Here is a 72,089-nt window from a genome sequence, read left to right as displayed (position 1 = left end):
GGCAAACCTTTAAAGACACAGTGAAATGAAAAATAAAATTTCCAAGTTCTAATGTGGCTGTGGCTTAGTGGTAGAATGGGTCGTCCTGGAAGGTTGGTAGTTCGATCCCGGCTTCCCACCGGCCCACATGTTGAAGTGTCCTTGGGCAAGACACTGAACCCCAAATTACTCCTGAGGGCTGTGCCTTCGGTGTGTGAGTGTGTGTGAATGATTAGTTTGTTTCTTTGAACTGATGAGCATTTGGCACCTGCCATCAGTGTATGAATGTGTGTGATTGGGGTGAATGTGATATGTAGTGTGTGAAGCACTTTGAGTGAAGACTAGAAAGGCGCTATACAAGTACAGTATAGTCCATAATGTTGTGCCCCTGTGTTAATTGTTCTGTTAAAAGCTAAATATGTGTGAAAAACTTATAACAAAATCCCTCTTCTTCCTCTTCCAGTCACCTTGAACTCAGGGGTAGTTACATAAATGTATCTGATAAAATGGAATTTGGGGCGTCTAGCTAACTCCGCCCATCATATAAAACTGCTTTTGACTCTTAGCTAGTGGGTAGTTAGGAGAACAATATCATATTAGGACGTGTGTGTTTGGATTTCAGCTGGCAAAAACACATTTTTTATATTGTATATAATGTGAACCATTACAGGATCAAATAAGTCAAACATGAAAAGCTCAGATATATCACATTTCAACAATGTGGTAAGCACATAAATTTTGACTCTAAAATTCCTTTGAAGTAATTCTTTTTACAGTTGTTGATTTGCTAAAATAAATAAAATAAGTTTAGAATAAAAGATATGATACTACATTCAGATAGACCTAGGTTGATGGTAGACAGCAAAAGTAGATCACTGCAGGATGGTAAGTTTGTGTGAGGCTGGTAAACAATGACACCAATATATTCAACACAAGCAGAAACCATGCCAGAAATCCTAACAGTAAGCTACACGCCTTTATGTATTCAAATTGTATGGCTTTCTGTTCCATCCATTCCATCACCCTGTGTGGTTTACCCTCTACCTGAATCACTCTGTATTGCCCCAGAGTACAATTGTCTTGAAATTAACATTACCTCAGTCAACAAATGAAACAGTGAGTGGTGCCAAGCCGATCCCTTTCAGGCAGGGTGGAAATAAAAAAAGTCAGTTGGCCACATGAGAATGTTACTGTGTGTGGGAGAAATTTGGGTATGACTAAGGGGTTTATTGGTGCAATGGAGTGTATGGTAGTTGTGTCTGACAAATGGTTTTTACAAGGGAGGGATTCAAGTTGTGTGTTTATGTTGTTTTGGGTCAACAGGAGCCAGCTGTCTGAGGCTGTAGATTAAATGGACCTTGAAGAGTACTCCAAGCTCCCCTATAACTGATAGTTAGACACTGAAGCAGTCTCTAGTCTTGTTTGAGATGAACCTGTAAAGTGGACAACATCAGGGGGCAGCAGCAGGGGGCAGTGACAAACAGCTGCAGTCAAGTCGGACAATTTCCAGCAGCCTTCAAAGAATATACAGCAAGTCAGCAAACTATTTACATCTTGTTAGATCCATCTGACAGCCAGGCATTTGCCATCATGTCCTGGGTCTTGCAGTCGGTGGAGAGCAGTTGCAATGCTTCTCTGTCGACAGATCAGTTTGTAAAAAACCCATATATTCATGTAAGCACAACTGAGGCTCATCGAGTAATTCTTTTATTCAAGTGAAGACCATCTCTTTAGTACAAGTTTTTCTTCAACACTGTGCATACACTGCACAGATGTAGCTCTTGTGCTAACTCAGAATATGATCATATGACTTGTACTGCCTGCAGACATAGCTTTTCCTACTAACGTAAACTGTAGTTATTACAACGGTTACAAATGACATCTTAAAATAATGTAAAACAAATGATAATAAAAAGCAGTTGTGTAGTCTTATATGTGGAAAGGTTTATGCTTTTCTGAAAGACTGTCTGAATGAGCCCTAACCTCAACCCTATGAGATGGGGAGCTGCAGTGTTTGTTACAGACTGAGCCTCCTGTTGATACTAACAAAGGAAATTAATTTGAAAAGAAAAGGTCCGATACATTTTTTGATTACCCTTTGGTTTTGAAGCACACAGCACACTCTATAGACTATTATAAATGTAACTCAAATTTCTGGAGAAATGATTAATGTGTTTGCAGCTACTCATGTACTTCCACTGCAAAAACAAAGAAATGGTTTGTTTAGCCAAAACTCTGTAAAAACACAAAATATGTATAATAATATAAGTGGTATAAGATCATTGCTACTAAACAAAACTAAGGGAGCGCCCCAAAGCTCAATATTAGGTTCCATGTTGTTGTGCATACATGCAGACACCAGTTACTATTATGACATTTAATATGAACAAATGCACTTTAGATCGTCTTGTTGAAAACATCTAGCTCTAATGCATATATCAGACAAACAAAGGTATTTTCATTTTTTGATTCAACAAGGAAAATCCTTTCCATCATACAAAAAATCACAAGTTGTCAGAATCCACCTCAGCTGCTATAAAGGTGCAGCAGAGATCACCATAGGTCAACTAAAGAAAAACGCCCAATAACACAACATTTATTAGACAGACTTTACATTATTACTGGCATCATATTTTTTTTAAATTACATTATAATCTGTACAAAATAATTTTCCTGACAATAAAATTTAAGTCAAACCTTCAATTCCTGCATTATTTACAACAATGTTCAGTGTTGTTGAGAAGCAAATCATTTTGTAAGCTGCAGCACAAACATCCATTTTTATCAATTAACTATCATCACTGTAACTTCAAGTAGGAATGATGTTTTTATATTTTTTGCTAATATTCATCATAATGTGTGACAGATATTGCAGTTGCTTCTTTTGGGGGTCTTTTGCTTTTAAGAACTGACACGTTGTCAAGCGTTGCCAAGCGGTTTCAAGTAATTTCTCATAATATTAAGATGGCAGAATTTCTAAACCCACACATGCCCCTTGAATTTAAATTAAAACATTAAGAATGGCCAATTTATGAGCTTTGTGCTCATCAGTAAATACTTCAGAAACAGTCCAAGGCATTGTGGACAAGTACTTGTAGTCTTATAAAATAACATCACTAATATAAACAAAATCTATTTACTGCATCTTAAGCAGTAAATAGATGTGTTTGGGACATACTTGTGTACATAATAGTCCTGTCTATTCTTTTATTTGTTCAGCTTTGTTGTCCTAGTTCTTTGCTGTAATGTCTATTTATGTAGGTACATTGAGAGCAAAGGAAAAAAAAAGTCAAATTCCTTGTATGTGTAAACATACTTGGCCAATGAAGCTGATTCATCGAGAAAACTTGAAAGGAAATTGCATTCCAACATTCTGGAAGAATCTCGTTTAGCCTGGCAAGATAGTCTTAAAACATATAGGAAAGCCCTCCGTAATGCCAGAGCAGCCTACTACTAATCATTAATAGAGGAAAACTAAAATCAACACTTTTCAGCACTATAGCCAGGTTGACAGAGAGTCACAGCTCTATTGAGCCATGTATTCCTATAGCCCTCAGTAGTAACAACTTCATGAGCTTCTTTAATGATAAAATTTTAACTATTAGAAAAAAAATTCATCACGTCCTGCCCTCAAGCAGTACCAGCTGTAAAACCAGATACATTTTTAGACTGTTTTGCCCCTATCGAGCTTCTTCAACTAACTTCAACGATCTCTTCATCTAAGCCATCAACCTGTCTCTTATTCCCCATTCCAACTAGGTTGCTTAAAGAAATGTAACCCTTAGTTAGCACTTCTTTACTAGATATGAGGTCTTTATTAGCAGGCTATGTACCACAGTCCTTTTAAAATAGCTGTAAAACCTCTTCTTAAAAAGCCCATTCTTGATTCAGGGGTTTTAGCCAACTATAGACCTATATCTAACCTTCCCTTTCTCTCTAAGATCCTTGAGAAAGCAATCGCCAATCAGTTGTGTGACTTTCTAAATAACAATAGTTTATTTGAGGATTTTCAGTCAGGATTTAGAGTGCATCATAGCACAGAGACAGCACTGGTGAAAATTACAAATGACCTTTTAATTGCATTGGACTTGTCTCTGTACTTGTCTGTCTTAGTGCTGCATTCAACACCATTGACCATCACATACTATTACAAAGGCTGTAACATTCAATTAGCAGTAAAGGAACCGCACTAAGCTGGTTTAAATCCTATCTATCAGATCGATCTCAGTTTGTACATGTTAACCATGTCCATGCACGCCAAAGTTAGTCACAGAGTTTCACAAGGTTCTGTGCTTGGACCGAGTCTGTTCACCTTATATATGCTTCCTTTATGCACTGTTAATAGGAAACACTCCATAAACGTTCACTGTTTAGCAGATGATATCCAATAATATACATCGATCAAGCCAGATGAAACTAATCAGTTACCTAAACTTCAAGCATGCCTTAAGGACATAAAAACCTGGATGACCTACAATTTTTTGATGTTAAACTCTATCAAAACTGAAGTTATTGCACTTGGCCCCACACACCTCCAAGACACATTATCTAAAGATACAGTTACTCTAGATGGCATTGTCCTGGCCTCCAGCACCACTGTGAAGAACCTCGGAGTTATCTTTGATTCTGATCCAGAATGCTGTGACACTTGTACTGACAAGAACTAGGAAAAGAGATCATATTTCTTCAATATTAGCTTCTCTGCACTGGTAAAATCCAGTATAGAATTTAAAATCCTTCTCCTCACCTACAAAGCTCTTAATGGTCAGGCACCCTCGTATATTAAAGAGCTCACAATAACTTATTACCCCATTAGAACACTGCACAACCAGAATGCAGGGTTACTTGTGGTTCCTAGAGTATCCAAAAGTAGAATGGGATCCAGAGCCTTCAGCTATCAAGCTCCTCTCCTGTGGAATCAGGTCCCAGTTTGGGTTCGGGAGGCAGGCATCATCTCCACATTTAAGAGTAGGCTTAAGACTTTCCTCTTTGATAAAGCCTGTAGTTAGGGCTGGCTTGGGTGAGTCCTGAACCATCCCTTAGTTATGCTGCTATAGGCCTAGACTGCTGGGAGACTTCCCATGATGCACTGAGCTCCTCTCTCCTCCTCTCCATCTGAATGCATTGTTATCCCATTAATGCATGTTACTAACTCAACATCTTTTCACTCCCATAGTTTTGTGCTTTCTCCTCTCTCTCCTCTCTCCCTCTGTCGCTTTCAGCAGGTATTTCTGCCTCCGGAGCTGCAGAGTCTGGATCTGTGATTGTGGGCCACCTGCGGCCCCTATGTTCCTGCTCGACAACTGCAACTACAATTGCTATTATTAGTCTTATTACTACAATTATCATTATTATTCCTATCCCTATCTTTCCTATTATTGATACTTTATTAATATTAATATTACCACTACCATTACATTAGTACTATTTTAAAATTCTAGGTGGAATTTGCATTGTGCTTCCCCCCCCCCCCCCTCTCTCTCCGCGTTCTCTCTCAACCCAACCTGCAGCGGCGGATGGCTGCCCACCCTGAGTCTGGTTCTGCCCGAGGTTTCCGCCTCTTAAAGGAAGTTTTTCCTTGCCACTGTCGCCAAGTGCTTGCTCATGGTGGGATTTGTTTGGATAAATAATATTATAAAGAGTACGGTCAAGACCTGCTCGATAGGAAAAGTGCAATGAGATAACCTCTGTTATGAATTGGTGCTATATAAATAAAAATTTTATTAAATTCTGATTGTGGGACAAATTTGGGGTTGACTAAGGGGTTTATGGGTGTAATAGAATTTCTGAAACTTTGACTAAAGTATGGTTTCACAAAGGAGACCTCAGGCCCTGTGATTATATTATTTTGGGTTATGGGGCACTACCTTTTCCTAACATAAGATAGAAGTGTCCCAGAAGTCTCTGTTGTTTTCATACTGATAACTTGGGACGAAGACTCTTTCTTTGTCTCATCTATAGATGATGTAACCTGTAAATCACCACCAACTGTTCTGGTATAAGAAGTGTACCTTTTGGATGCAAAGTTCTGTGTAGCCTGTGCCCTGTGTACATGCTGCCACATTGCTTCTCTGTCGACAGATTTGTTTGTAATAAATCCATATATTCATGTAACGACAACTGAGGCTTATGTCACACCATGGTTCAACTTATACTCAATCTTTGAACAAGTTTTCATTGTGAAGGTCTTTAGATTGCCCTGCCTAAATTTGAAGTCGATCGGATTCATTCTCTAGAAGGAGTTTGTTAAAGTACAGAGCCTTTAAATAGTGAAAAACACCCTACAATTGCAGTAAATTCAAAATGGCTGACTTCCTGTTTAGATTAGAGTATGGCTCCAAGAGGCTTTTCTTTAAGTCAAGAGATGATACATCTGCCTCCCATATTTCGTACATCTAGGTGAAACGTAGCATGAGGGCTACTTTGTTAAAATTTTGTAGGGGGTGCTATTGAGCCATTTTGCCATGTCCAAGCCAGCGATCCATATTAGACAACAAAATACACAGTTTCTGACACGTGTGCAAAGTTTTGTGAGATTTCAAACATCCTTAGCGCCACAAAAACAGAAAAACAACACACAAATGTTACCATGGCTACGGCGTTCAATGAAAACTTACAAGCTTTACCGTACAGCATCACCCACGTCTTTTCTGCCCAAATTTGAGGTGGATATGCTTAACCTGCTAGGAGGAGTACATCAAAGTATAAATCATGTCATTTCCTGTTGCCAGTAGGTAGTGCTATGACTATGACTGAATATTGGCATGTAGATGTGTTCAGGGTGGGACTCTTATCAAACGTGAAGTTTGGGACAGATTTGATCATGTACAGTCCAGTTACAAAGTACTTCTTATTTTATGGCGAAATATGGAAATTCAACGCCACGTTACAGACGCGACATTCAACTCATGCACAAACTTTGAAGAACTTTTTATCCCGAAGGTCTTTAGATTGCACTGCCCAAATTTTGAAGTCGATCCAACTAATTCTCTAGGAGGAATTTGTTAAAGTACGGAGCCTGTAAATGGCAAAAAATGGCCTAAAAGTGCACATTCAACTAAAAATGTCTCACTTCCGGTTGGGTATAGGGTATGGTTCCAAGAGGCTTTCTTGTATGTCTTGGGGTAATACATTGGCCACCTCAGGTCGCTGATCAGACCTAATAATATAATAACATAACATTATTATTATAACATAATAATAATAATAATAATAATAATAATAATAATCCTTTGAATTTCAATAGGTCCTCATCACCGAGTCTCGGTGCTCAGGTCCTAATAATAATGTGAATTTTGGAAGTTAGGATCCGACTTGTTACACAGTCAGTTCAACTATTAATATTGTTAAGATGTGTTTTGAATGTATTCAGGAGAAATGCGCAAGAAGTTAGTTGTCTGCATGCTAATATCTTTGATCTGTTTCCCATACTGCAGTTATTTAATACAAGAGACACAGTGACGGGTGTATTGTATAAACATGCAGTACATGTTGCATTTATGATTATATACTGTACCTTGCCGTAACACTCTATAGATACAGTATCTATTTCCCCTATAAGAAACACTGAGTGAAGCTCCTCCTATGCCTGAGGAAGCCTCCAGGAAAAATTGTTTTGTGGTGTATAAATGTAGGCTTGTATTATGTTCTTTTTTTAAAATACTGTACAGTTGAGTTATTTATCTAAACATGTTTTCACATTGTTGGCATATTTTCTTTCTCCATTGCATCATGCCCTGATTGTCATGCCTTTAGTCATGGCCTTAGTGTGGGGCATGAGCAATGAGAATCAATGAAGCCTGACCAGATACTTGCTTTCATTAAGCAGCCCATAATGAAAGAGGTGGAGGAAGTTGTCAGAGCTGCCAGAACTAGCTTGGCACCTGTCCCCTGTGGCGTGCCACATGTTTTCTACAGGTGGTGCTCCAGACTCTTGCAGCGACTGTGGAGAACCATCAAGGTCATCTGGAGGAAGGGGAAGGTGGCCCAGCAGTGTAGATTCACAGAGGGTGTCTGGATTCCAAATGAGGAGACCTCAAGTACCACTGAGAAGTTCAGGACGATCTTACTCCTCAGTGTCAAGGGCAAAGTATTCTTCAGTATTGTTGCCCAACGCCTGACAGTTTCTCCTGAGGAATGCATACATTGACACCTCTGTGCGGGGGGGGGGGGTTCCAAAGGTGCTAGAATGCATCGAGCACACAGGAGTGGTCACCCAGCTTATCCTGGAGGCACGGGAAGGCAGAGGAGACCTGGCAGTTCTGTGGCTGGACCTCACCAATGCCTACAGGTCAGTCCCACACAAGCTAGTGGAAAATGGACTGGACTGGACTGACACCATGTTTCAGGCAAGATCAGGGACTTCATTCTGGACTGTTACAGCTACTTCAGTCACCTCTGGAACATTGACATTGGCATAGCATCCTGCCACGACTCCTCTAGCCACCGCTGTTCTATGAGGTTCCGCTGACCACTGTTGAGGGCTTCGAAAGGAATGTGGAGAGAGGCCGCATCTGCAACCAAGTCCACCAGGCGGGGGCTCCTAGCTACAGCACAGGACTGGCAGCTGAAGGTCGAAATTAGGAGACAGCTCAGATTCCCAGACACTATCGCAGTGACCACACTTAAGCCAGACATGGACCTGGTTTTGGAAACAACTAGACAAGTGGTCCTTCTGGAGTTGACTGTTCCCTGGGATGACTGGAGGCCTTCGAGAGGAAGTGGGGCAAGTACGAAGGGCAGCATAAGAGCCATTAATAAGATCTGAGAGGCCTGATCACCTGGGCAAGGGTGTCTGATGTTGAAAGACCCGAAACACCCGATGGCCCCAGGTAACATCACTGATGATGTGTCCAAGTAGCATCGAAAATCTGACCACTGAACAAGGGTCAGTGTTTAGAATAATGTACCTCAACACTTCTCAAAACACCTGAACCTCAAGACCAACTATGTAAAGTATTATAGATACAAAATAAGCTATGATTGTACAACAGTATGGTCTATTTCATGAAAACTAATATTGCTGGGTATTTCAGGTGAAGTTTGACTCATCAGTTTTTCCAGTTTGATCTGGGTTGTCATTGGTCTTTGCTTCCAGTTTACAAAAAGGCCCCATTTAGACCTGGTATTAACATATGAGCTGTATCTGGATGCATTATTTGGATAATGACATCCGAGACTTGCTAGCTACTGTTACTACTTGAAACCTTTGCTAGCAGGGAGAGGCAGAGCTAGTTGAACTTTCAACTTGTTTGGCAGATTTTTTTCTTCAGAATGTGGTCACACTGTACAGACTGCATTTATACCTGACTGAGATCTGATCACCATCAGACCACCTCCACATCTGACCTTCAGAATGTAATCTGATGGCATTCTGATCACAGTGCGTTCTGAATGCATTTACACTTGCATTAAAGTCTGTGTAAAGCAATAATAAATGTATTCTGAGTTTGTAACACCACAGAAAAATGTGTTATTAACCACCCAGCCAAATTTGAATGATTAAAACAAAATCACCAAGTAAGTAAAATAAGTATCTTGATCTTGAAAAAATAAGCAGTATTCTCTGCTCTCAAAAGTTGCGGGCGTGTCCACTGAGGGGCGCTGAAACCATGCCCACTTGCAGAAAAGCTGCGCCTCTCTCGTAGTGGACCCTCCACTACAGTATCTTGAGGATCAATACGCACCGAAAACAATATAATTTGCTTTAAATAGGCAAACAAAGTATAATGATGTTGCACATTAGTCAAATAAAGTCAGTTTTATTTATATAGCCCAATATCACAAATCACAATTTGCCTTAAAAGGCTTTAGAATCTGTACAATATATGACACCATCTGTCCTTAGACCCTCGATTCGGCTAAGGAAAATCTCCCCAAAAAAACCTTTTAACAGGGAAAAAAAGAGACAGGAACATCAGGAAGTGCAACAGAGGAGGGATCCCTCTCCCAGGATGGACAGACATGCAATAGATGTCATGTGTACAGAATAGATTCACAATAGAAAGTCACAGTATATACAATTATGATGACAAAATGCAGATTTTAAACATAAGTGAAGAGGATGGATCTGCCCTCACTGTTTGAACTGAGCACAGCTAAGCAGACAGATAATCTCACAAACAAACCTAGATAAATATAAAATTTCCACATGACATGACATTTTGTTGTTATTTTGTCATTACAGTCATGCTTGCTACCTGGCCTACAGATGTTTTGTTTCCTGGTGCTGGGGATACCTGGGAAAGCACAACGGGGTTGTCATACCTTCTTGTGTTGTGCTCCGTATTCATCAGGAGTACCTGGATGAAGATGGGGAGTACACAGGCTCTCCCATTTAAATTTAAAAAGTCTTTCATATTGTAATTGTTTGGTAATGAGTTATGTACACAATTATTTATTCAATACACTTTTAATAAATTTCATAGAAGTCTTGAACAGCTGTCAATCAGTTTTTGAGTAATGACATGTTTGTATGTGTCACAACTTTTGAAATGGAGGCTGGTGGGGTTCTAGTGCAGGGATGGACTGAGGCAGGAGGTAAGCTGGAGGCACACAAAGGCAGGCAGATATGCTGTAGGAAGACGATGACAACTGCATGTGGGGAAAACACTCTTGTCATACAATAAGTCAATAATGTAATTTTGCGATAGGCCTAATGTATATTGTATTGTACATTGTATATTACCCAAATAACAAATAACAAAATGTTGAGTAAGTGACTTACATGCCGGCAGAAAAAAGCTGATTAGGAAAGGGGTTGTGGGGTTAGACGGGGGTTGAGTTGCCATGTGTTGGAGCTGTTTCCACCCCACCTGGACAGCTGAACCTGGACACATGGCTAGCAATTGTGTCTGATTTCTCAGGTCACTCATACTGTGAGCACAGGAATCCAGGAACAGCCACTGCATTCATCTTAGTCACAAAGGGTAATGGGTCATGGATGACCTCGTTAAAGAGGACGTTCATAAGCTCAGTCACATACTCTAAAACACAAGAGAGCATATAACATATAACATAGCATATGGTTTGAGTCATTCATGTGGTCTCAACTGTTGACACACTGTTACCAAAGTAACTGCAATAGAAATGTTGTTTACTGCTTTGAATTTTGTCACACTGGCAAATATACTACACCTTGTTGCTCAGGTGGTGCCAAAATCTGGCCAGCGGGGCAAATGTGTTTGGCAAATGTGACAAACTCACATTCACCTCCAGCCAAACTGGTACTGACATCAAGATGAAGCAGAGCACTTAGTGGCTTTCCAAAAGTGACATGACCACAGAACTCTCCATCATCCCTACATTTCTGCAAATATCCATAGAGGCTCTCAGAGAGTTAGCTATCAACTTTTAGGGTGAGAAACTCCTCTATAGCTGGACACCATCAAACTTAACGAGTTTACTTCTCTGTTATTTTTCACACAATAGGGTTAGCTTAATTTACTAGTTAGCATAGGTTTATAACATACACATTGGTGTTTTGTACTTAATCTTATTGTTTTATAAGCAAGGCTTTTGCTTATGCATTTCATGCTACAAGCTAAGGCAACAGAGGAGGACTGTTTGGCAAATAGCAAATACAGTAGCTCTATAAGTGAGCCAGAGTTAGATTAATCTAAATTAAGTTATCACTGACATATACCTAAGTGTTATTGCCACAACTGCAGTATAAATATTGACACAATGTGTACTTGTTTAGCTACTGCCTGGTGTATTTTAGGAATGTTGCCAGTAATCCATTACCCCCTTCATATCTGTCTTCTCTTTCATGCTCTTCTCTTTTCCTTGTCCTTTGCTTCTGCATTGAGTGATATTTCTTTCACTCCTTGTGTTTTCTCTCTGCTAGCTAGCTTGTACACCCCATGGTGATTTAAAGAATTTACTTTAAGAATAATTTAATTTATTTAGGGCTGCGTCCTAATCATTGATGATGTGAATCATCAGTCAAGGAGCCCCTGATTTGAATCAAATTTTTTCAATAGAACCATTGGATTATTTTTCTGCTGAGTAACACAGAAAAGCTGCATGGCAGGCTGTAAACTTTTACAAACTTAGTCTTGTCTCTTAAAACCTAAATGCAGAGCAGGGTGACACAGAGTCACTTGAGATGCAGAGTCAACTTTCTGATTCAGGTACAGCCCTACATTTTTTGCCTTGTAGTAGGGCAAGCTTTGTGCTAAAAGACTGGACACATCCACAAAGAGACTGTCCAGATTTGGTTACTATTCCATAATAGACAAACTAAGTTAAAGCTGAAGTTTCATTGAGGTAAAGGCTAGAAAGAGAGTCTGACAAAAACTTCATTTGAGTAAAAATGTGAATAGAGTACTTCAATTAATGTTGGTTTATTCTGTTAATGTATTTTGGCAAAATATATATAGAAAGGAGCTTTGGTCGATTAACTGCACATGATGAGATCAGGGTAAAGTTTTCTCTGTAGTGCCACACTAAACACAATGAGCTAGACGGAGCCCTCTGCTTTTTGTTCATTTGTTTTGAGGAACGCTGAATCCCTTCACAGGCACTAACAGAAGTACAGATGGCTAGGAACAGACATGTGGCATGGGTGGCATGGTGGGCAAAGTTTAAATCACAGTGGTAGCCAATCACCTCTAAGCTTTGTTGTGTAATTATTGCAACAAGACTAAAAGTCTAAAGTCATTCTAGTGGCTTTGTGAGGCTGTACGTACAGCGGTTTGAGCTAAATGTCAGCATGCTTACATGCTCACAATGACAATGCTAACATGCTGATGTTTAGCAGGAAATGTTTACTATGTACACAATCTTAATTTGCTAATTAGCACTAAACACAAAGTACAGCTGAGGCAGATGGTATCTGGTCATAAACCCAAGCATTGGACAAATCAAAATTTGACCTGATGATGGCGCTAGATCAAAAGTCAGAGGATCACCAAAGTTATTGCAATTCATCTTGAGGGGAACATGAATGTCAGCACCAAATTCCATGGCAATCCATCCAATAGTTGTCAAGATATTTCACTTAGAATCAGAATCAGATACTTTATTGATCCCCGAGGGGAAACTCTTTTGTTATAGCAGCTCACTATCACATCAGTGCACACAGGAATAGAAGTACTAAGCAAAAATATAATACACTATAATACAGGTCAGAAAATAAATTAAGTACCAAGTATAAAATTAAAATAAGTGTGAAGTACAAAGTGGGTTTACCGGTTGATGATAATAATACGGTATAAAGTAATAGTGCATGAACAGTCAAGTTAAGTGTAACCTATTAAGATTATAATGAGATGGAGGATATTGCACAGCATTAATAGAAGTATGAATAAATATCAATAAATAAGGATTTCTGAACTGAAAAGAGAATATTGCACAGCAGTACTAACACAGAATATTGCACAATTGTGTCAAGTATTGCAATGATGTTAATGATCAATGTCCAGTTTAATGACTTAGGGTCATATAGACTAACACTTAGAGGGAGGAGTTAAAGAGTTTGATGGCCACAGGCAGGAATGACTTCCTGTGGCGCTCTGTGGTGCGTTTCGGGGGGATGAGTCTTTTGCTGAAGGTACTCCTTTGTTTGACCATCACGTCATGCAGTGGGTGGGAGACACTGTCCAAGATGGCATGTAGTTTGGTCAGCATCCTCCTCTCTGACACCACCGCCAGAGAGTCCAGCTCCACCCCCACAATGTCAGTGGCCTTACGGATCAGTTTGTTGAGTCTGTTAGCGTCCGCTACCCTCAGCCTGCTGTCCCAGCATGCAACAGCATACAGGATAGCACTGGCCACCACACTCATAAAACATCTTCAACCTTGTCCGGCAGATGTTGAAGGACCTCAGCCTCCTCAGAAAATAGAGGCGGTTCTGGCGCTTCCTGTAAAGAGGTTGAGTGTTCTTAGCCCAGTCCAGTTTATTGTCCATGTGTACTCCCAGGTATTTGTAGTCCTCTACAATGTCCACACTGACCCCCTGGATGTAAACTGGGGTCACTGTTGCCTTGACCCTTTTCTAGGTCTACAACCAGCTCCTTTGAAGACTCAGGCTCAGGTTGAAGACATGTTGAAGGACTCCACAAACCACAAATGTGAACCTGATGGGGCACTAGATAAAAAACTCATGGGATCACCAAAGTCAGTAGGCTTCATCCTCTAGGGACTATGAATATGTGCACAAAATGTCATGATAATCCATCCAAAGGTTTTTGAGATATTTCAGTCTGGAACAAAGTGGTGGACTGACCAACATTGCCATCCTTACAGCCACACTGCGAGCCAGGCTAAAAAGAAAATGTAGATTGCAGCCTATTATTCTGCTGCTGTAATACACTTCCAATTAGATAAAGCTCAAGCACCCCTATTTTAATTTAAGAACACAAGTGAAATCATTCTTTGCACGTTTACCTGTGTCCTCTCCAATAATCGTCTCCAGGTGTCTGATTTTTGCCATGGCCCTCTGAGATGCTAAACTATACAAGGGATTGCCTGATACCAGAAAGCAGAAGAGGATCAGTTCAAGATCAGGATCCATGGCAGGAGGGTCTACGCTGTGGGTGGAGGTATGGGAAGTAGGGGAGGAGTCTGGGATGTCAGTCAGGAACATACAGCCTGGTGAATGACTAAATGCCAAAGAAGGCTCCGAAGAGACAGAAAATTAAGTCTGACTACATAATCACTTCTTAGAGACTATGAAGTCGTTGAGAAGGTTCTGGTGTGAATTAGCCAATCGTATTGTTCAATGCTGCTGAGTATTGCCTCTATAGCAGTCACTCCACAGGCCACTGTGACGTCACCAGGTTGCAGCTCTACTTGTGCTCCATGGTCTGGTCTGGACAGGTTCTGTATGCCTAGGAGAGCTACACACATAAATAATGCCAAGTTATGTACTGGTAAATTAAAGTTATTATCCTGTGCAAAGCATGTGCTTGTTGAGCGGGCTGAGGTGAGTAACCTCCACTGCTGCATCCAGCATGCCAGCTGAAACAGCATGCAGAGTGACCACTAGAGGGCAGCTGAACACTTCTGCAGGAATACAGAGAACTGCAGTCTGGACACACATATGCACATGATTGGCATTTTTCACTCTTTTCTGACATTTTATAGACCAAATACTGAATACATTAATCGAGAAAATAATCAGCATATTAATCAATAATCAAAACAAATCTTTAGTTAAAGGTCTAATGTAGACCACAGCTCCAGAAAGAAATTGCAGAGTAAAATTTCCTACATTACAGCTGTTACGCATAATTTGTAATATCCACACTGGTGTGATGTGATGTTGACAAGAAAGTTGCATGTGTCTAAACAGATGCTTAATCCTAAATGCTTGATGGTAGACAAACAAATTCAGAAGTGTGAGAAGAGAACTAAAGTACATTAAACTACTTCTGGTTGTGTTGCATAGTATCACCAACTTTTTCTCCTTAAAAGTTAACTCACAGCATATTTAAGTTGCCTATATCATGGATAACATTCACAAAATTATAATATTATCATTTGGCCAAGATACACAAGTAAAATTGACAGAAGAGATGCACAAATCTTAACATTTAATGCAAATCAATGCAATTAACCTTTATTTTCATATTTTTAAAGCACAGGGGTTCCAAAGTGTGTGAGATCATGCTATATACCAAAATACTGCTGGAAGAACATAGGCATAATATAGAAACCCATTCCTGGCTCCCTGCAGCTACTGTCTAGCCCATCTTTTTTCTTTTCATCACAAATTTACATCAAGGAGGGGGAGAGAGGACAACAGTGGTGTGAGGCTATAGTTAATATCTACTGTCTAATCTACTATGGTAATCATACAAAGATGTTACAATTAATTTGCTACACATACAAGACCTTAGGCGCAGTCAGGGGCCGGAGGGTGTCCGGTTTGGGAACCACAGGATCTCATCTCTGCTGTTTGCAGATGATGTCGTTCTGATGGCTTCTTCAAACCAGGACCTGCAGCATGCACTGGGACGGTTTGCAGCCGAGTGTGAAGCAGCTGGGATGAGAATCAGCTCTTCCAAATCTGAGGCCATGGTTCTTGACCGGAAAAAGGTGGTTTGCTCTCTTCGCGTGGGTGGGGAGTCCTTGCCCCAAGTGGAGGAGTTTAAGTATCTCGGGGTCTTGTTCACGAGTGAGGGACGGATGGAGCGTGAGATTGACAGGCGGATCGGTGCAGCGTCTGCAGTGATGCGGGCGCTGTATCGGACCGTTGTGGTAAAGAAGGAGCTGAGTCGAAAGACAAAGCTCTCGATTTACGGTCAATCTACGCTCCTGCCCTCACCTATGGTCATGAGCTTTGGGTAGTGACCGAAAGGACAAGATCGCGGATACAAGCGGCCGAAATGGGCTTCCTCCGCCGAGTGGCTGGGCGCTCCCTTAGAGATAGGGTGAGGAGCTCAGTCACACGGGGAGCTCGAGTAGAGCCGCTGCTCCTCCACGTCGAGAGGAGCCAGCTGAGGTGGCTAGGGCATCTGATCCGGATGCCTCCTGGACGCCTCCCTCGGGAGGTGTTCTGGGCATGTCCCACCGGGAGACGGCCCCGGGGAAGACCCAGGACACGCTGGAGGGACTATGTCTCTCGGCTGGCCTGGGAACGCCTCGGGATCCCCCCGGAGGAGCTGGAGGAAGTGTCTGGGGCGAAGGAAGTCTGGGAGTCCCTGCTTAGACTGCTGCCCCCGCGACCCGGCCCCGGATAAGCGGAAGAAGATGGATGGATGGATGGATGGATACAAGACCTTTGTAGATATTTGTACCATACCCTATACATGCTGACATTTGTGCCCTGCTCCACGTTCCTGACACAGACTCCAGCTTTTTTCAATTTACCATCAAAGCCAAAAATGCAGCCCATATAGAAACACACCTTGTCTGACCACGGGACATGATGCACAGCCTGCTGCTCTGAGGCAATCCTGGAAGCACAATAAAAAGGAGAAGTAAGGCTGGTAGGATCACAAAGTCAAATCAAGATGTTGGGATTCCTTTGGGAAATCATTCCTCTAATTAAAAAAAAACTATTAAATAAAGAGTATATAAAAAATGAAATCTGTCTTCTGACTACAACTACATATCACATTCACCCCATTCATACACAGATGGCAACTGCTCATCAGCTGGATACTAATCATTCACACACACTCACACAGCCCTCAGGAGCAATTTGGGGTTCAGTGTCTTGGCCAAGGACACTTCGACATGTGGGCTGGGGGAAGCTGGGATCGAACCACCGGCATTGGTGGACGACCTGCTAAGCAACAGCCGCCCTCAGCAGTAACCTACAGTGTTTTTGGTAAGACTGAAATAATTAATTCTTTATAACATTCAATGTTTATACTGCCCAGTTGTCTTTTGGTCGTTGGGTAAGGCTGAACGTTGTGTTAATGTTGGTAAGATAAGATAAACTTTATTGATCCCCATCAGCGAAATTCGCTAACATTAAGGTTAGCAGCTCAAGAGTCAAAAGACGAGGGAAAAGAGTGATAAATAAGAAATAATAAAAACTATATACACTATATACTTTTCATTTATACAGATATGACCATGATTGGATAGTTGCACATTAACCTTAGCTACCTGAGTGTTCTCTTGACAGGTAACATTAGGCTAACTTTACCGCTAAGGTAACTGTTAGCTACTCTCAGTAAAATCGAAGGACCTGCTGTTGGTGAGAACGGCCAATAAAATCTCCTCTGCCTACTCGAGTTCTTTTGTCAAATCCATTCTATCTTGTGTTAGCCATTCTGTTCACTCGACAGTATGGACCAGGTCTAAGACTACACCCGACATGAACGTATTTACTGTACATTAAACATGCTGCCGAAATAAGACTATTCAAGTCGGGCAATATTTGTTGTGTTCTTTGCTTTGCTATCATGATGGAGCATGTCCACATATTTATTAGTGCACACGTGTACAGCATGTGACTGCACTGAGCTGCTATGTGTGTGTTTGCAGTTAAAGCATGATGTAATAACAGATATCGGGATGTTTCTAATGGTTAAAAATTAACAAAATAGTACTGAGTTATCTATAATTAAATTAGTTTAAAAAACTGTGAGCATGACCATACACATCAGGTATGGGCAGATGGCGGATGTTGCTGCTGTATGGGAATGTTTATCTACCTCACTTTCAAAGCCGTACAACAAACGTTTAGTGCTAAAGTTAGCTGCTATAATTAGAAACATAAGTAACCTAACCAACAGTTGAGTTCTCACTCATTATGCATGCCGCAGCCGGCGTTGTGCTCTGGAGACATTGCTGGCATTTTTGCTTGTTTTACCTTAGAAGTGTAAGGTTGACAACAACAGGGTGCACAAGACCTGGAATTAAGGTTTGAAGAGCTAAAGAGAGCCTTCTGCACTGCTCCCGTGCTCACTCATCCTAACCCACATCTCCCCTTCTTGGTAGAAGTGGACGCCTCCACTACTGGCGCGGGAGCGGTGCTATCCCAACGCCACGGAGAGCCTCCTCAACTCCATCCTTGTGCCTTCTTCTCTAAGAAGCTGTCCCCGGCGGAGCAGAATTATGACATTGGCAACCGGGAGCTGCTGGCTATAAAGTTGGCATTAGAAGAGTGGAGGCATTGGCTGGAGGGAGCAAATCACCCATTCACTGTCATCACCGACCATAAGAACCTAGAATACCTCCGTACTGCTAAAAGATTGAACCCTCGCCAAGCCCGCTGGTCCCTCTTTTTCACCCGTTTCCACTTCTCCATCACCTATAGACCCGGAGACAAGAACGTAAAAGCGGATTCCCTCTCCAGAATCCATGATCCCGAGGAATCCCTCACACCAGAACCCATCCTTCCTCCAGCCATACTTGTCAGCCCTATCCAGTGGGACCTGAACGACCAAATACAGGCCGCTGCAGTCTCGGAACCTGCTCCGCCGGGAGGCCCAGAGGGTAAGATCTATGTCCCAACCAGCCTACGTAAAGACCTTCTGGGCTCAGCGCATGCTTCTCCGGGCTCTGGACACCCAGGCAGCCAGCGTACTCTCTCGCTCCTTCAGGCTCGTTACTGGTGGCCCAGTATGGTCCGGGATGTCTCCCAATTCGTGGAAGGATGCTCAGTCTGCGACATCTCCCGCACGCCACGTCAACTTCCTGCTGGCAAACTGGTACCCCTTCCGATACCACGTAGACCTCGGTCCCACGTCAGAGTCGATTTCGTCACAGACTTACCCAAATCAGACGGTTTCACCTGCATACTCGTCGCGGTGGACCGATTCTCCAAGGCCTGCAGGCTCATTCCCTTGAAGGGCTTGCCTACCGCTCTTGAGACCGCAGAAGCCCTTTTCCAACAGGTATTCTGCAACTTTGGTATCCCGGAAGAAATAGTCTCTGACCGAGGACCACAGTTCACCTCACGTGTGTGGAACGCTTTCTTCAAACTCCTCCAAGTAGCAGTCAAACTCTCCTCCGGTTATCACCCTCAGATCAATGGCCAGACTGAGCGGAAGATACAGGAGATAGGGAGATATCTTCGGACCTACTGTCACAACACCCAAACCAGCTGGAACCGCTTCCTTCCGTGGGCCGAGTACGCACAAAACTCGCTAAAGCAGAACACCACGGGTCTCACCCCGTTCCAGTGCGTACTCGGCTACCAACCCCCATTGTTCCCCTGGACAGAGGAACCCTCTGAAGTCCCAGCCATTGACCACTGGTTTCGAGCGAGCGAGAGAGTGTGGGACTCAGCCCATATCCACCTGCAGCATGCTGTACGGAGACACAAGCAGTTTGCTGATGCCCGCCGATCCCCTACCCCGGTCTATCATCCAGGGGATCGTGTCTGGCTTTCCACTCGGGATCTGCGTCTCCGTCAGCCTTGCCGTAAGCTGAGTCCCCGCTACATAGGTCCATTCCCCATCGAGAGGCAGATTAATGACGTCACCTACCGGCTCCAGCTCCCCCCGAGGTACCGCATTCACCCTTCATTTCATGTCTCCCTCCTAAAACCTGTGTCTCCATCTTCCACAGAACCCGAGGAGCTACCCCTAACTCCTCCTCCAGATGTGATCGAGGAACCCCTAATCTACCGGGTGGAGGCCATTATGGATTCCAGGTGACGGGGCGGCCGGTTAGAGTACTTGGTGGACTGGGAAGGATACGGGCCCGAAGAAAGATCTTGGGTTCCACGAGACGACATCCTCGACCCGGCGTTACTGACGGACTTTCACAGGGCTCATCCAGATCGTCCTGCACCCAGAGGCCGAGGCCGACCCCGTCGCCGTCAGCGGGCGTCAGGAGCCGCCCCTGGAGGAGGGGGTACTGTCAGAGAGCCAACACAGCCACCACCAGCTCCACCCACTGCAATCAGCAGATCGCACTCACCTGAGTATTGATTACACACCTGCCACTAATCATCTACTCCACACTATATAGTCTCACTCCCCCGGTTCACTCACTGTCTGGTCTCAAACCTCTTACGAGAACTCAACCCGACCACAGCTTCTCCTGACAACCCCTTTTGGACTTTGGACTTCTCCGTTGTGTGTTTCGTCAGCTCCTGGCTTTCTCCTCCAGTGGATCTTACTACCAGCGCTACATCAAGATAAGACCCATAGACTTCACTAGCTGTCTGGCTGTTTCAATAAACTCCCTCGTCTCAGTACTAACCTCTGTGTCCCGTGTCTGTCTGCTGACACCAGCCCATATCCTTTGAGACATGCTGGTGATGAGGAAACTGGTGGTGAGGAAGATGACCCTCCACCTCAAAAGACTCCAAAAGCACCACCAACACTGACCTTAAGAAAAGGCTGGATGACAGCCTGTGCACTTGTTCAGATCCTGCAAACTCCCAAAAAGTAGTACCCAACCAGAAGATGCAGGATTTGTGCACGAAAGGGGATGTAGAAAGAGACATCATACTACTGTAAAGGTTGTGGTGTCCCCTTACATTTACCACTCAAAGGCACACTGGATGGCTGTGGTTTAGTGGTAGAGTAGGTCGTCCACCAAAAAAGGAGGGAAAAAAGGAGAAGGAGAATGAAATGAAATCTGAATGTATAAGTCCTGCCAACTCCCAACAAGCAGACCAGTATGTGCAGTAAGGGCGGCTATGGCTTGGTGGTAGAGCAGGTCGTCCACCAATCAATACCTTCACATACATTTGAAGGTATCATATGGAAGTGAGAAAAAAACAAAATTGTAAATATGAAACCACTTTTCTGCTTGAAAATTAAAACTTTCTCAGCTTTTTGTCCAAAATGTTGTTTGTTTTTTTTTAAGAAAATGACTAACATTCAAGTGTTGGTAAAAAAAGAATGAATGAAGCTAGAATAAAATGTTTTTTGTGTATAAAAGCAGAAGCTCTGTTCTTTCTTTTTTTTTCTTCCTTAATTTATATTTCCCCATATGATTTGTAATAAAATAAGCGTGTAGAGTAATCTAAAATGGGGAAAATATCAGACCATTATGGGAGCTCACAGATTATGCTACTGCTTGTCTCACCGCCTTACCCAGAAGCCACCACCTATCTATCTTAAGTTGCGTTTCCACCCAAAGTACCCAGAACTTTGATTCCCAGGAACTACTTTTCAAGGAACTAAAAGGTTCCTTCAGGCCATTTTTGTCTGCGCTTCCACTGTGGTCTAAAGACCTGTGAGGACTAGGCAAATTACATGCACTAGATCTAAATCTATCACACAGTTGCACAACTCTATTGTTTTAACTTATTAAACACATCACCTGCAACTCAGCATAAGGACCTTTGCTTATTTTAACCTATGCACTCTGACCTGTTTTAAATATTGAGTTTACCGGTGTATAATGGTGAAATTGAGAGCCACTACTTCCTCAGAGGGTTGTAAATATTAGAACATGATAACACAAGCATAAGCATTACGTGTCTTTTTACATGTATAGTAGTATATACTTGTTTTCAGATACAAGAACAGCCACTATACACACATTTAGTTCCAAAACTATTTATTTATCTGCAGAAATATAAATGTGCAAAATACAGCATTTGTGTGCTTCAGCAGGAAGCATGGGACGAGGGCTGCTGTTGGTCACAGGAGTAAACACAGTTTCTGCAGCCTGCAGTTCAGTATGCCCGCCCATTTCATTTGAAAGACACATGGGGGAAAAAAACATGTCTCACTGCGACGACATTAACAAGATATCATTTTGTACAATCGATTTAGCCAACCCTTGCCTTGGTACACGAACACCACGATTCTACACCATTAGCAATTGGTTTTAGTATGTAGCTAACGTTAGCTTTTGGCTAGGGTAGAAATAGCATGGCAACCACGGCTTCCAACAGTGCAGTAGCTGAACCGCTACACCAGAGAAGCAGTGTTGCCAACTTTTTTCTAATGAAAGTAGCTAATACTAGCTCAAAAAGTCGCTAAAATGCCAGTCGCCAGATGACACTATACGCTCATTTGCATGTTGATGACATCATCGCGCAACCATTTGCATTCATCTTAGTACAGTGAGGGAGAAATCACCTTAATTTAAGACAGATAAAACATAGGCAGAGAAATATTTGGCCAAATAATCACAGACTGATTACAGGGGACATTGTGTATTTGAAGTAAAAAAGGTAAATTTAAAAAAATTAAAAAATCTTCTCAATTTAAAAGAGGAGGGAGAAGATCAAACGAACAATTGAAATATTTACAAGATCAAACAAACTATTTACATATTTACAACATGTAGTAACATCTTAATCCAGAGAGAAAGAGTAAGAGAGAAGCACACATAAATTATTTACATATTTACAAGCTATAACATCCTAATCCAGAGATCTGGAGAGAAAGAGTGAAGCTGCCCCACACGCCACACACTGACTGGCTGTGCACAGTGCAAGAGGAGAGGAGTGAAAAGTATTACCATATTTTATTGATACTAGTGTATTGGCGAGTGATGGCCTATCATGGGCCATGGACGGCCAACAGTCTGTAGGTTTCATTCCACCCATTCATTTAGCGGGAATGTATTCTTTTGTATTTGGAACCTAATTTCTCTAGTAATGATAGAGTATGCCATTTGCATTGTCACTGTTGCAACACCCAGACTGATACAGTAGTTGATGCATGGTGTTAGTTACATGCTAGCTTGACTGGAGTTTAGTATGTTGAATTTAGTAACTTACCCGGCCCTATTGGTATTTAACAGGGCAGAAAAAAAATCTAATTTGTAATAAGATACTTTAGAATTAAGTAATTTTGTATTTTCAAAATACTTTCTCAATGATTAATTTAACATAAAAAAACAAGACTAGGTCAAAACCATAGACTGTATAAAAAATGGACATAGAGTCCTTGGCGTCACCCATAGGTTTCTGAAGAGCTGTGAAGCTCAAAGTGAGCAGCGCCAGCCGTCGCCATCTTGGCAGTACGTCACTCGACACAACTCTCGGATAACCAAAAATGGGAGCTGGAGAGGTGGAGCTGATGTGCCTGGTTGCTGAAACATGCCCATCTAGCTCGAAGTTACCAAACCAGCTAAGGCTAAGGAGCTAGGCTAAGAAGCTAGGCTATATGCTATTCTGCATTGCTAGCCGCTTTTATATTAACACGGGGGACGTCAGCAGCGTTAAGCTGGTCAACATGATGAAGGAGGACCTGCACCAGCTGCACCCTGGCTGGTGCTGGAGGTTCAAAGCTTCAAAACTATTCAGTGTGCAGATAATAGTTTTCACAAGAGTATAGTTTCTCAGTGAATGTTTCACATATATCTGAAAGAAATGTCTAAACAAAACCAGCACATAACATTCTTTCATTTTTTTTACTTTCTGCTAAGATCTATACAAAATGTTAACCTATGAATACCATCTTAATATTTTCATTTATAACTATTAACTTATTTTGTTAAAAGTTTAGATCACCACTATAATTCCAATTAACATAAGAAACTGATGAAAGACAGCTTTTAAGAATGTGCTTTTACTCTAAAGTGTATGATGGGTAAGATTCTTTGCCCATGAGAGATGACAAGACAGAACACACATACAGAGTCAAGAGTCGACCTGTAATCAGGCGGGATTAGATATCAGCGGAAGAGTAGTACAAGGAATACTCATAGAACCAAGAAACGCTTAACGTATATAAACTATAACACATGCAACTTCATCATGGATTGACCGATCTTCAACCTAACAGTATATTTAGTCTGATCCATTTTATATAACAAATGGTCTACTACACAAGCAACAGTTTAACAAATTAAAATAATATCTTGCAGTCATGAAAACATCGATATAAAAGGTTGCAAACTTACAAGTTGTTTTGTATGACTTAAGTACACTTGAAATAAATGGAAATATGTGTAACAGTAATTATAATGATAGAACCTATGGATAATAACCCAGTATCATAATTTGGCAAAATCTTAATGTCTTGTGAAACAACTGATGCCTTTCCTCATGAATCCTCATGTCATAACTTGGCCCATAGGCTATGACAAAAACAGGAAAAGACACAAAATGTCAATAAATACAAGTTATTTATTGTAGTCAAATTGTCCTTACACGTCCTAATACTACTAATCTAACCTTACCTAACTCAGGAACCTCGCCCTACAGCCCAGCTATCTGTCTTCACCGCCGGCAGCCGTAACCGGCATGCGAAAGGCATCCGCCCCAAGCAACGAGTGCTCTGCTAGGCTTGACCGTCAGCACCAAGCGCCGCTCCCCAGAACAGCGTACCGACCTCAACCCTCTCCTTTTCGACACTTTGTAGTCTGTCCCTCCAGTCCTCATCAAGCACATGTGCAGCCACTTCTTCTAATCAATGTCCGCAGCAGCTCCCCTCCCTGACCATAGTTACAGTACCTAGCCAATTCTAGCATTAACGTTATGTTAACGTTACATTGCCCGTATGGTATGTTTAATTTAACATTGCATAACGTTAACTAACTAATGAGGTGGACCTTTATTTTCCAATTTCACACAGACGCCATTTGTTCAAAAGTATTATCACCCTAAATTTAACACTTCTCTATTACATTTTGACTTCGGTGCATGCTGGTTTAATAACTGTGGCTGACATACGCTCCCATTAAGTTAGCATCGTTAGCACAGCTGGGTGTCTTGGTCGAATGTTAACCCAAGGCAAATTCATTAGCTGGCTAATTAGCTAACAAGCCATGTATGGTGAGCGCAGACACCGATACCTGCTAATTATTGCTAACATATACATAAAATACTACAATTAGAACCTCAACTGGCCATTTGATGAACTGTAGTTTTTGGCACTTCCGCGTTGGCTTCATTTTTTAGCACTGGAGGTTGTGTGAGAATTAATAATTTAAACAAAGGTTGCTTGCCTATTATATTAATACCATGTTAAAGCTTTTGTACACACATAAACACACCCAGGGCATGAGGCTTAACAATTCAAAGTGTTGTCCTGCAGATTTGCTGACTGCAGGCAAAAGTTGATTAGGTGTTGCAAACAGGCTGACATTTATACAAAGGACATGTATGTATTGTAATGGCCATGAGAGGAGAAGTATCAGTTGTGGAGAATGAATATAGTTATCAGATAGTTGTACATTCTCATTTAAAACTCTGTGTAATAAAGAGCATTCTTTTTTAGGATGATGACTACAGATTAACAGCTTGCTGACTGTGGTTTTCTGAATAGAAAAGCACAAGATGCTTTTGATCCTCTAGTGCTTTAATAAATGCCAAATTAAGGAATAGCTACTCTCCAGACTTTTCTTTTGCAAATAAACAAACGCGCTGACAGTTGCCACTTGGGTTGTTTCACATACAGGCCCCCTGGTCAAGGCTTCAACTTTCCCAAGCAGGCCTTTCTTTGTTCCTCACATGTGGTGAGAGCCCAACATAAATAAAACTGAATTGAATTAAATCAACATATAAACACATACAAGTCAGTCTGATAAAAGGTAGCATCTACCGAAGGGCATTATATTATACTGTACTTTACCCTTATACCTACCCTCTTATCTTTTTAATCCATAGGTACTTTAAATTACCCTACATTCAACGTGGTTACACTTTGTGACCAGTTTCAGTAAGTCATCAGCGTGAACCATACATTAATTTATAAGAAATATAACAGCAGCAAGTGAGTGGATATCTGTTCAGGAAAGAAATTACAGCACAACACCCTCTCTACCTTACCTTAAAAAATTACCTTCACTTAAAAATCAACAATATTAAAGAATATGTTGAGGCCAGAAACAGGATAGAGTCACCACTGGGCTTTTCAGACCAAAACTGCAGGTCTTACAGCAGGCCTCCCTGAAAAATGGCATAAATAGGAGAGGGGTCCCATTGAAATAGGCTATAGTTTGTACATTTTGTCACTACAGGAACAATACTGATGCTCATTTACTTTGATACTCAAATCTTGTGACTCAAAGCAGTCACAAGATTTGTTTCACTCATCAGTAGTTTCTCTATAACGATAGTAATTCTAATGTTCCAGGAGTTATTGACTAAAACATAAAGTTAATTGTTACAGTACCACAGTCCAGCTGATTGATAGCCTAGAATTTTAATCTAATTTTAATTCTAAACTATAGATGACAACAAGCAACAAGAACTACAGTATATGAGGTCTGGAGACACCTAGATATCCTCACCTAGAAACTGCTATTTACCCAACAATAACCTTTAGTGCTAGTCAGAGTTTGAACTTTGAAACAACCTCCCAGGCTTTGCTGTGTCTGTATACCTCTGGTACTCAGCAGGGCTGGGTTGTGGAGGGACAGAGAAGAGGGACATCATAAAAGATCTGGGTAGAGGTGTTGTTGTATTGGTCAAGACTGAGGGCTGAAGAACACAGAAGAAATCCTTTTATTTAGCCCATGATGGGTTACAGCAAGTTGTGTCTGTTACTGCTGCTGAGCAGCTACACTTTGGCTCGTAAGTAGGAATCCATTTTGATTCAAAGTAATTAGATTACAATAGAATTTGTACAAAATTTTAATGGATTAATGGATTTTTAAAGATTTTTCATCATTTGGAGCAAATTACATTTTGACTTGTCATAGAAAAAGCACAGGTGTTCCTAATAACATTAACAATGGCTCTGTTCTATTCAAGTGTCTTAGGGAGCCATGGCAGTGTGACAGTGAGACAGCATGCACAATACCAGGACCTAGAAACTCAAAAATGGAATTCAGCCATCATTCATTTAGTCAATTGCACCTGTGCTTTTCCATGTCAAAATGTCTTCTGTGAAAAAGGCCTATACAGGTGTGATAGTTCCATGGTCCTTTTGCATGCTGGCTCACTGTGACTCATTTGAATTGACATGTCTTAATCTCAATGTTTACTGTTATCCGTACATACATACATTAAGTCCTTGGTTAAAATGCATACATAGTGAGTGAACATGTTTGTTCAAGCGTTCATGTTTTAATTGAACAGCTTGCTAGATACAATAATTAAAATTTTGCTCAGTTTGCAGTTTAACAATTACAAATCCAATGAATGTGTTATATAGAAATGAAGGGGAAAAGGCAACAAAGAGCCTAGATAATCCCACCCTGTCACCCTAACCCACCCGATTCTGCTGTCTATCTTATTATTATACAGTTGTCCTTGTAGCTGGTGCTGTGATGGCAGATGTTAACTTCAGTTCAAAGAAGCTAACCAAGCATTCACACACACTCACACACTTTGGGTTGCCCAAAGACACTTCGACATGTGGGCTGGGGGAAGCCAGTGGATGACCTGCTCTACCACTAAGCCACAGCCGCCCCTTAATGTTAGGTCACCACTAACACTAACGCTAGCTAATGTCAACTTTTACTGTAGCTGTCTGTCTAATATCGAGCACTGTGGGCTTTAATAGCATCCCTACACTGTACTGTTTGATTGGATTAAATGTCTGAGTCTCATTCCACTCGACCATGAAATATGCAGGTTGTGCAATGAACTGGCAACCACTGGAATGGAATAGAAGGGGAGAGGGGGAGTGCATCATCTAGTGGCTGAATGTTATCAATGTTATCAATAGCATCTTTAATTAATTAATTTACTCAGAGTGTTTTGCTTTTCACTGGTGAAAGGGACATAACACCCAAAATATTTTCTTGCCCTTGCCTTTACAAGGCAATCAGTCCATTTTTTTCCACTTCACCACTAACTCTAATCAATAAAGTCTATTAATCGTATGTTTATTAATCATTTATATGATCCTTCACTCTGTTTTGTTTTCCAGAGGAAGGCAATGACAACAATGAACAAACTTCAACATGTCTGTGTAAGTTGCTATCTACACCTCAGTTACATTCACGTTAAATGTCCATTACTTGATCAACAAAACCTAACAACCTTCAAAATCCTTTTCTGAAAATTGTAATTGTTGGTTGTTTTCATTAGTATTCTGTACTATTTTGGTAAAAAAAAGGAAACATATAAGAATGATGCAAAATGCTTATATTGTACTTTTTAAAGGGTTGGTAAGGCCCTTCTGGACTTTGTCAGTTCCTCTAAGGGGCTTGACAGTGTGTGTACCTGAAAAGAACGGAGTGTGTATGTGCACAGGGTAGATAGAGGGGGGTAAGTGGTATGTTGTTGCAAACAGACACATTGACCTGCTAACAGATCGATGGTGGTTGTGCTAAACTAATAAACACATGACCTGTTTTCTGGAGGTAGCAGCAGGAGCTGATGGACTCTTGCTGTATATGATTCAGTACAATAGCTGTTATTCAGTGTTGGGAACATCATTTAGCTACCTCTGGGTCTAAAAGTCTGCTGCTAAGTAATGATGTGGAAATGATCCAATAGGGTTAATGTAGGAACATGACTGCATTGTTGGCTTGAAATTATTTGATCAGCACTTATAGTGGGCACGGAAAGTATTCAGACCCCTTTAAATTTTTCACTCTTTGTTTCATTGCAGCCATTTGCTAAAATCAAAAAAGTTCATTTTATTTCTCATTAATGAGAGACCCCATCTTGACAGAAAAATGTGAAGAAATGTAGAGAAATGTAGAAATTTTTGCAAATTTATTAAAAAAGAAAAACTGAAATATCACATGGTCATAAGTATTCAGACCCTTTGCTGTGACACTCATATTTAACTCACATGCTGTCCATTTCTTCTGATCCTCCTTGAGATGGTTCTACTCCTTCATTGTAGTCCAGCTGTGTTTAATTAAACTGACTGGACTTGATTAGGAAAGGCACACACCTATCTATATAAGACCTTACAGCTCACAGTGCATGTCAGAGCAAATGAGAATCATGAGGTTGAAGGAACTGCCCAAGGAGCTCAGAGACAAAATTGTGGCAAGGCACGGATCTGGCCATGGTTACAAAAGAATTTCTGCAGCACTCAAGGTTCCTAAGAGCACAGTGGCCTCCATAATCCTTAAATGGAAGAAGTTTGGGACGACCAGAACTCTTCCTAGACCTGGCCGTCCAGCCAAACTGAGCAATCGTGGGAGAAGAGCCTTGGTGAGAGAGGTAAAGAAGAACCCAAAGATCACTGTAGCTGAGCTCCAGAGATGCAGTAGGGAGATGGGAGAAAGTTCCAGAAAGTCAACTATCACTGCAGCCCTCCACCAGTTGGGGCTTTATGGTAGAGTGGCCCGACGGAAGCCTCTACTCAGTGCAAGACATATGAAAGCCCGCATAGAGTTTGCCAAAAAACACAACAAGACTCCCAGACTATGAGAAATAAGATCCTCTGATGAGACCAAAATTGAACTTTTTGGTGTTAATTCTAAGCGGTATGTGTGGAGAAAACCATGCACTGCTCATCACCTGCCCAATACAATCCCAACAGTGAAACATGGTGGTGGCAGCATCATGCTATGGAGGTGTTTTTCAGCTGCAGGGACAGGACAACTGGTTGCAATTGAAGGAAAGATGAATGCAGCCAAGTACAGAGAGATCCTGGAGGAAAACCTCTTCCAGAGTGCTCAGGACCTCAGATTGGGCCGAAGGTTCACCTTCCAACAAGACAATGACCCTAAGCACACAGCTAAAAAAACAAAGGAGTGGCTTCAGAACAACTCTGTGAACATTCTATACAGGCCCAGCCAGAGCCCTGACCTAAACCCAATTGAGCATGAAAATCCAACGTCCACCAACGTTCACCATCCAATCTGACAGAACTGGAAAGGATCTGCAAGGAAGAATGGTAGAGGATCCCCAAATCCAGGTGTGAAAAACTTGTTGCATCATTCCCAAGAAGACTCATGGCTGTACTAGCTCAAAAGGGTGCTTCTACTCAATACTGAGCTAAGGGTCTGAATACTTATGACCATGTGATATTTCAGTTTTTCTTTTTGAATACATTTGCAAACATTTCTACATTTCTGTTTTTTTCTGTCAAGACGGGGTGCTGAGTGTACATTAATGAGAAATAAAATGAACTTTTTTGATTTTAGCAAATGGCTGCAATGAAACAAAGAGTGAAAAATTTAAAGGGGTCTGAATACTTTCTGTACCCACTGTAGATCTTTGTACATTCCGGACAAAGATCTTACAGAGTCAATATAACCATGTAATACCATTATCTTATTGCAGTGGCATCCAGATTCAAGACATATAAGAAATATTTGTACCAGTACACCACAGAGAGCAGAAATGGTGTGGTGGGCACTGCCAACCTGAGGAACGGACCTAAAGTCTCTTGTCAGGTACATGACTGTTTATGTATCCCACTTTGTCAGTTCAATTCAGTTTTATTTATTTAGCTCCAATTCATTACAGAAGTTATCTCATTGCACTTTTCCTATAGAGCAGGTCTAGACCGTACTCTTTATAATATTATTTACAGAGACCCAAAAAATCCCACCATGAGCAAGCACTTGGCGACAGTGGCAAGGAAAAACTTCCTTTAAGAGGCAGAAACCTTGGGCAGAACCAGACTCACATAGAATTTTAAAATAATAATAATGTAATGGTAGTGGTAATGACAATATTAATAAAATAATAATAAGAATGATAGTGATAGGAATAATAATGATAAGTGCCAAGTACAATAACTTCAGTTTTGGTATGCTTAAAGTTTAGCTAACTGATTAGTTCCATCCGGCTTGATCGATAGATATAATTAGGTATCATCCGCATAAAAATGAACATTTATGGAGTGTTTCATAATAAGTTTGCCTAAAGGAAGCATATATAAGGTGAATAGAATAGAATAGAATTGATCCAAGCACAGAACCTTGTGGAAGTCCGTGACTAACATGTACAAACTGAGATTGATCTCATAGATAAGATTTAAACGAGATTAATGTTCCAATCTCTGTAATAAGATGTGATAGTCAATGGTTTCGAATGCAGCACTAAGGTCTAACGAGACAAGTACAGAGACAAGCTCATTGTCTGATGCAATTAAAAGGTAATTTGTAATTTTTAACAGTGCTGTCTCTGTGCTATGATGCACTCTAAATCCTGACTGAAAATCCTCAAATATACTATTGTTACTTAGAAAGTCACACAACTGATTGGCGACTGCTTTCTCAAGGCTCTTAGAAAAAAAGGGAAGGTTAGATATAGGTCTACAGTTGGCTAAAATCCCTGGATCAAGAGTGGGCTTTTTAAGAAGAGGTTTAATTACAGCTATTTTAAAAGGACTGTGGGACATAACCGGTTAATAAAAACAGATTGATCATATCTAGTAAAGAAGTGCTAACTAAGTGTAAAACATCTTTAAGTAGCCTAGTTGGAATGGGGTCTAAGAGACAGGTTGATGGCTTAGATGAAGAAATCACTGAATTTAGTTGAAGAAGGTCAATAGGAGCAAAGCAGTCTAAATCTATATCAGGTTTTACAGCTGTTTCTAAGGTTCCTGTGTTTGAAGATAAATCGGTACCGGTTGAGGGCAGGGCGTGATGAATGTTTTCTCTAATAGCTAAAATTTTATCATTAAAGAAGCTCATGAAGTCGTTACTACTGAGGGCTATAGGAATACATGGCTCAATAGAGCTGTGACTTTCTGTCAGCCTGGCTACAGTACTGAAAAGAAACCTGGGGTTTGTTTTATTAATGATGAGTAGTAGGCTGCTCTGGCATTACGGAGGGCTTTCCTATATATTTTAAGACTATTTTGCCAGGTTAAATGAGATTCTTACAGATTAGTGGAACACCATTTCCTTTCAAGTTTTTGTGATGTTTGTTTTAATTTGAGGGTTTGGGGGTTATACCATGGAGCTAACCTTTTATTATCTTGTTTTTTAGAGGGGCAACACAGTCGAGTGTTGTTCGCAGTGAGCCTGCAGCACTATCAACAGGATGATCAATTTGGGAGGGACTGAAATTAGCATAGGAGTCCTATGTTATAATGAGACATAGTATTGAATTAAATGCAAATCGAATCACTTCCTTAAATTTAGCTATAGCACTATCAAATAGACATCAAGTGTAGAGGTTTTTGCCTAATGGCATGTAGTCCAGTAATAGGAGTTCAAAAATTATTAAATAATGGTCTGATAATGAAGGATTCTGTGGAAAGACTATTTAAAGTTCAATTTTGATACCATATACCAGAACAAGGTTGAGGGTGTGGTCAAAACAGTGAGAGGGTTTATGTACACTCTGACAGAAGCCAAATGAATCTAATAATGAGATAAACACTAAGACAACAAGGCTTTCAAATGAGTTATAACTGGTCAGATTTGGCAGGGGCCCTGAGAAAACTCCATAGTCCAACATTGTATTTTGCATATGTACACTCAACATTAATTTTAGTGACCTCTAATTGGTGTAATTGGGAGTCGTTACCGCTGATGTGAATAACAGTCTTACTGTATTTACGCTTATCCTTAGCCAGTAGTTTTAAATAGGATTCAATGTTGCCCACTCTGGCCCCAGGAATACATTTGACTATGGTCACTGGTGTCGCTAGGTTCACGTTTCTCAAAATAGAGCTGCCAATAATCAGAGTTGGTTTCTCAGAGGATGTGTGGCTGAGTGGGGAGAACTTGTTAGAAATGTGGACAGGTTGGTGGTGAACCATGGGCTTCTGCTTAGGGCTATGCTTCCATCAGACAGTCACCCAGCCTCCCTGAGTGATGAGTGGCTATGAGTGCTTGAGCAGATCCAATGTATGTTTAAATGTACAGCAGATAGTTTGTCACTATAATGAAGAATCAAACAAAATTAACTGTGATGAGCTAGAGCAGCAAAAATACGCTACCAGTAACACACAAACACCGGCGACAATACGCTTACTTCTGCACGTCACACACAGTGAAGTGACTCTTGATTCAGTGGTTCACTGAATCAGAATGTTCTTATCTGAGCTCCCTCCCTGTCTCTCCATTGACCCTGTGTCTGCTGTCACATATCTTTAGGTAGAGATCGAAGTCCCTCAGACGTGCAGATTAATCATGCACACCAGGGACTGTGCTCTCAGTGAGGTGTCCATCATGGATCCCCAGGGCCAGCTGGTCTACAGGCAGTCCTCCGGCTCTGAGGCCTTCCAGGCTGCCATGGAAAAGTTAGTGCAAACATTCTGCACATGATCTGATACACATGCAATAACATGATGTGTCTTTTGTAAGTTAAGACAAAAACAAGTTAGATTTTTTTGGTGTCCATGTTGAGCCTTGACAAAGCAAAATGATAAAAGAAAAGAAAAGCAAACTAAACTCTACACAAATTTAATCCCATCCTGAGGCCCTGCAGGGCAGGTTGCTGACAATGTAAAAGGGGTCAATGTGACAATGTAAAAGGGGTCGTGGTGATGAATCTGCAGAGAATTAGCACTCTGCAGCTCCCCTTAGTTTTTCAGAGCTTTATAGTGAGTTTCAGCTCATTGTTTAGCTATCCGGCCCACAATTTTATTGTTTTGGTTCACTCTCACCGTTCTCATAGCATCATTTTCAGATGCAGCAGGCAGCTGTTGTCAGTGAAAAAGCTCTAAAAACTCTCTGTACACTACCTGCTCAGCACCAAACAGCAGACAAAGTTAGAGACTAGTTGATGAACATAATGGAGCATTTAGCAGCTAAAGAGCCAGATATTTCCCTCAGGAGTTGGTAGAGGCCCAAAACAGAGCTAAAAGGAGAGTGAATATTGGACTTAAATTTGCCGGGTGGACAGAAACACAACTCCAAATGAATGATAATATTGCTCCCTAACTGATGGATGTGAAAATAACTGTTTACTAAGATGTTCGCCATATCAACTTAAAAGGTGATCACATGTCAATGTTGTGTTTACAACTCGTTTCCGCAGCCCCCAAGTGGCCAAAAAAATCAGGTATTGCAGGTTTAAAGGTATACATTTTGAGAAAATACACGTATCAGCTTTCTTCCCAAGAGTTAGACGAGAATATACCACTCTCATATTTGTCCTTTAAATATGTAGCTGCAGCCAGCAGACAGTTATCTTAACTCAGCATAAAGACTGGAAACAGAGGGAAACAGCTATCCTATCTCTGTCCAAAGGTAACAAAATCCACCTACCAGCAGCTCTTAAACGTCATGCCCTCACTGTTAGGTTGCCAAACAAGCAGTGGAGACTTCAGGAAGTCACTGCACCCGGCCAAGAAATAGTCCTGCACATAACTCCCCATAAAACCACAACTGGTCTTTTTTTACACTTTTTGTACGGATAATAAGTGAGCTTTAAAGTTAATAAGTGTTAATAAGGGAGCTTTAAAGGTACTGGTAGATATATTTTGTTACCTTCAGACAGAGCCAGGTTAGCTGTTTCCCCCTATTTCCAGTCTTTGTGCTAAGTGCTATATTGTGCCAACATTTGAAATTAACATACAGTACATCTTTCTGGTGTAAACATAGTGTGAGCCTATACTGAGTTAAATGACTGATCATGTTTACTGCAAAATATTACTAAGTGATCTGTCTTTTCTTCATCCAGGAACCCTCTGAAGTTCACTGTGGAGGACGTCACCAGTGTCCAGCTCTACCCCGAGACAGACGAGCCAGTCAACATCCTCAACATTAAGAGAGGAATCATTTCAGCCCTCATGGTGCCTATCAGGGAGGATGAACAGAACAGCCTCATGGTTAGTATCTTCTCACAACCCAAAGTGGCTTTTTTAAAAATTTACCTGAAAAGGCACGACTACAGCATGAGGGCCTAAGACGCGTTATATTAGATGTACATTTAATGATCCCCTGAAGGTAAACTGGGTTGTTGCAGTAGCAAGTGAGCATAAAGTACAGATATAAATGGAGTACACGCAGAACATGAAAGATAATAGGAGAAGTTCATGCAAAAGAAAAGAAAATGGCAGAAAAATAAAGATCAAATTTAGTTAAAATGGCAGTCTGTCTGCACTTGCATGTGGCTTTGTCTCCTGTATTCTAAAGCTAATATTCATGAGAAAAATCCCTTTGCGTTTTTTTCTTTTTCAGAGCACAGTGCACGGTCAGTGTTTAACAGACTACCTGGTGAATGCCAGGAAGGATATCGCCACAGATGTGACTCTGTCCAGAGATCTGTCTCAGTGTGACCAATTCTACAGCAGGGAACTAGCCAACAGCCCCCTTGCCCTGCTGCAAAAACTGGTAAGGCATTTGTATCTGCCTCTAGCCTCTTACTGGAAGACTGTCTTTAATGCCACTTTATTGTGTGATGAAGGCAATTTGGCTTCTGAAGAGAACATTCTCTTTGCTTTCTTCTTTGTACATGGAGGTCAAAGGTCAGTAAACCTCAATACATGATCATAGACTTCAGGAGAGGAGAAGGTGGGAAACAACCTCTTGCCAGGGAACTAGTTGAAAATATGAAAGAGGTTAAATTTCTTGGCACTATAATGTTTGCTAACCCTAATATCTTAAAGTCAGCTCAGACATCATTCTTTTTGTGAAAGCTCAAAAAGTGTGTCAAAGGGCACTGTGGTCCAGTTTTTTTAGGTTCAGTTGTGGAAAGCGTGCTTACTTTCTTCACAGTTTGTTTCTTTATTATTATTTGTGGTATTTTGCTTATGTTAATATGTTTAGGTCATTTGACTCTTGAACTGTAAACCTTTGGCTTTTGTTTTTGCTTTTATATTTATAGCATTTTCTCTATTTTAATATGTTTGATTTATTGTATTGTATTGTACTTCACACTTATTTTATTTTATACTTATACCCAATTGGTACTTAATTTATTTTCTGACCTGTATTATAGTGTATTATATTTTTTGCTTAGTACTTCTATTCCTGTGTGCACTGACGTGATAGTGAGCTGCTGTAACAAAAGAGTTTCCCCTCGGGGATCAATAAAGTATTTCTGATTCTGATTATATATTAGTATGCTATGTTAAATGTTGTCCTCTCTGTCCTGCACTATGAGCTCAGTAAGGCAAGTTCCTAAGAACGTTTGTTGCAATGGCAAGTTAACTCAACTAAACTATTACACTACTGATACATGGATACACTGGTATGGCATTTAGCTTCTATGTGAAATGAAAAATAACTGGCTCCATCTGTGTGAACTGCCAATCATTTTGCATAAAGTGTTTTACATTATGTAAAAAATACTTTCCTTTGTCAGTCTAAAAAGTAATTTTGGTGCATAATTTGCCAAAGTAATTTAAGTCTTCTAAAGTCAATTTTTTTCTGTGACTTGAAATTATACATTAACATTAACACACATAAACATTGTGGATTTTTGTTTCCAGCATCGCCCCATGTCTAAGCTGATAACAAGCACTCAAGACTGCAACTACCAGTTTGATAAGAAGGGAAAACACATCACGACAGCCATGTGCACAGAAAAACACATCTACCTGCCCTTCTCCCATGAGTAAGTCGTCACCTTAGTGATGTGTGTATATAGTGCACTGTTATTCCCTTTGCATCACCTTCTAATCTGCCTTGCAGGGACAATGGAATATCATCTGTGGTGACCCAGGATCTCACCTTTCAAAGCTCTAAAAGGATTAACAACAGAGTATTTGGTGAGTGATCATTTCAAGCATGTCTGCTGTGCCTGACATGAATAGTTTAAGTTCACATGTCTTATTGGCAAATCCAAAATTAATGCTAAATATGTGTGTACACAGATGTGAACCCCAGGCAGAGCAAGCCACTCCACTTTGAAGACCCTGATGATAAAGCTCCAGTCCAGACAAAGGACACTGTTCTGAGCACCCTGCGGGACCTTGTGGCTTTGGCAGGCACGGACCAGGGTCAGAAGAGGACCAGTCTTTTCCATAAGCTGGTGTCCAGCCTGCGCGTCCTGAGGAATGAGACCCTGAGCCAGACAGTCACTGAGATGTTAGATACATCAGGCTGGCTCACCTGGCAGGCCCTGTTCCAGTGTGGAACCCCGGAGTGCACCAGCGGTATCCTTCAGGCTATTAGGACCATTGATGGGGTGTCACTAGAGGTTGACGCTCTAGTCTATGGGCTGAGTCTACAGGCTAACCCTGATGCTGCACGTGTCCGAGATATGCTCAGCATGGCTCAGTATAAACAGAGCAGGGCAACCATGTATGCTCTAGCCAACACAGTCAAGAAGTAAGTAAAATAGGTAATTCTAGCCTTAAAAAACAGACTGATAATTATGACACGCAATCAAAAAAATATATTACTATATATTTATTGTTATATATTACTAATGTAGAAGACCTGTTAAATTTTAATAAAGCAAAACAGGACATAAAGCAACATTTATGTCCTTTGTTAGCCAACTTTGTAACTGTTACAGGTGACCACTAGAGGGAAACCCTCTGAAACGTAATTTTTAAACACAATCTATATCCATCCAGGGCATCTTATTATATCTTCTCTGTCTTTGGTCCACAGGTTCCATAAAGGAGAGGTTACTCCAGTGGTCACAGATGTGTCAAAGTTCATGGAAACACACTTAAATGACTGCTCGGGAGAAATCCTTGATTATGACTCTGATTTTCCAGCTGACCCTGAAGAGATGTCCTTCCTTGTACTGAGGGTACTGATAATCATTCAAACATTTCATTTACTGTATTGTATCTGAGTCAGCTCTTGCCAGGGAATCTGGCTCAGGGGTGCAGTGCCCCAAATTAATTATTTTTCTAATCTCCAGGTTGTTGGTGTCATGGGTCAAGCTATGCAAGCTGTCAACCCCAGCCTGATTTCCTCTATTATGCGGTGTGCTAAGAAAACAGACATTCCATTATCAAACCAAAAGGCAGCTATACGGGCCTTTAGGTTGATGGATATCAATGATGAGGTACAATTACTTCACACACACACACACACACACACACACACACACACACACACACACACACACACACACACACACACATTTGTTGCACAGTCATTGTAGGGTGATGATGACCACAGCATATCATGGGAATTAATTGACAGTTTGACTTTTTAACAAATTCACATACAAGCAAAAGCAAAAAAGAGAACTGACTTACTGAAACTGGAATATTGTAAAAATATACTATATGCACGTTGTCATATTTACATAGTGGAATCCTCTGCAAGTATTGGCTACAACCAGTCAACGCAATAATTTGTCATTTGATCGACCACAGATCAGAAACGTTCTCATGGAGGTGTACCAGGATGCTCAGAGTCCTGTTGAAAAACGTGTAGCATCCTACCTGATTCTGATGAAGAACCCAGACCAAGCCCTGGTTAGAGACATTGTGAACAATTTGGAGAACGTGAGGGAGGAGCAGCTCAAGAGCTTTGTGGTCTCCTACCTGAATAACATCCGCAACTCTGATGAGCCACAAATGCATCAGTGAGTAATCAGCCAGCAATAATATTAGATAGTTATTACCTGTACAATTAATGAGTAATTTACACAGAGGTTAATTTCATTTATAGCTTCTTAGCACATTAAAATAAAATGATGATGAAATAAAATTTATGACATAAATCCTACTACATAAACATAATACCACTGTATGCTACCCACCTAGCACCAAACTGCAGACAAACAAAGACACAGACATAGCTGGTGGAGAAATTCAAACAAGTAGCAGCTAAAGAGCCAGACTTTTTTCTCAGAAGTTAGCGGAGATCTAAAAGTAGAGTGAACATCGATATCACATTAAGTGGCCAGAAAAATTACTACAAGTAAATGCTAATGTTGCTAAGTTTCTGCTGGACATGGGTAATTTCTTACTAACCCGATAGCCATAGCAATTTTGTAAGTTGATAAAATGTTAGCGTTGTGGCCAAAAATCTATTTAGTCAATGAGACATAAAGATAACCCCTTAAGTATAATATTTCCCTTTAGTATTAGGGATTTAAATTGAAGCCAAAGTAAGCATGTACAGTGAGTAAAGACAATGGTGTTTCAAACATTATGGGGCATGGAAAATGAAAGAGACAGAAACCTTTTTCCTACAATCTCTTTTTGATTTGAGAGAGAAAATAGAAATATTTTTGTTTTGGCACTGTGCCATCTTAATAAAACCTTCTTTCTTCTCCTTACTAAAGACTCAGGGAGCACATTGAGTTGGCCTTGAAAGACCAGCTATCACCCACAAACAAGGTATTTGATGGCATTTCACACAGCTACAAAATAGACTCTCCCTTGGGCTCAGTACAGAGCAACATCATCTTCGATGCCACGGACACCTTACCTAAAGAAGTGATGCTGGAGACCACTCTAAAAGTTTTTGACTACAACTATGACATCTTTGAGGTATGTTTCAATGGCATATTTGTTATATGTGGTAAAAACATACAAATTAGCTTTGTAAAGATTTTTAAACACACAAAACTCTCCCCTTCAAGGTTGGTGTTGAGGGAACAGGATTTGAACCAACAATTGATGCTCTCTTTGGAGAACAGGGTTTCTTCCCCGACTCTATCTCCAAAGTCATGTACTGGGCAGGTGACAAAGCCCACATGCTCAGAGAGGTTTTGGACAGAATCACCCCTGACAGAGACAGTATGAAGAGACAGGTGAAATGATTTTTGGAAACTCATAAATATTGTGCTTGTAGCCAGGAACTAATACATACACTTGTAATATCTCTCCAGGTACCACAGGATCTCCTGAAAGATATCACAAACAGTGTACAGAAGCTCATGGATGACGTGCATTTTTCTCCAGCCCCTGAAGCTATAGCCTATCTTCGGCTTCTGGGAAATGAGATAGGATACATAAAGACCAAAGAGATGAGAAAGATGGCTGAGACTCTATCCATGTACTACCATGTTTACATCAGGATGCTGCCTATCAAAGTAAGCTCAGTTGTTTCCTGACATGAACTTTGCAAGAGAAAAAAAATGAAAAACATACGCCCACAAAAAAGGGAAATGAATTCCCCAAAATTTCAAGGCACACTGCTTCGTCAAGGTACAACATTTTAAAAGCCTTTGTTATATTGGCTAGATGACTAAAAACAAGACTGACGCATATTGACCGCACACCGATCTTCCTCAGGGTCGCAGGGTTATTGAACAAGCTTTTCTACTTTTGTTTGAGATTTAAAAAAAAATCTAATTCAAATTATCCATAACTGTGATAGTCTTCTTCTAACACATCTGATTGCTTTGGGTAACCTATTCAGAAAAAGTTACAGTTCATATGTAGCAGGTGCATGATTACACTAACATGTCAGTGTGCTAACATGATCGCAATGACAATGCTAACATTCTGATGTAAGTAATTTTTACTGTGTTCAACATATTAGCATAGCATGTCAGCATGCTAACATTTGCTAATTAGCGCTAAACACAAAGTACAGCTGAAGCTGATGGGAATGTCATTAGTTTTGCAGGTATTTGGTCATAAACCAAAGTACTGGACTAACTAACATTTTGACCTGATGATGGCACTCAAAGAATGGTCAGGGCATCATAAAGTCATATGGGGACCATAAATGTCCATACAAAATATTACAGTAATCCATCCAATAGCTGCCGAAATATTTCAGTCTGGACCAAAGTGCTGGACAGACCAACTGACCCTGGAAATATTGCTAGCTTGGCTAAAAATCAAGCAGTTAACTAAGTTATAATGTTAATGATTAGATTGTGTTCCAAAATTTGATAGTGGACTTCCATGATGTCACTAGCTATAGTTTAAAGAGATTTCCAACTCAACTGCAAGTGATATGTTAATACAACCTGTTATTGTTCTTTCCAAAAGGTCTTTTTTGCATTGACATCTAGCACTGAAAATGAAGTCTTTGCCCACTACATCTTCATGGAGAATGCCTTCTGTCTACCCACTGCCTCTGGTTTCCCTCTGAAGTTCTCACTTGCTGGTGTTTTTGCACCTGGTGCCAAAGGAGGCCTGACTCACTCATCTGCTAACATAATGGTAAGTTTGCTTCTCTATATCATGTATAATAAAATTATATTTTGTGTATGTCTGCTGTGAATTTCTGTTTACAGCAATTCTGTTGAATCCTTCTCCTTGTAGACTGACTTGTCCTTCATGCCTTCAGTTGGGCTAGAATTCATCACCCAAATGGGTGTGCATATTCCAGACTATGTGGAGGCTAGGCTTGAGATGCACACTAATATGTACCACGAGAGTTCCCTCAATGCTAAGGTCACCATGAACAGAAACCAGATGAGACTGTCCATCCCTGCTCCTAAGTCAAACACGCAGTTGCTCAGCGTTAGGTCAGTGGCACCTGTGTCAAATGATACAAAACTCTTGTGCAACTCTTAATGGTTGCTCAGTGGTTGTTCTCTCTCACTACTTCATAACTCTCCTCTCTCTTTTTGAAATACAGTAACAAGCTGCTGTCAGTCTCCTCTGGTCAAACAAAAATAGTTCCATCCCTGGTGGATGACCGGACTGACTCAACTGACTGCCAGCCCCTATTTAGTGGTCTGAAATTCTGCACAATAGTGCATTACTCCAATGCTACTTCCATGGACCAGGCCCCATATTACCCCCTGACTGGAGAAACCAGGTACAAGGAAGCCACATTAGCAAATCTGACTTGAAACCCATTGGTGGAGTCTTTTTGATTTTAGTTTTTTGTATTTAAGTAGTTTCTATTTGGGTAACTAATATGTAAATAGTTTCTGTGGTTAATTGATATTTTAATTACCCTAATGCGGTACTCAATGATTCTAAATAACCAGAGAGTCAGATTGAATGAAAACTGTGTCGTGTTCTCAGGTTTGCGGTTGAAATCCAGCCCACAGGGGGAGTCTCAGAGTACACTGCCACCATCACAGATGAAATGCTCAGAGAGGGTAAAAAGGGTCGTCATAAAATACAGTCTCTGAAGCTAACCCTGAAAGCAGAAGGTACTGTTATAAGATAATGTGTGTGTGCTTGTGTGTGCTTGTGTGTGTGTGTGTGTGTGTGTGTGTGTGTGTGCTTGTGTGTGTGCGCATGTAAATGTGTATGTGTCAGGCTGGTAAGGGCGAAGTGTGGGAATAATAATTTAACAAGTTAAAATTTGGAGGAATACATTTAAAATGTAAAAATACCGACAACGCCACCTAGGTTAGGAAATCTAGGTCTCCTGGGATATTCAGGTTATTTTATAATTGGGGGAAGAGCAGCACAGGTTGACCAAGGGTTGTGACACTCAAAAAAATGTATCCACTTTCACAATGTGTGGGGAAAAGTCTTTTGGGGCCAGTGTGCATCACGTGACAGACCCGAAGTTGTAATTGCATGGTTTGGCTACTATGTCAAATTGGCTTCAATGCCCGCAGCACTTCCTGGGGGCTCGGCGACTGCATGTTCTGCATGTGTGTTCTCTCATTCCCCATGTCCCCGACTACTGGATACTCATTCCTGCTGTTGTTCCACGACTGGCTGGCATGTGAGGGAATGACGCCGCACAGCCTGTCGTTACTTGTTACCATGGTGTAGCACTGCTGGGCCCTTCCTCTCCCTCCTTCCCTCATGAACGTGCACCATCACGGTGCAGCCATAGGTACGCTGAGGGAGATACATAGGTCTACACCAGCCATCAATGATCACATGCACACATGGATCAGCTGTCAGTCGGCTTTAACAGCTGAGACTTTTAATCTGTACCTCCTCAAGTAACCTCCCAGTTCCTGCATTTGAACTAGTAATAAAAAAACTTAACTTAACAATAACAAAAATAATATCTCTAGCCAGTGCTAAAATTGTCATAAGCAGGCTATTTTCCAGGACCCAAATGCAGGAACTCACAGGAAACGGCTGGATGAACGTGACAGTTTATATTGTGCAGATTATTATTGACACTGATGAATACTAAATCAGGCGTCACCCGTAGCCTCTCCGAGGATCCGGCAGAGCCGAGTTGGAGGCGTGACTGATGGCACTCCGGACGGAGACGAGGTGAGCAGGTTCCGGGCTGCCGAGCGTAGCGGGAAAACTGAGCCGACCAGGTGGAGGATCACTGGAGCCGGGCGTGTGGTGTGGATGGCCGGCAGTGTCCAGAGGCGAAGATTAGCTGGATGGCGAGAGTGGCGAGATAGCTGAGGCCTGGGTGATCTGAAGGGCAGACTGAGGCGGTAGTCACTGGCAGAGCGAAAGTCTGAAACAACAAGACAAGCGGAGTTATTACTGCGTAAATGTAACATTTACTGTAAAGTAACTGTTAACCTTTGATAATCTCTGTTACTTCTTCAGATTTAATAGCTTGACAATTATGACAAATATGAGTAACAAAAACAACCATATAATATTTATATCAGCCAAGTCAATTGTCAACAATTAAAGAACATTTCGAATAAACAGATGAGAGATTGATTCTTACCATATTCTCTACCTATAAATAAGGATAAAGTAAACTTTAGCCTGAGTCTTCTGGCAACTGAACATATTACAGGGCAATTAAACCTTTGTTAGCCAACTAAGACAATGAAGAGTGACTGATTTTTTTGGTGAGTATTTGGGAATATACTAACAGTGAGTATTTGGGAATAAACAGTTGCAACAGATACTGAGTAATAGGTAATGTTATTCTTATAGACATGAATCAAAGCTCATTTCCATATTTTAATAACGTCAATGTTTTGTCTGGAATGTTCATGTGAAATCAGACTGCTCTACATGAGTACCGTCCCTATAACACACTGATAGACAGTAGCAGTTCTCACTGAGTTATAAAAGCTATTCAAAATATAATCAGTTACCGTCAGTCACACTGTAATTTTCCATATTGCAGTCTGCCGTTAGAGGACATTCTGTCTTCTGACCCCTTTGTATCCTGGGGATAAGATTTTGTTGTAGCTAAGTTTCAGCAAATCAGCTCTTGCTTTTCCCTTAACCTTCACATTATTGTACCAAATGAGAAGTCAGTTGAAAATTAATGGCTCTGAATGTTTTATCATAAAAGGTAATAGGTGTGTTCATGAAAAATAACACTGGAATGATTTAGGGCATTTTTAGTTTGTTAGCCAACATTGCTAATGTCTCTCAAGTCAATGATATATCTGGGGTGGTTAAGCTTTAATATTGATTTCTGATTCGCTATAAAGTAATGTTGATTCTAAATGGGGAGTGTGATAGGACGTATGAATTTCTGATCGTTGGTAGTGAGAACTCAGGAGCGATCTTACCATTTGTGCTGTCGCCTTTTGCTGTTAATTGGGTCAATTTGGCTTGAGTATTGAATCTCACTGTTCAATTAAAGTTCGTCTTGCGTTGTCGTGTCTGAGCACATTCCGAAGAGGCGTTCTGCATAGTTTTGGGCTCTTTTGAGATCTGTAAACGAAGTCTTTATGCCGTTGTAGGTCACTAAGAGTCTTGCTGGGTAGAGTAGGCCATATTTTACACCAGGTTGGTCTCACAGTATTTCCCTGTTTCTGTTGAAGAGTGATCTCTGTTTTGCGACGGTTGGTGGATAGTTGGGGAAGATTTGTATCTTTTTGCCTTGGTATTGGAGGTTTTTTATCACTGCTGCTTTGCACAAGATGTCTTCCAGATTGTGGTAGGCCAGGGTGGTTCATGAGATGTACAACAATCTGCATTCTGTATTTATACTGTGTACTGTGTCGTGCTTAGGCACAGGAATCATTTCTACTGGCAGAATGTGTATATATTATTTATTCATTATTTACATCTGTATTTATTGACATTCGGATTGTGAATTCATCATTAAATAACCCAGAATGTGATTATGGTGTCTTCTGAACGTTGGAAATTAATTCATTAGAAAATTCAGGGAATGTCAGGGAAAATTTAAAATGAACTTATATCAAATGTCACAGTCTGTCATGTCCTCACCAGCCCTTAATCACCCACACCTGCTCCTAATTACACTCCTGCCCTCAATCAGTCCCAATCACACACAGTATATAACCACTCCACTCTCCAAACCAGGCCGCACCTTCTGGCGAGGTGCGGCCTGGTTTTCCCCCTGCACCCGTCTCAGTTTCCGACTGAGTGGTCTCGGGTGGCCTTCATAATGCTCCGGCTGGCCGGCCCGGCGCTGTACTGGGCGGGATCCCTGGCGGCACGTGAAGAGGCGGTCCTCCACTCTCTGGGCCAGTTCTTGGTGCTTTTCAGCAAGGAGTTTGGCCCGCCAAACATGTGGACATCAGCCCATCCCCAACCCGTTTGCTCGCATGCCTCCAGTTCCGAGGCCCAGCCGCCGCCGCCTGCCTTCAGTTCCGAGGTCCAGCCTTCGCCGTCCGCCTCCAGAGGGTCCACAGGCTCCGCTATGGCTTCCAGCCCGGAGGTCCGTCAGCCAGAGTCGCCAGGCTCCGCTCCGGCTTCCAGATGTCTCCAAGGCCCTGGTCGTCCACCAGTCTCCTCTCCGGTCTCCAGCCGTCTCCAAGCCCCTGGTCGTCCGTCAGAGTCCGCTCCGGTCTCCAGCCGTCTCCAAGCCCCTGGTCGTCCGTCAGAGTCCGCGACGGTCTCCAGCCGTCTCCAAGCCGTCATCCACCCGACGTGACCGGACTCCGGCCGGCTCCCCGGATCGGCATGCTCCCTGGGGGCGGGCCACTGCATCGGGGGGAGGGGGGTTTCGGCCCTCGGGAGCTGGCTGTGGAGGGGGGGGGTACTGTCACAGTCTGTCATGTCCTCACCAGCCCGTAATCACCCACACCTGCTCCTAATTACACTCCTGCCCTCAATCAGACACAGTATATAACCACTCCACTCTCCACACAGTGTCCGACCTCGTTTGTGTATAGGACTCAATGCACCAGACTATTCCAGTGTTTCTCCAGTTCCCCGTGTGTTCTCCAGTCCTCCGTGGCTTCTCCATTCCTCCTTGGTCTCTCCAGTTTCCTGTGACTTTCCTCCGGTGACTTCCCCAGATCCACTCTACCTATCTCCACACTCTCCACTTCTGGCTGTCATCTTAATAAAGACATTCCCATCCATCTCGGTGTCCTCTGCCTGTTAGTCCGTGACATCAAACCTGACGCTCAGGAATTATCAGCCTCACATGTGACTGAATGGAAATGACGATAAATTATGTAAAGTGTTTCTTGCTGACAGACAGACTTCTTTAATTGTATCTATGATAGAAGTTAATGGGGGAAATAACAGATCATGAAAAGAAAAATCTTTCTAATAAATTAATGAAGTTGGTCCTTTTGATGTTCAGTATGGAGGACCGGAACTGCCTAAATCAAAAATAAATAAATGACTCAAGACATAAATTTATATGCCATTAAATGCACCAAAAATATTACAATTAATGTAGGTATTAAATAATTTATAAAATGTGACACAAATTGATATTTCTGTTTTCATTTCCTTCTGTATATATTTACATTTGTATTAATTTCCCTATTTATTTACTTTCCCATTTAATTTTTTAAATTTTATTAATTTGTTTATTTATTCATTTATATTATTCATTAATTGATTTATGTTTTATGTATGTATTTATGTATGTATTTTCCCTTTGCATTTCCCCCCATTTATTTCCCAAAACTTATTTATTTCTGTCTTTTCTTTTTACATTTCTTTATGCATTTCTGCTTAATTATGCAAATGAAGGGGGCTGTGTGTCATGGGGTGAACTTTTCACCTATTGGCTGATCGACATCAGAGTGTATAGATCGACTATACATGCCTTGCTGCCACAACGGTGGCTTCTGGCCACTGAGGGACACAACTATTATACCGAGGAGATTTACAGCTGGCTCCGACCAGGACTCTGATCTGGATCATATTTTATGGAGAAAATATTTTCTGGCTTTCCCTTTGATGTCCTCCGGCGGCTCTGCCTCAACTCTTGGTGATTTACGGAGTTTACTGATGAACAGATAACTTAACTTAACTTGCTGCTAACTGTAAAGTTAGCTGCCATCAGCTTGTTAGCCATGCAGTCTGATTAACTAACTCTCCCCGGAGTGGGAGTTGGAGCAACGGTAGTCTAAAGCACCTGTACTACAGGAGTAAACAATTCCGACATTCCCCCGGTGCTCCCAGCTCTGAGCTCCCCGTCCAGGCAGTCAGCTAATGGGACAGCTATGGGAAAGCCATCTGTCCATCAGCAAACTCTGTAAATCACCAAAAGTTGAAGCTGAGCTATAAGGCACGCTCACAGACCCCGCTGTGAGCTGGCTGGAGCTCTCTCAAGAGGCCGGTCTCATACACAAGAAGCTTTTATTTCTCTGATGGTTTAAGTATCACAACACAAATGTTCTTGCAAAAAAAGGGAACATGTGGTTGTGGGGATTCAAGATATTTATGAATTTATGAATATGTCACTGCTCTAGCCCTAATAACGAGAACAAAAACAATAGGGTTCCACCAGCTTCCCTGCTCAGTCCCTAATAATTCCTTCAGCAATAGGGACCTCGCAGCAGTCGCTCCTCTGGCCCTAATAAAAGAGAGTGATACACTTGAGTTTAATCTGTCATCTGTCTTCACTCTTGTATGAAAATCCAGTGTTGTGATGTATCAATTCAGTGTGCTGCAGCGTCCAATCAATAACTGATATATGTGCCGGTCAGAGTCAAAGGCAGAAAGGGCTCTAAAATACATGCCTGGTTAAAAATTTACACTAAAACATGCAATGAATACACATAAAACATGTACTAAAACCTACATAGTATTACTACAACATAATAAATGAATAAAATCACGCTCAAAAAACATGCATCAACAAATGTTCACAGCAAGCCAGATACAAACACAAAAGTACACTACCCAATATTTCTGCCATGTGACATATGTGCCAGTATCCCTAGGAATTACATCCATATTGGACACATCTCACGATTTACATCCAGTGCCGACGTTGAGTGCCAATGTAGGAGGTAGTGTGTCCTTTATGTATGAACATCGAAAGTAAGAGTGTGGCTGTAGCATGTCTTACTTTCATGCAAGAGTTTGTGTCTTGTGACAAACCAGCAAATAATGTTCACCTTTTAATTAACAGTAACTACAATGTGTTCCTAATCTTAGTCAGGGGTTTTAGTTGCCTAACCCTAACCTTAACCACAGTTTATTTGCCACAACCACAGTCTTTCCCTAACCTTAACCATACTATAGCTGCCATATGCAGATATTAGAGAAAGCAAATTTTATTTGCCGTTGGATGAAAAACTTTTTGTCATTGAACATAATCCTGGGTTTTGTGAAACGGTCCCAGGATGGTACGAGCATGTACTTGAACTGTAAGAGTATATCAACTGCATATATCACTTATGACATTGATATGGGCACCTGTTAACATATTTTGAAGCCACCAGTTACCACTGTTCCTGGAGATAGACACTGACTAATTAACTGACTTTAATTTCTGCTGTTACTAGGTGATGATTCGACAGAGGCCACTGCATCTCTGAAATACAACCGCAATAAGAACATTCTCACCACTGAGGTTGTCATTCCCGACTATGATGTGGAAGCAGGCATCAAGCTGGCTGTAACTGACAGTGATGCTAAAGGGAAGAAGATGCAAGGTATCACCATTGATGTCACCAACAGGAACATTCCACACCTGACTCTTGTTGGATGCACAAGGTACATAGTTCTATAAACAAACCTTCTGTCCTTCCTAATGATAGATAATGCTGAAGTTTCAGAATCAGAAGAATTTGCTTTGGTATTTTGGTGCAAAACTATAAATGTAGTAGAAATATGAAAAAAGATAAAGTGAGTACTGCAAGAATCATAAATATAAAACTGACAATAAGATATTAAAGAATATTAAAAAATATTAGAAAATAATAAAGAATATGTACAATATGTTATTTAAATGACAGTTTGTCCAGTGTGCAAAATATTTACAACGGGAATGTTCAAAAGTTTACAGTATAAGTGTACTTTATTATGAGAGGGGGTTGGAAGAGTATGAGAGTCGGTGTAAGTGGGGGTCCCGGGCCTTGTTGATGAGGCCAGCTGCAAACAGAAAGAAACTGTTTTTGTGGTGTGAGGTTTTGGTCCTGATAGACCGCAGCCTCCTGCTGGAGGGGAGTGTCTGAAGCAATTTGTGTCTGGGGTGGGAGGAATCAGCCACAATCTTCCCTGCACGCCTCAGATTCCTGGAGGCATACAGGTCCTGGAGGGAAGGTAGATTGCAGCCAGTCACCTTCTCTCAGTGGCAGCAGCGTACCAGATGGTGATGGAAGAGGTGATGGCGGGTCTTTGTCTTTGGCAGGTTGAATTTCTTCAGCTGCCACAGGTATATCCTCTGTTGGGCTTTATTTCCCTTTATTTGGTGGGGAGCTGATGTTCAGCTCCCACTTGAGGTCCTGGGTGATGATGGTGCTTAGGAAGCGGAAGGACTCCACAATTTCGACAGGGGAGTCACACAGGGTGATGGGGGTGGGTGGGGCTGGGATCTCCCTGTAATCCACAATCATCTCCACTGTCTTGAGATCGTTGAGCTCCAGGTTGTTCTGACTGCATCAGGTCACCAGGTGGTCAATCTCCCACGTGTAAACAGACTCATCCCCATCAGAGATGAGCCCAATCAGGGTGGCGTCATCCACAAACTTCAGGAGCTTAATGGACTGGTGACTGGAGGTGCAGCTGTTGGTGTACAGGGAGAAGAGTAGAGGGGAAAGAATGCAGCATTGTGAGGAACCGGTGCTGATGGTCCGGGAGACATTTTTTCCCAACCTCACATACTGTCAGACAGGAAGTCTGTGATCCACCTGCAGGTGGAGTCAGGCACACTCAGCTAGGAGAGCTTGCCCTGCAGCAGATCCGGGATGATAGTGTTAAAGCTGAAATCCACAAACAGTGCAAATTCCACCTAGAATTTTAAAATATACAACGTTGTTGCGGTAGGGGAGGTGGGAGTCTCTGAGGTGGGCAGTTGTGCAGAGGCCCAGGCCCTTGCTGAGGAGGGAGAGGTGGAGCTGGTGGGCTGGAGCTGGTGGATGGAGTCACAGGGGATGGTGTCAGGACTGTCCCATTGTATCTCAAAGTGACAGTACAACTCATTCAGTACGTTGGCCAGGCGCAAGTTAATGGAGTGGGGACTTTTGGTTTGTAGCTGGTGATCTGTCTGAGCCCCCTCCAGACAGAAGCAGAGTCATGGGTGAGAGCTAGTGTTGGAGTTTATGAGTACAGTCGTTTAGCTTCTCTCACCACTTGCTAAACCTGTACTTTGTACTCTGTCCCTGTCTCCACTCCTGAACGCCTCTTCCTTTTCCAACTTTAGCTGTCTGAGTTTAGCTGTGAACCAGGGTTTGTCATTGGTATAACTCACCCTGGTGCCTGATGGTACACAGCAGTTCTCACAGAAGCTGATGTAGGATGTCACAGCCTCTGTGAACTCATCCAGACTGTTGGTAGCAGTCCTGAAAACATCCCAGTTAGTACAGTCCAAGCACGACCATAGGTCCTTCATAGCTTCATTGGTCCTCTGCTTTGATGTCCTCACATCAGGTTTAGAGAGCTTTAATTTCTGCCTGTAAGCAGGATTCAGGTGGACCAGAGTGTCCCAGTACAGCACGCGGGGGATGGCGTGATAGGCACTGCTTACTGTAGTATAACAGGATGTTCCAGGATATCCAGGATATTCTCCTCTCTGGTCGAGCATTTAATATACTGTCCCTATTTAGGGAGTTGATGGCTGAGATTTCCCTTGTTAAAGTCACCAAAGACAATAACTAAGGAGTCCAGGTTTGCCCACTCCACGCACAGTATCTGGTCGGTGAGCATGCGCTGTGTGTCCTTTCAACTGTGCTGCCTGAGACTATTTCTTTTTAGCAGAGAATGAGTGGATGAGAAACATCCTGGGAAATGCGAATAATTAACAAACTGAGTTGCAGTCTTGCCAACCTCCATGTCCTTGTTTGAAATGTAGACTTGACATGATGAAGGATGCCATGCTGCAACTCCAGATGGTCATTCCCCCTCTGAAAACTGAAGCCTCTGTCACTGCAACCCTGAAGAAAGATGAGGATGTGTTCATGGACATAGAGACAGCCATCAACCTCCCTGACACATCCTACCAACAGAAAGCTTCCCTCAAATACGGTAACTGTCAGCCATCATGCATATCTTCAACACAGAACACAGATTTAGAACTTTCATTCATTTGTATATTTGTGGGTGCATTTGTATTTTTTCTTTACAGATGATGACAAGTTTAAACTGGAACTGAAATCAGACCTGAATTCAGAGATTCAGAAACTGATCCCAAATGTAGAGGATCATCACAGGCAACTGCAACAGCTCATTGATGATATCCTGGACCAGAAAGTGGCAAAGACTGATATGAAACTGCGTCACATAGTAACCAAAGGAATTGAGGTAGCACTTTGACATTTGACACTATAATTATTACCTTATTACCTTATTACCCCACCAATAACTCATGAGCCATGGACATACTGATTAGTTTTTGATGTGGGTAGCGCCACCATGGTAATTTTTTATTTATTTAGCATTGCATTCCTATAACATTGTTACTCCTGATGGTTTAAAGAAGAAAGGATCAAAATCAATGCAGTGGAACCAGAGATACATTTTATGACATGCAGACTTCAAGCAGCTCCCGCTGGAGCCACATAAGGCTTTATACATTTTTTTTCACATATGGCGTAGTGCTCCCCAAGACCTGTAAACACACATTGATGTGTAAAATCAATGGAGTTCCCTTTAATTCAACAAATTTGGTACACAACATGATCCTAAAAAAGCCTATGACATAAATGGCCATAATTGAAAACATTGTGTAGTTGCAATTTAGATGACACCTGCAGATATCAACTCTGGAAATTTGACTGTAGGTTGTGCTACAGGAACATGACTAGAGTCTAACTCTTAAATTAAAATTTACACATCCTTTCACAAATCCATTTGTGATTTTCTACAAAAAAATCACTGTGATTCTTTATCACTATTCTATTAAATTTTATTTAATTTATATAAAGCAAATTCATAACAGAAGTTATCTCATTGCACTTATTATTTACAGAGACACAACAAATCCCTCCATGAGCAAGCACTTGGCAAGGAAAAACTTCCTTAAAGAGGCAGAAACCTCAGGCAGAACCAGACTCAATGGTGGGCGGCCATCTGCCGCTGCCATGTTGGGTTGAGAGGGGGGGAACAATGCAAATTCCACCTAGAATTTTAAAATAATAATGTAATGGCAGTGGTGATATTAAGATTAATAAAGTAATAATAATAGGAATGATAGTCATAGGAATAATAATGACAATAATAGTAACAAGGCCAATAACAACAATTGTAGTACAGCAGGTGGCCCACAACCAAAGATCCAGACTCTGCAGCTCCGGAGGTAGAAATACCTGCTGAACGCGAAAGAAGGACAGAGGAGAGAGACGAGAAAGCACAAAATGATGGGAGAGAGAAGATGTCGAGTTAGTAACATGCATTAATGCTATAAAAATGCATACAGATGGAGAGGGAGAGGAGGAGAGAGGAAAGAGGTGCATCATGGGAAGTTTCCCAGCAGTCTAGGTCTATAGCAGCATAACTAAGGGATGGTTAAGAACTCACACAAGCCAGCCCTAACTATAAGCTTTATCAAAGAGGAAAGTCTTAAGCCTACTCTTAAATGTGGAGATGGTGTCTGCCTCCCGACCTGGTTTTACTTTTGGAAACTCTAGGAACCACAAGAAACCCTGCATTCTGGGAGTGCAGTGTTCTAGTGGGGTAAAAAGATATTATGAAGTGCCTGACCATTAAGAGCTTTGTAGGTGAGGAGAAGGATTTTAAATTCCATTCCGGATTTTACAGGGAGCCAGTGCAGAGAAGCTAATATTGGAGAAATATGATCTATTTTCCCTAGTTCTTGTGAGTACACGTGCTGCAGCATTCTGGATCAAATGGAGAGTCTTAAGGGGCTTATTCAGGCAGCCGGATAATAAGGAATTGCAGTATTCCAACCTAGAAGTAACAAATGCATGGGCTAATTTTCCGGCATCATTTGAGACAGGATGTGCCTGATTTTTGCAATGTTACATAGGCAGTCCTTGAAGTTTGTTTCATGTGGGAGTTAAAGGATAAATCCTGATCAAAGATAATTCTGAGGTTCCTTACGGTGGTGCTGGAGGCAAGGCAAGTACCATCTAGAGTAACTATATCTTTAGATAATGTGACTCGGAGGTGTTTGGGGCAGTTTTGTCAGAGTTTAACATCAGAAAATTGTAGGTCATCCAGGTTTTTATGTCTTAAGGCATGCTTGAAGTTTAGCTAACTGGTTAATTTCATCTGGTTTGATCGATAGATATAATTGGGTATCATCTGCATAACAATGAACGTTTATGGAGTGTTTCCTAATAATATTGCCTAAAGGGAGCATTTATAAGGTGAATAGAATCTGTCCAAGCACAGAACCTTGTGGAACTCTGTGATAACTTTGGCGTGCACTGAGGACTCACCGCTAACATGTACAAACTGAGATCAGTCTGATAGATAGGATTTAAACCAGCTTAGTGCAGTTCCTTTAATGCCAATTGAATGTTCCAGTGTCTGTAATAGGATGTGATGGTCAATGGTGTCGAACACAGCACTAAGTTCTAACAAGACAAGTACAGAGACAAGCTCATTGTCTGATGCAATTAAAAGGTCATTTGTAATTTTTAACAGTGCTGTTTCTGTGCTGTGATGCACTCTAAATCCTGACTGAAAATCCTCAAATAAACTATTGTCACTTAGAAAGTCACACAACTGATAGGCGACTGCTTTCTCGAGGATCTTAGAGAAAAAGGGAAGGTTAGATACAGGTCTATAGTTGGCTAAAATCCCTGGATCAAGAGTGAGCTTTTTAAGAAGAGGTTTAATTACAGCTATTTTAAAAGACTCTGGTACCTAGCCTGTAAATAAAGACAGATTGATCATATCCAGTAAAGAAGTGCTAACTAAGGGTAAAAGTTCTTAAAGCAGCCTAGTTGGAATGGGGTCTAAGAGAGAGGTTCATGGCTTAAATGAAGAAATCGTTGAAGTTAGTTGAAGAAGGTCAATCGAGCAAAGCAGTCTAATTATATATCAGGATGCAGTTGTTTCTAAGGTTCCTGTGTTTGAAGATAAATCAGTACTGGTTGAGGGCAGGACTTGATGAATTTTTTTCTCTAATAGCTAAAATTTTATTATTAAAGAAGCTCATGAAGTCGTTACTACTGAGGGCTATAGGAATACATGGGTCAACAGAGCTGTGACTCTCTGTCAGCCTGGCTGCAGTGCCAGAAAGAAACCTGAGGTTGTTTTTATCATTTTATATTAATGATGAGTAGTAGGCTGCTCTGGCATTACAGAGGGCTTTCCTATATGTTTTAAGACTCTATGTTTTAAGCTTCTTCCATCTTGTTGGAATGTCATTCCCTTTCAAGTTTTCGCGATATTTGCTTTAATTTGCGGGTTTGGGGGTTATAACATGGAGCTAACCTTCTTTGGATTCATTTAAGCTACATATTCTAACATATTCTTCATGACCCAGCCAGGTTTCAGTAAGACACTATAAGTCAATATGATACTCTGATACTAGTACAGCATTAGATGACAGAGATCTGATGGTTAAGAGTCCACATTTAATTCTCCTATTTTGTTTTGCTATTTCAGCGTTTTTGTTTAGGTTTTTATGTATAACTCCTCTTTTGTTAATTTAAGATTTTATTCATTTAAGTGGTCGGGGGCAGACTCCGTCACTAAGGAGTTCTGGAAGCGCAGAGAAGTGTGTAGAACTGCAACTCTGCCTCCTGGTCTCAACTCTGAGTTGTCATGGTTTTGGGCCACTAATAAACTCGCTATGTGTATTTTGATTCCAGATCCAGATCCAGGTGCAGGTTAAAACCTTCTACACATTATCTGTTGGTAAATGAACAAATTCAGAGGACTGTGTAGTGAAATGTAATTTATTTTCATGTCACCCTGAAGGCAGGTAATATATGGCTGGACAAATTGACAGCACGACTCCCCTATCTTAAAAACCTGCGAAGTAAGAAGAGCATCTCAGATCTCACCTTGCCAACCCTACCTGGGAAACTCTTTCTGCAGTTGTAAGTGTTTAATATAGAGTTTAAGAACATGCTTACATACTTGCTTTCATATTCATATTGCATTTCGCATTACTGGGCATATACCTTAACTCAATAGTTCAGCTATACTAGTTGTTCTGTCCTCTGAATCCCTATCCATGTACAGTTTGTTCATATATTTTCAGATGCAAAGTCCAAAATAGGAATGATATTGATTATGCTTTTTTTTTTTTTTTACCTCAACAGTGACAGTTTGTTCCAATACCAGTTTAACAAGGATAAGATGTCCATCTCGCTTTCTCTTCCACTTGGAGGCAAAAAGTCAGAAGAACTGAACATCCCAACCACTCTGTCTATTCCCCTCATAGATTTGCCAGAGCTAGGCTTATATATCCCTGCCAAAAACTATCCACTACTATTATTCACTATACCGCCTTCTTTGGATTTCACTGTTCCCCTTCTCGGTCTGGCTGAAGCATCCACCAAGATCCACAGCAATTTCTACAACTGGGAAGGCTCCATCTCTGGGGGCAACATCACTGTTGATGTCCCCAGCTACATTGCACAGTACAAGGCCATGGCCCAATCACCTTTCAACCTACTGTCATACAAACTTGAAGGTAAACATTCTCCTAAGATGTAAATTCTTAATAGTTAAAAAATAAGGATGTGGGGTTTTGTTATCTTTGCTCAGTGAAAGTAGCATAATGGGTAAGATTTTGAAGACTTTGTGCATATTTAGTTACTGATAGTTGGTCAAAATTTAGTTTTTTTGTGAAATTGACCTTCAACATAAAGCATGTGTTTATCAGAGCTTATTCTACATCTTTGCCTGTATTGTTACAGATACTGATAATGGTATAATTTCTTTCTGTCTGTTCCAAGGAACCGGGATGATGTCAGGAAGAGCTGATGATAACCTGAAGTATCTTCTAAATTGTTCCTTCAGCCATAGCCTCATTGACACAAGCTTCAGTGTCTTAGAAACGTTAAGAGTAACAAACAAATTAAATGCAAGAGCCATCTATAAGATTGAAGCCTCTAGTCCAGTAGGCCTGCAAGGCTCTCTCTACTACTCTGCTCAGTCAGCTTCCACTCTAGATTCAGATGAAGTCTCAGGAGATGGCACTGTGGACGGATCGCTTAAAATAGGTTCATTCTACACCAATACCTCATACACCCAGAGCTACAACCTGCGTCCACTAGATAGAGAAGGAAGAGGAGAGTCCACCCTGCACTTCAACTCGCCATTCATCCAAGTTCACAACATGATCCATGGAGTCTACGCAAACTCTGAGTTGAACATTGTGTCCAAAACCTATGCCCAAAAAGACATCCTCAAGCATGTAGCAGAGCTCAAGTATAAAGATGCACAACTGACCCTAAAGTGCAACGCTGTTGCCACAGCCATGGGTAAATCACTCAATAGCAAAGTTGAGCTTGGCGTGTCCAGCCACATGGCCATCCTCAGAACTGAGTCACAGGCAGATGATAACACAAATAGGGCATACTCACTTTTAACAGGATTGCTGGATTCAAATGGGCTTGAGATAAACTCTGAAGGTTCTTTCACCTTTGACACAGGTCATCGTGGATTGCACAAAGCTTTTGTTATGGTTGGCAGAAGTGGTCTGACCACAAGTGGAACTAACAGCATTCAGTGCAGCCCTGTCACAGTGGAGAATACCTTCAACGGTGTCATAGGCAACAGTGGAGCAACCCTGTCCTCCAGGACCAAAGCAATGGCTGAGGAGAGCAGAGGAGAGCTGAACATCGAGGGTAAAATCACAGCTGCAGCAGCCTCTTTGTATGGTGTCCTCAAGGGCCATGTATACGATGCAACCACAATAAACAACATGAATTTTGTACTGAACCAAAGGGCTCTGACTTTTACTAGCAATACCATGGGAACATTGAAGAAGATGAATACAGAAAATAGCCACACACTGACCCTCACTCTATGGACCCTAGCCCTCCACTCCAAAACTAACAACTTCATCTGTGAAGATATTTACTACAAGCAAGACACCAAGGTTGATATGAAGCCATTTCTTATATCATTTGATATGACAAATGACCTCAAGTTTTATGATATCAGTTTGAACAATGAAGGCCACATTGAGCTTGAGCCAATTAAGGTGGATCTGAGTGGAAGTATGAAGGGAGCTTATGGAGAAGAACACAACATTAAACATACCTATGAACTCAACTATCACGATATGGCCGGTACAATGAAATACAGCACATCTGGAAATGTAATGGATGCTCAGGTAAGTCACAACTGTGAACTTGAGTTTGCTGGACTTTCCTCCAAGTCAAACTGTGAAGCACGAATAATTTCTGAGCCTCTACATTTTGACAGCACCATTCGCACCATGGCACTACCTTTCAGCCTCACTGTTGATGCTCATGTCAACGGTGATGGAGAAATTAATCTATACGGGAAGCACACCGGACAGCTCTACAGCAAGTTGTTGGTTAAAGCTGAGCCCCTAGCTCTTGCATATTCGCATGACAGCTGGATATCAACAACACAAACGCTTCCAAGTGGGGAGTCTTCCACTAATTTAGACAACAAATTGGATGGCCTCCTGACACCAAATGACCAATCTCTAACCTGGAAAGTAAAATCTAAACTAAACAACCATGTGTATAACCAGAACATCAGTACGTACAATAATCCTGAGAGGATTGGATTTGAGTTTTCAGGAGTAATGTTAACAGACATTTTCAGCAAATTGAGTAAAGACAAGAGATCAGTATCAGAAATTCAAGATTTCAGTTTGGCTGGTTTCCTCAAGTATGACAAGAACAGTGACTGTCATATAATTGAGATCCCATTCATCAAGAGCTTTCCTGCTGCTTTTGAGCTGCTCAAGAACACACTTGTACAAGCCTTAGAATCGCTTCAACAGTTCATCAACAATTCAGATATCAATCAGCTAATCACTGACTTTAGAGCCAAGTTAGATCAGCTACCAATGCAACTGAGTGACTTAATGCGAGAAATTGACTTGGAGAACAAAGTGAATCAACTAAAAGCAAAACTTGATTATTTGATCAATGAATTTGCTGTAACAATGGATGACTTGGAGGTTGCGATGAACAACTTGAGAAAGAACTTTGAAAATACGGTGATGGACATTGCCACCAAAATTAGACACCTCATCCTTATAGTGGAAGACTATGTCAAGGCTGGACACCTTGCTGACAAGATAACAAATGTACTTTCACAATTTGGAAATCAGCTTTGTGCCTTTGATGAGAAGTATGAAATCAAGCAGTCACTCGTCAAAGTACTTGATGCCATCGAGGACATCGTCAGACAGATTGATTTACAGAAGCTCACAGAAAGCAGTGCTGCATGGCTACGAGAACTTGATTCTAAATATGGAATCTTGAAGAAAATAAAAGACAAACTGTCTGAAATGGAACAGGCCATTGAGAACTTTGACATCAATATGTTTTTCCAAGCTGTAAAGGATTACCTTCTCTCAATTGATTTTGCCATGTATATTCAGCAGCTATCATATAAAATACCCTCTTCAGAGATAGCAAAAGTGATTGAATCTATGAATGATGTTATTGTCAACTGGATTGACGAATATGAAATCCCCAACAAACTAAATACAGTGTATTCTTACATTAGGGATCTACTTTTAAAATACGATCTTGATGATAAATTTAAAGAAATAATGGATCAGGTAGTGATTCTCATCAAGGAATTCAAAATTGAAGAGACTGTGCAATCAATGGTAGATTCTCTGAAATCTATCAACTTTGAATTTGTTGTTGATAAGATTCTGCAATTTCTGCACAATGTGACAAGCCAGCTCAGAGCAATTGACTTTAAGAAAAGCATTGATGACCTTAATGAATGCATTTCTTCAATGCTTAAGTCAATTAAAGAATTTGACTACAGTACATTTGTTGATGAGACCAACAAGAAGATTACTGAACTAACAACCTATATCAATGAGCAGATTAAAACATATGAGATTGTGCAAAAAATTGAGGCAGTTAGGGAATTTTTCAGAGTGATCCAAAGTTCCATCTTCACATATCTGGACGAACTCAAAAACACAAAGGTGGCTGACACTCTAAAGAAACTGAAAAATTTGATTAACACTACATTTTATAATGACATCAAGATGAAAGTGCAGGATGTCCTTGAGGACATGAGACAAAGAATCCTTGACATGGATATCAGAGACGAAATATACACTTACCGCCAAAGAGCAAGTGAATCCTACAGCAATATGGTTGCCTACATTTCTACGAAGTTTAACCAACTGATAGAAAAGATCAGAAAAGTGGCGAAGGACAATGAGAACCTCACCCAGATGAAGCAAGCTGTAGATGGAGTTCTTGGCGCATTGAAAAGAGCTGAGATTGAAGTTCCCACTTTTACTGTACCTCTCACTGACCTTGTCATTCCAGCATTTACAGTCAACCTAAACAAACTGCAGGAGATCAGCATCCCAGCTCAAATTTCAGTCCCTGAGTTCACCATTCTCAACTCTTACACAATTCCTGCCTTTACCATAGACTTTGATGAGATCAAAGCAAATATAGTTGCAATCATAGATGACATCAGAGAATTTGAGATCCAAATGCCTGACCCTGAGGAAATCTTTGGTGACCTAAAAGTTCTCTACCTATCTGAACTACCAGATCTCACCTTCCCAGAAATAACTCTTTCAGAAATAAAATTTCCAGCCATCAACATCCCCATATTAAATCTGAAGGACTTTGAAATCACAATGCTTCCAATTCCAGAGATCAAATTGCCTGAGTTTCCCAGTGATATTTGTATCCCTGTTTGCGGCAAAGTCCATGGAGAATTTAGAGTGAACTCCCCACAGTACATGCTTGTAACTACAGGGAAGATTGAGAACTCAACGTCCATACAAAATACGCCACAGTTTACAGCCACTATTACTTCTCATGCCAAATCACCCATTAAGCCCCTCAAATACACCTTTGAAGCCACTGCTCAGTTGGAAGCTCCCAGAATGAATAAGTTGCTATTCACAGAAACAGTGAAAGCTACACATATGGCCTTCTCCATTGATCATGAAGGGTCCTTGACACTCACTGGCTCTTCTGCTGAGGCCTCTGCTAAGACTACTACCAAGGCCACAACCCAAATTTACACGGCAGACTTGGTCAACGATATGGCACTTACAGTGAAGAGAGGAATCTCTGCAGCCATATCTACAACATACAACCACAACTTGGATATCCCATCAATTGAAACTTCAAGTCAGGTATCAATGAAACAGAATATAGCAGCCACAATTGAATCTGGCAGAATTACCATGACTGATGAAACTACTGGGAATGGAAAGTGGTCCATTCAAGACTACTCTGATGAAGGTACACACAAAAGCAAGGTAGAATTCAACATAAATTTTAGCACTGCCAAGTTAACTTTTATAGGAGAAACAGACTGTAAGGCCTTGAAATCGAAGCAAACGCTTACTGCTGAATTAGTGATCTTAAGCCATATCACTGCTGAAGCAAGATGTGAAACTGAAGTTGGATCTGTCAAGAAGAGTGTTACGGTTTTAAATGGAGAGGTTCACATTGGGGACTTGAAAGTAGCACTGACAGCCTCTCATGATACTGAATTCACTGAAAGTCTGATTGGATCCATGGCCACCTCGTTGGAATTCATGGCCCATCCATTTGAAATTGTACTCGATGTTAAGAATAAAATAAACTCAAAGATTTTCTTCCCCCTGAAACTCACTGGTAAGGTGGATCTCCAGCATGATTTTGGTGTCATACTAAACCCTGAGAAGCAGCGTGCTTGTTGGTTTGCTTTGGCAAGATTCAACCAGTACAAGTACAATCACAACTTCACAGCAGAAAACAATCAAATGGACATTTTCTTTCACTCATCAGCTAATGGAGAGGTTAATCTGGACTTTTTGACTGTTCCTCTCTCTATCCCAGAGATAACTGTACCTTATTTCAAAATTAAAACCCCTGAGGTCAGAGACCTCTCTCTGTGGGAAAGCGCTGGATTCAAAACCTTGCTTACCACTCCTCAACAGTCATTTGATATGAACCTGAAGCTTAATTACTACAAGAACCCTGATACGCACAGCTTTGAATTACACTTTGAACCAATCTACAATGCAATCAGTGACAATGCCAACATCATCCATGCTCAATTTGAACAATGTAGAGACAAAGTAGTTGCACTTCTAAAAGATTCGTACAACCAAGCAAAGTCGCAGTATATCAACCACAAAATTGACACTTCTAGCGTGCCTCCTAGAGTTTTCACTATCCCTGGATACAAAATACCAATATTGAATACTGAGGTTTCCGCTTTCAGGGCTGAGATGCCAGCCTTTAGCTACTTTGTTCCCAAGGAGGTCAATACACCAAGCTTCAAAGTTCCAGCACTGGGTTTCTCTGTGCCATCCTACACCCTTGTGCTACCATCTTTGGAGTTACCTGTCATCCATGTTCCAGAAACTTTAAGTGAAATAAAGCTGCCCACCTTCACACTACCAGCCATTCAGAACAACATTGTGGTCCCAGCCATGGGTAACATAACTTGTGACTTCTCCTTCAAATCCACTGTAATTACCTTAAGTGCTAATGTTGGCCTTTATAACCAGTATGACATTGTTGCTCGGTTCGGTGCTTCCTCAACATCTGTGTTTGACATTTTGAATGGAAAAATTGATGGCACCACCAGTTTGACAAGGAAGAGAGGAATAAAACTGGCCACCACTGTGTCTCTGGAGCATAACAATGTGGAAGCAAACCATGAATGTGCTGTTAGTCTCACCAAAAGGAGCATGGAAGCTTTTGTAGCCAACACTGCAAAAATCAATCTACCATTTCTCGATCTAGAATTGAATCAGGAACTCATCGGAAATACGAAGACCAAGCCAAATGTTGCTTCCAAGAAAAAACTAAAATACATGTTTAACATTCCTCTGATTGAGTCTGTAGGCAAAGGAAACCTCAATATTAACTGGGCACTAGAAGCACTTTCTTCCTATGTATCAATGGAGACCTCTACCCAAGGGAAGTCAGACATAACGATAATGGATAGTTGTAACTTTGCTGGAGATCTAGAAAATGAGGCCAGTTTCTACCTTAATGTCAATAGCCTGCGTTCAACTTTCAGGACTGTCTTAAACTCAAACATTGACAAACAGGAAAAACAAAAACGAAGCTCAAACAATAACATCTTCCAGTTTGACTTGAATAACAACTTGGCTTTTGATGTCTCCTTGTGGCGTATGTTTGTAACAGTTGATTACACGAGCAATAACAATGCCGATTTTGCATCTTTCAACACAAATGGAAAGCACATTGTTAAAGGAGAACTAGATTTTGTTCCTTTAACAACCTTCAAGACTACATTTAACATTGATGCAAGTCAGCCAAGTAGTTTGGGTCATGCTGGACTCATTCAGAGCATCAACCTTGCCGTCAGCTCAGAGAAGCAGTCATTCATCTGGAGTGGTAAGGAACAGCTAGCATCTCTCATACATGCTTCTGATTTAATGGTGTCCAGTGATGAATCTGAAGTACGCATGGACTTGACCGGATCAGTGGAAGGCCACCTAGCTTTCTTGAAATCAGTTAAGCTTCCTGTACATCAGAAGACCCTCTGGGATGTGCTCAGGTTTTATCAGGTCACAAATATGGACAACTTACAATTTTTTAACATCTCTTCCAGCATTGTATACACAAAGGCCATGGATGGCCAGGAGTATATGATACCATGTAAACTATTTGAAAACAGCGTAACTTTTAGCATCCCTGAGATTAGCATTGCAGTGCCTTCTTGGGTAAAAGAAATTCCACACTCCATAAGGAACATAAACATGAGATTTGAAAACCCTGATGCCCCTGATCACCTCACTCTTCCCCCTGTAATCTCAGTTCCAGCCTTTATTGTGCCATTTACCAACTTGCATGTGAAACCCTTCATAATTGATCCTAAGAATCTTAACATCCCTAAGGTGATCACCACCACAGCCTTTGAAATCATGCTGCCTGGCTTGCCAATAATGTCAGTGCCCAGTTACGATGTTAAAACAGAGTATCTACACGGGAAAATGTCATTCCTTTCATTCAAGATGCCACAATATGAAATCAAAGTCTTGTCTTTCACATTACCAAAATCCTTTACCATTGGAGAGCACACCATCAGCCTAAATGAAATCACAAGCCAGATTTCAAACTTTGTACTTCCAACCATCATCATTCCAGAGCAAAAAATTGAAATCCCTGAAATTACCCTACATCTGCCTTCAAGTGTGTTTATCCCAGCTTTTGGAGTCCTCAGTGCCACTCTGAAGGTTTCCTCCCCTATTTATAATGTGTCAACAACTGCTAACCTGGAGAAGAAGAATTTTTATCTTATGTAGGAGATCTGGTTAGTGTTGTTACAAGCTAATGTATGACGCTCTTTAAGATGCTGCCCTTGGTTGAACAAGATAATTTGACTTACTGTAATATAAATCTTCCTCAGGATGAAGCGCCAAACCCTCTGGCTGATTCGATATAAGTTTTTTTTTTCCCAAAGGATGATTTTCTGCCTATGTGAACAGTTCTCGCTAATTGGTCGACCAAAGATGCACTAGAAAATACCTTTGCTAACACCTGTTTCTGTTTTAAAGGGAGTCTCATCATACTCTCAATGTTGACATCACCAGCCGAACATTTGTTAATGTGAGCTTCCGCTTTGCTTCCCGCAAAGATGGCATCTATGTATCTATGTCTTCTCCATCCTCTGGTTTCCTTGGATTGCATTTTCAGAAGAGGGCTACGTCACAGTTGTATGGAAAACTGTTTAGTCGCTACCTGGTATGACGCACTTATAGCTCTTTTATTTGCATATTGTTGTCAACAGTAAACAATTTTCAAATCTACAGGTGACTGATACTATGTAGTGCAACTTGACACTGTTTTAACTATTATTCTACTCAATTTCTTACCTCAACTTCAGTCTACTCCTGAAAAGGATACTGATGTTTTCACTGCCAAAGCCACACTGAGAAACTCTCAGAAGGTGATGTTACAGATATCATGGAATTGGGACTTCCACCATGATGTGATTGAGGGGACCAAGGACAGGATTCCTGCTATGATACTGTGCTCAAGTTCATTAACAAGTATCACACCGACCACTTTGGCTTTGATCTCAACCGTGGTGGCATGAAGCTGAAAAACTCAGTTTCCAGTGTCATAGAGAGAGCCTATTATGAGGTTCTTATGTCTTTTAACACACTGCAGAATTCAATCAAACACCTCAGTGATCAAGGAAAAAACATGTACAAGAAGGCTTCTGACAGCTTGATGTCCATGAGTGTGCAGGATGTTACAGACAGGTTAGCTCGCGAGGCTAGACAAATCTTGAAACAAAGTGAAGACAAGATTTATGTCTTGCTAGATGCAGTTACACAGTTCTTAAGTGACACAAATGTTACAGTGCCTGGATCTGAAGAGAAGCTTTCAAGCCTGGAGATGTTCCAGCGAGCTAGTCGGTCTGTATCAAGAGCCACTGACAGGGAAATCCAAAGGTTTGCTAGCCTCATGGAGAAGATTTTTAGATACATTCTAGAGTTCACCATACCTGGAACTGATGTTGTTGTTAATGGAAATGAGAGCATGGACAAATTGAAGCCTTCTACGAGATCTGTATATGATCAGCTAAGACATTCAGTGCGCAGGGGTTTCGATTTGCTTCATAAGGCAGTTAATGATCTCCTCCAGATGATTGCTGAAAAAAGCGAGAATGTCATCACCTACCTAAAAGATGAAAACATGAAAATTGCTTCTCAAGTTGCTACCATCTATGCAGAGGTTCTGCAGTCTGTAAAACAACATAATGAGGAGGCAAAGAGATGTGTGGCTGCGTATAAAGACTTTACCAAACTGAAGATTCAAGAAGCTTATGATGCTTTAAGTATGGAGCATGTAAATGACAATACCAAAGAGTTTATCAGTATTTTGCACTCACATCTCTACAGAAGACTTAATGAAAGCGTAGCTCTACTGAGAAGGACATCTCAGAGCACAGCACCGTACATTAGAGTGAGCAATAAAAAAATGGACGTTGAAATTCCTTTACCTTTCCTTTGGAAATCTTTCAGAGAATGGCCAACGCAATCCAGGCAGTGAATCATGCCTCTCTTGATAAAGTTGTTTCATTATGGCTGACTGAATTTATGTCTGTGTGGAAAAAATTACTTTTTGTTTGATGCCAAATAAAAATGTGTTTAAAGGTGTTTTACCTTACATCAATATATAAGTAATTCTTATGTGAGAATTCTTTGAAATTTGACTATTCATCCAATTATGACATAGTGTTCAATTAAACAATACTGAATACTGATTTTTGTGTTTGCCATACTGTCTCAACATTTCCTTATTAAATCAATAAACCAGAAACCTTTCGATATCTATGAAAGAATTATTAGTAGCAAAGGGAGACATCTGTCCTAAAGATATTATAATTTCCAAATGCTTGTTTTCAGTGTTTTCCCTAGCAAATATTCAAATTAAATGTGCAAGTTTAAGTCAGTGATTGTGGAAAATATACATAACAAAAGTTTTATTTTTTACTTTAATGGCACAATTTTGCACAAGGCTGGATTGTCAACCAGCAAAGCTGGTAACCGCCCCATTGCTCCAGTCCCCAGGGCCCCCCAAAAGCTCAAGATTTACTGTGTGGCAATTTGTTTGTGGAACATGATCAACTGTAACTTTGTTTGGGAATATGTACTACTAAAACACAATAGCAATTGACAAAATAAGCAGTGGTTGAAAGTAACTACACTTACTCAAGTACTGTACTTTTCTGTACTTTCTGATTTTACATAAAAAAAATAATAAGTATACAATACATTGTTAAAGACTTGGCTTGTGACCCCTTCCAAAAAAAGCTGTGTCTAGTTGGGGCCACTTGACACATTACAGATATCTATGAGATGTTAGCAGTTCCACCAAAAAGACATGTCCCCTCTAAACTCCCACGTGGTTTAATTTTAATAACTGTTTGAGGCCCAAATCAAAAAACAACAACAATAACCTTAAACAAAACAAAGACTTGTGTGGCAGAACATGTTTTTTTCTTCTTTCCTTGAAGTTATTGTACTTGGCCCCAAACACCTCCGAGACACATTATCCAAAGATATAGTTGCTCTACATAGCATTGTCCTGGCCTCCAGCACCACCTTGAGGAACCTCAGAGATATCTTTGATCAGGATTTATCCTTTAACCCCCAAAGGAAACAAACTTCAAGGACTGCCTTCTTTCACGTACGTAACATTGCGTAACATTGAACAAAAATCAGGCACATCCTGTCTCAAAATGATGCCGAAAAACTAGTCCATGCATTTGTAACTTCTAGGCTTGACTATAGTAATTCGTTATTATCAGGTTGCCTGAATAAGTCCCTTAAGAGTCTCCTGTTAATCCAGAATGCTGCAGCACGTGTACTGACAAGAACTAGGGAAAATAGATCATATTTCTCCAATATTAGCTTCTCTGCACTGGCTCCCTATAAAGAAAAGAATTTCAAATCCTTCTCCTCACCTACAAAGCTCTTAATGGTCAGGCATCATTGTATCTTAAAGAGCTCATAATACCGCATTACCCCATTAGAACACTGCGCTCCCAGAATGCAGGGTTACTTGTGGTTCCTAGAGTCTCCAAAAGTAGAATGGGAGCCAGAGCCTTCAATTATCAAGCTCCTCTTCTGTGGAATCAGGTCCCAGTTTGGGTTTGGGAGGCAGACACCATCTCCACATTTAAGAGTAGGCTTAAGACTTTCCTCTTTGATAAAGCTTATAGTTAGGGCTGGCTTAGGTGAGTCCTGAACCATCCCTTAGTTATGCTGCTATAGGCCTAGACTGCCTGGAAACTTCCCATGATGCACCTCTTTCCTCTCTCCTTCTCTCCCTCTCCTTCTGTATGCATTTTTATCCCATTACTGCATGTTACTAACTCAACATCTCTCTCCCATCATTTTGTGCTTTCTCGTTTCTCTTCTCTCTCCTTCTGTCTTCTCTCTTCTTTCAGCAGCTATTTCTACCTCCAGATCTGCAGAGACTGGATCTGTGGTTGTGGGCCACCTGCTACCCCTGTGTTCCTGCTCGACAACTGCTACTACAGTTCCTGTGACTATTACTATTATTATTACTTTATTAATATTAATATTACCACTACCATTACATTATTATTTTAAAATTCTAAGTGGTATTTGCATTGTGCTTCCCTCCCCCCACCCCCTTTCTCTCTCCCCACCCCCCCACCCCTCTCTGGATGGCCGCCCACCATTGAGTCTGGTTCTGCCCAAGGTTTCTGCCTGTTAAAAGGAAGTTTTTTCTTGCCACTGTCACCAAGTGCTTGCTCATGGTGGGATTTGTTGGGTCTCTGTAAATAATATTATAAAGAGTACGGTCTAGACCTGCTCTATAGGAAAAGTGCAATGAGATAACTTCTGTTATGGATTCCTCTCCCACGGATCATGTCACAACCCCTTGAATTCATCTTGTGACCCTTTGGAGTTAAAACTAGCTCCACCTTCAGCAGCTACAATGGTAAAATGCTACTTATACATTGATGCATCAGTATTAACAATCTCATGGTTGATGAAATCAACCTCTTTCTGACCTCCTAAGATGACACTGTGATTGTTCACTCCACAGCACTGTATAATACAGAAAATGATAAGTATCTGAATTCACTCAGAAAATGATCCCTATGGTTTATGCATGTGTTCTTCCCAAGACACAAAGGAAGTCATCTTCCCTCTCTTTTTCTAACTTAGCAAAATAGTTAGTACAAAGAAAATATGCTTGTTTTAGGAGTGAAAGGGGAAATAAGTGGTTGCACAAGGTATTATGTTAACTGTGTTCTGCCTAGTTTTACCACACATCATGAGTCATTGGGAAAGTAAACCCTGCATTTTTAACTAAATTACAGAATTATGTTCTTTGTCCTTGAGATGCTGTTATGACTAAGCCCAGTCTACACTTCACGTAGAAAAACAATGGGTCTCATGCAAGAACCACTCATAAACCTGATGTATACTATACTTTTATCCATGTCCATGGTTGTCACATCATCTTGACCGCCTCCCATTCCTTGATTGCTTTGCTTTAGCACAAGTGTTTTTTTTTTTGTTTTTTTTTTAAACTTCACTTTCAAATTTTCTCTCCTACTTCTGTCACAGTATGGTCCTTCTGACATGTAGTTGGCAGCTGTATTGATATTTTCTGTTTCGGGTCTCCTCATACAACCACTGACACTACCAAATTTGTTGTTTTCTGATCAGCAGGACTTACAGCTCTGCAGTGTGAAATTCTTCTTTTTACTCTTATGCAGTGGTGGAAGAAGTATTCAGATCAAGTAAAAGTATACCACAGTGTGAAAATACTCAATTACAAAATAAGTCCTGCATTCAAACTTTACTTAAGTAAAAGTACAGAAGTATTGTCAACAAAATGTACTTAAAGTATCAAAAGTAACAGTACTCATTATATAGAATGGCCTCTTTCAGTGTCACAGATATGCCAGGCCTCACCAGCCTGTAATCACCGACACCTGCTGCCAATTACACTCAGTCAGGGTCCGACCTCGTTTGAATCTAGGACTCTATCACTCAGTAGCTTACCTATTTCCCGTGTCTCCAGTGTTTCCTGTGTCTCCAGCGCTCTCTCCATACCCGCTATATCTGGCTGTCATCTCAATAAAATCCCTTCTGTCTCCATCTCAGTGTCCCTTGCCTGTCTGTTCCATAACAGTGTGTTAACATATAACTTACTGTATTATTGTCACCTATGCATTGACATGCAAGGAGCATAAGAGCATGTTTTCCTTTGGTGGCCTTTCTAAAATGAGCATGAGGTAAAAATTATTATATTCTGTTATGATCAAGGAGTTGATAAGCCATAAGCAGACAGTGTTAGCTAGAGTTAAAAAGTTGTCCGGTAAATCCACTTTGTACTTTACACTTATTTTATACTTTAAATCCACTTTATCCTTAATTTATCCTTAATTTTATGCCTGTATTATAGTGTATTATATTTTGATTTGCTTAGAACTTCTATTCCTGTGTGCACTGACGTGATAGTGAGCAGCTCTAACAACAGTTTTTGTGTACCCCCCCCCCCGTGAAGTGATTCGCTGACTTAAAAGTGATTGACAACTGGTTCAGGCCGCATATAGGTGAAATTAGTTTTTGACTGATAGTGGATTGTAAGCCACTGATTGGCCAAATTAAAAAATAACTGACAGTTACTACACCCTCTCAAAGTCTCCAGTCTGCAGAGATACAAACTTGACCACTGGCGCTGCCTGTAATGCGGTATCTTTGTTATGGAGTAATAGTGAGCTTAAAGGAGTGAAGCTCACTGTTATGTATTCTTATTCTGAAAACAGGATTTTGAATATTAGCCATAATGTCCTAACAAGTCAAGGTGGACTTACCACAAACTATGAGATTGTGAAACGATGGTATACAGTATGCTCCTGTAGAAGCCACAAGTCTGTATGAAATGAAATTAAATGAAATCAAAAGTACTACACCACCTAAAATCCTAAAGCGTTGGAGCGACGTCTCTGATTGGTGCAGCTAGCTGTTATCATGGAAATTTTTAGAAATCAGAACCAGAAATACTTTATTGATCTCCGAGGGGAAACTCTTTTGTCACAGCTGCTCACTATCATGGCAGTGCACACAGGAATAGAAGTTCTAAGCAAATCAAAATATAATACATTATAATACAGGCAAGATAAATTAAGTACAAAGTTGTAAGTATAAAATTAAAATAAGTGTAAAGTACAAAGTGGGTTTACTGGTTGATAAGTATGTACATTATAATATAAGTAATTAGTAATAGTGCATGTACTGTAAGTGTAGCTTATTATGAGACGGTGGATATTGCACAGCAGTAATAAAAGTATGAATACATATCAATAAATTAAACTGAAACAGAGTATATTGCACAATTATTTCAAGTATTGCAGTGACGTTAATGGTTTAATGACTTAGGGTCATATAGACTGACACTTAGAGGGAGGAGTTAAAGAGTTTGATGGCCACAGGCTGGAATGACTTCCTGTGGCGCTCTGTGGTGCTTTTTGGGGGGATGAGTCTTTCGCTTACCACACCTGCGAACACGAACAGCTAGTGAGCTTTTTTAAAAACTTTATTTACACACTTACATGTTTAGCTAGTAAGTTAGCTGCTACCACTGAACTCTGATCACTAATGTTACGTTTACCACAGAGCAACCATGATTTCCCTTTCTAACATGCTTTGTTTTTTTAGAGAATGACTACAACACTATAATGACAAAGGTTGAATTCAAGAAGAAACGCGCTACTGTCGTTAGATTGGAAGTTGTTGGCAAGCTATCATTTGCAATGGTTTATGGGATGCGTAGTTTTGTCATGCGTCTCAGCGCTGTATACAGGTGCACATGTTTAGCATCTGTAGACGCCTTAAGAAAATACTTTAGCGTCTATAGGAGACACCTTCAAAAACTACTTGGTTAGGTAGTAGGAAGTCATGTGATGGAAGTGACGTAAGCCGTTGGTTAGGTTTAGGCAACAAAACTACTTGGTTAGGTGATTTGTAATGTTGCATAACTTTAAATAACTCAACATTAACTTTCACACGGGACACGAACGCCTGTCTCCTGGCCGGCCAATGTGAATTCTTTAGCTAAAATGCCCTAAAACATTTCCCAGTCATTCTCTATGGTAGTACTAAACCACTATGTAATGCGCCTTCCGGCCACTGATGCCTTTTGGCGCTACTGGATTGGGAGTCACTTATAATTTTATGTAGATTCTTTTTTAATCTATTAGCATAAATAAAGGTTAGAATTTTGTAGTCGTTGTTCAGTAAAATAATTGGTCTGAGATTATCTAATATTTTGGGGTCCTTGGTGTTTCATAGTGGAAGGAAATGTCATACTATCAATTGCTTCTTTAAACATAAGAGAAAATAGATCTTTTATTAATAAATCCCAAAAATGTCTTTAGAAATTGCTTGTAAGACTACGTCACTACCTTGAGATTTGTCTTAAGACAAACTCTCTACTGCTTTATCCAGCTCATTAGAAGTAATATCAGCATCACACAACTCATCATCTATGCGGGGAATAAGATCTTTGATTATGGCTGAAGAAGGAGTTAGCTTCATCAACAGAAAAGGCAGTTTGGAATATAATTTACTAAAGAAAGAAACTATTTCCTTAGCAATTAAGGCTGGATCTGTGTTTACATGGTCCTGAATTAATAAGGCTTTGATTAAGTTCTCCTGTCTTCTTTTTTCTAACTGAAATATGACATGCTTCTTTCCCCTTCGTCTATCCATTTTGCCCTGTGGATCTTATGTGGGCCCCTTCAGCTTTTCTAAGATATATATCTCATCAAGTTTAGTTTGAGTTTGTAATTTCTGTTCTCTATCTCATTGCAATAGGTGTTTATTTTTTAAATTATATTAACTTCTGATACTTTGTTACTTCTATTGAATGATTTTCCAAAATTATTAGTATTGAATATTAAATTTAATTTTAAATTTCAAGAACTCCCATTTAGAAATGTAGGATATCACAGATTCATCAGTCATCACATTAGAAATTATGGGTTAATACCATCATGAAATGATTGGCATTTTAATAAACTAGAATTGAATTTCCAGTACCAGTTTCTACGACAAACACCAGGGGGTTTCAGTGTAATAACAGAGTGATCTGTGAGAGGAGCTGCTGACATACAGCAGTCAGAGAACCTTTAACACAAATGAAGAAATTAACCAAGAATCTATTCTTGACTTTGTTGCATTATTTAATTTGAACCAGGAATATTGCTTGGATGCTGGGTGTTTAAGGTGCCAAGGATCGGTGTTCAGGACGCAGACTAGCCAGTGACCATTATTACTAAATCTAGATGTCACAA

At 40.8% G+C, this 72,089-nt stretch overlaps 1 protein-coding gene and 1 pseudogene across 2 annotated transcripts; both read left to right on the top strand.

Annotated features, from left to right (window-relative positions):
• The first annotated feature begins 26,622 nt into the window (after positions 1 to 26,622).
• apoba (apolipoprotein Ba) lies at positions 26,623 to 65,507 on the top strand. Of its 2 annotated transcripts, XM_044166404.1 has the most exons (25): positions 26,623 to 26,824; positions 28,128 to 28,169; positions 30,449 to 30,561; positions 33,223 to 33,368; positions 34,754 to 34,901; positions 35,254 to 35,406; positions 36,507 to 36,631; positions 36,709 to 36,785; positions 36,891 to 37,347; positions 37,636 to 37,780; positions 37,895 to 38,041; positions 38,358 to 38,569; positions 39,275 to 39,482; positions 39,575 to 39,745; positions 39,824 to 40,027; positions 40,938 to 41,111; positions 41,214 to 41,419; positions 41,533 to 41,715; positions 41,928 to 42,058; positions 48,482 to 48,692; positions 50,989 to 51,161; positions 51,262 to 51,437; positions 55,029 to 55,150; positions 55,376 to 55,749; positions 56,015 to 65,507. In XM_044166404.1, the coding sequence occupies exons 1-25, from the start codon at positions 26,767 to 26,769 to the stop codon at positions 63,535 to 63,537; spliced, it is 11,679 nt and encodes a 3,892-aa protein (XP_044022339.1). In that variant the 5' UTR covers positions 26,623 to 26,766; the 3' UTR covers positions 63,538 to 65,507. The 2 variants fall into 2 exon arrangements, with proteins under 2 accessions (XP_044022339.1, XP_044022340.1); XM_044166405.1 differs by lacking the exons at positions 26,623 to 26,824; positions 33,223 to 33,368 and having other exon boundaries at positions 28,152 to 28,169.
• On the top strand, positions 63,643 to 65,507 carry LOC122862214 (annotated as a pseudogene).
• Positions 65,508 to 72,089: the final 6,582 nt, after the last annotated feature.

This window comes from Siniperca chuatsi, linkage group LG15 (genome assembly GCF_020085105.1).
Source record: "Siniperca chuatsi isolate FFG_IHB_CAS linkage group LG15, ASM2008510v1, whole genome shotgun sequence".
NCBI classification, from domain to species: domain Eukaryota; kingdom Metazoa; phylum Chordata; class Actinopteri; order Centrarchiformes; family Sinipercidae; genus Siniperca; species Siniperca chuatsi.
Note: the sequence above shows the minus strand (reverse complement) of the source record. Positions and strands in the feature narration are given on the sequence as shown.

Excerpts from the sequence above, each read along its gene's own strand:
- apoba (XM_044166404.1), top strand. The coding sequence starts at position 26,767 with ATGATGGGTTACAGCAAGTTGTGTCTGTTACTGCTGCTGAGCAGCTAC. Across the intron at positions 38,570-39,274 it reads GATGAGCCACAAATGCATCA|ACTCAGGGAGCACATTGAGT; the intron begins GTGAGTAATCAG and ends TCCTTACTAAAG. Across the intron at positions 41,716-41,927 it reads CCCCTGACTGGAGAAACCAG|GTTTGCGGTTGAAATCCAGC; the intron begins GTACAAGGAAGC and ends TCGTGTTCTCAG.